The sequence below is a fragment of the Dermochelys coriacea genome, chromosome 27 (genome assembly GCF_009764565.3).
Source record: "Dermochelys coriacea isolate rDerCor1 chromosome 27, rDerCor1.pri.v4, whole genome shotgun sequence".
Classification (NCBI taxonomy): domain Eukaryota; kingdom Metazoa; phylum Chordata; order Testudines; family Dermochelyidae; genus Dermochelys; species Dermochelys coriacea.
In genome coordinates, this window is record NC_050094.1 from 10973435 (window position 1) to 11037546 (window position 64112).

Below are 64112 nucleotides of genomic sequence, written 5' to 3' on the forward strand. Positions count from 1 at the left end.
GCCAGGGATCACTGATCTGACTGTGGGATAACAGCCCCAAAAATACACTGATCAGGAGGGTTCTCACCAAGCTATTTATTTCCACATCTCAGCCTGTCACATTCTCTCTTCTCATTAGAACTCTGAATTTAACTCACCTTGGAGATCACACTGAATAGATACAGAACACCAGATATTCGTCATTCCTATGTTTTTTTCCCTTTCCCCAACTATAACATAAACAGCAATTGCTCTCCTACTTGCTAGCCCCCTCCAGGCTGGAAGTCTGTTCTCTTCATCAGAGGTGGAAATATTGCGACAGCCACTCCGAAAAGTTTAGACAAGAAAATTAGTATCTCACATGCTTAGGGCTTGAAGTCAATGGCTGTCTCTCTGTTGGGCTTTGGATCAGGACCCCAGCAGCACATTTGCCAGAGCTCGGTAAGGAGCATCCACAGTCACTGCCAGATTTTCAGAAGTTCTCAGCCCCGGGTCTGAGCAACAAATGGCTTTTCCAGTTCACTGGCAATTCTGAAAATGTCAACAACGGAAGAATGGCCCTACTGGGTCAGACCAAGGGTCCATCTAGCCCAGTGTCCTGTCTTCTGACAGTGGCCAGTGCCCGGTGGGTGTCCTAGAGGGAATAAACAGACCAGTGATCCATCCCCTGTTGCTCATTCCCAGCTTCTGGCAAAAGAATTTTGGGTTGGACTGATCGCCATAGTTGGGGTCTAACAAATTTATTAGAGCATAAGCTTTCGTGAGCTACAGCTCACTTCAAGTGAAGTGAGCTGTAGCTCACGAAAGCTTATGCTCTAATAAATTTGTTAGTCTCTAAGGTGCCACAAGTACTCCTTTTCTTTTTGCGAATACAGACTAACACGGTTGCTACTCTGAAACCTGTCATAGTTGAAGTCGGGAAGGAATTTTCCTCCAGGGCAGTTTGGCAGAGACCCTGGGGTTTTTTTGCCTTCCTCTGTAGCATGGGGCACGAGTCACTTGCTGGAGGATTCTCTGCCCCTTGAAGTCTTTAAACTATGATTTGAGGACTTCAATAGCTCAGACATAGGTGAGAAGTTTATCACAGGAGTGGGTAGGTGAGCTTTTGTGGCCTGCATTGTGCAGAAGGTCAGACTAGATGATCATGATGGTCCCTTCTGACCTTGATATCTATGAATCTATGAATTTTGGGTTGGACTGAAACATTTCCAAATTTCCAGTGAATTGAAAAGCCGAAACAGATTTCGTTTTGATCGCTTTGTGAGGATTTTGAAACGTTTCTGATTAAAAACAAAAGAAAGTCCATTTTGAAATGAAAAGTCCTTTCAAACCCCCAAAGGAAAATGTTTTAGTTTGAAAATGGGCCTTTGGATTCAGAATTTTTTTTTAAGTTTTTTTTTTTTCCTAAATGAAAAATTTGGTGAAATTGACACATGTTCGAGAAAGGTTTCAGTGTTGCAGAATCTGAATTTTTCCCCAGGAAAAAAAGTGTGTGAATTTTTTCCCCAGCTCTTGTCAGCACTGAGTGCTAATAAGAGCCTGTATCTGATGCTAATGGAAGAAAGCTGGGAAGAGCACCTGCGATGTACACTTGAGAACACAAGGGTGAGAGACAATGGAGGCAGAAGAGAATCCAGTTTAGTAGCACTGATTGCTGGTTTGCTTCATCCAGCACTCATCAGCAGGAGACTCTGGTCTCGTCCTCACTCTGGGGTATCCATTTTTCCAAGAAACGTTCTCCCACTGTCTCTTCTGCCCCTGCCACGGTGTGTGGTCATGTCCCCTCACCAGCAATTATAATACCCTTTCACGTGATCTCTAGCTGGAACGACAGGGCCTGGCATGTTCGGTGCTGCAGGCCCCAGTTCCAATCATGCGGTCTATATTGACGTAACCAGATTTCACCCTCCATTCCCGCTGGGACTTCCCATCGTACCCATCAGTTTAGCGTCCCATACGACATCCAAACTGCGGAAGATTAAGGAGCAAAAGGAGCAATGTGCTTCTCTCCCTCCACTGCTCCAGGCCAGAGGATTCGAAATTATGGAACCCTTTGATGGGCACTGACTTCTCCTTTCCACCCTGAATCTCAAAGGGAGAGGAGGCTGCTTGGCTTTCTTCCTAATATGTGCGCCCACATCACTGGTGGTCTCAAAAACAACCCTGTTTATCCACTGGAATAAGCACAGGGGGCAGCTTCCATCTCTGGCTATCTGAGGCCTGATTTTCAGAGGCTCTGAGCTTCCATCAGGCCAGGTTTCAGAGTAGCAGCCGTGTTAGTCTGTATTCACAAAAAGAAAAGGAGTACTAGTGGCACCTTAGAGACTAACAAATTTATTTGAGCATACACTTTTGTGAGCTGAAGCTCACGAAAGCGTATGCTCAAATAAATGTATTAGTCTCTAAGGTGCCACAAGTACTCCTTTTCCATCAGGCCAGATACTCTGCCCTCTACTCCACAAGCAAGTGTCCTTGACTTCATTGGAGTGCGGTGCTATTCAACAGAAGCTGGACGTGAATGAGAGACAGTTCTTAATAACAATGGGCATCAGGGGCTATTTGTTCTGTGTTTGTACAACTCCGAGCACTCCTAGAGTACGTCTACACTGCAATGTTTAGTCCCGCCAGTCCAAGTCAGCTGATCCGAGCCAGCTGCCGCCCTGCCGCGGGTCTTTGATTGCAGTGTAGACATGCCTCTAAGGCTAGAATCTACTGAAATATAAATAAATAATATATGCACACACCCCTCTCTAAGCTGCTGTGTCCCGAAATCCCCTCACCCTGCCATGTCCCCAGATCTGCCATGCACCCAAATCCCCTGGTGCTGCGCTCGCTGCCCACTGGATTTATTGGGGAAGTGTGTGTCCCTGCATCTCCCTGCATCAGCTGAACAGGGTGAGACCACTCTGGGGACAAGGCAGTGGATCTGCACAGCCCCTTCCCCCCCCACCCCCCCACCCCCACCCCGGTGGGGACCAGACCCAGGGGAGCTCCCAAGAGTCAACCTCTCTTGAGACAGAGGAAATGGGGAGTTAAGGATGTGCAAGGCTCGGGGAGCCCCAGGGGGCTGGGGGGGAATGTGTCTGGGTGGATGGGAGCGACACCCTCCGTGATGGTACTAAGTAGCCCAGACTGATGGGCCTGGCTGACGTCTCTATAGAGGGTTGTGTATTGCCCCATCAGATGCAGCTTAGCAGCCATTTCAGTCTTTTCAGAAGTTTAATTGTTTAGAAAGGCTTCCCTTCCCCCTGTTTAAATCTATATGCAAAATCGCCCTAGCTCCTCTTCCGGCTCCCTGCCAGCTCCTCCCAGCACTGTAATCCCCCAAGAATTAGAAGAGGAAAGAATTGATATTAGGAACATTTAAACAGCTGTTTTATTCAAGGATTTTACAATGTAGGCAGCCAGACTGGGGAGGCTTTGGAAATCCAATATCCTGGATCCAGATGTCCTATGCTCTGTGTCACCTGCAGCTGGGCGACAAACACAGGGAGGACTCACATGAACACACGCTGAGGTGCAAAGATATTGCATCCCTATACACCTTAATCCAAGCCGCGTGTGTGGCTCCCCACTCCCCCTGAGAAAACAGTGTCCATGAGGATCCCCAGCTGCTTTTACAAACTATACACTTCAGCCACCTCTGGGGTGGACGCCTTGTTACCAGCCCACAGCAACGCTGCACATCAGAAGCAGTGGAGGCCCAGAAATAAATCAATCTCTCTTCAAAGTTCTTCCCAAAAACTTTCCAGCCAATTCTTGTGTCAGGAAAACTTTTGTTAAAAGAGAAAAGGGGGGAAAAACCACTCAAACAACTCATTAAAAGGAGACGAGAAACAAGTGTAGCTGCATGTGTTCCTCTGACGTCACCACGTGCTAATTCATTCCTGATTTACCATCCCCAGCGAGGATAAATTCACAGGCACATGCCTCCTCCTGCTGTGAGATCAGCCCTCCTGGCCAGGAAGCAGAGGATGACAGACAATTATCAAAAAGAAAAGGAGTACTTGTGGCACCTTAGAGACTAACAAATTTATTAGAGCATAAGCTTTCGTGAGCTACAGCTCACGAAAGCTTATGCTCTAATAAATTTGTTAGTCTCTAAGGTGCCACAAGTACTCCTTTTCTTTTTGCGAATACAGACTAACACGGCTGCTACTCTGAAACAGACAATTATCAGGCTCACCAGCTTCCCTGCTGCTCCCATTGCCAACCCAGGAAGCATTGGCCAGTGGACAAGGCACTACACTGGGGCCCAGGAGACCTGGGCGTTATTCCTAGCTCTGACCTGCTGTAGGACCTTGGGCAAATCACTTCCCCTCTGTTTCCTTCCTCCATTCTTTGGAGTTCAAGTTATTTTAGGGCCTTGTCTACACACACACGTTTTATCACTTTGGCTATAACTGGGGCAAAAATTGGAGATTGGTCCTGCTTTGAGCAGGGGGTTGGACTAGATGACCTCCTGAGGTCCCTTCCAACCCTGATATTCTATGATTCTATGAAGCGGTACAATGCTCACTAGTGTGGACGCAGTTGTACCAGCATAAAAAGTGCTTTATATCAGGTTAGCTACTCCTGTATGGGAAGTTACCTGCTGTAGGACCTTGGGCAAATCACTTCCCCTGTTTCCTTCCTCCATTCTTTGGAGTTCAAGTTATTTTAGGGCCTTGTCTACATACACATGTTTTATCACTTTGGCTATAACTGAAGCCGTACAATCCTCACTAGTGTGGACGCAGTTGTACCAGCATAAAAAGTGCTTTATACCAGGTTAGCTACTCCTGTATGGGAAGTTATAGCGGTAGAAGGCATCCCACCACATGTTTGTACAGCACCTAGTGCAAGACAGTTCTGATCTCAGCTGAAGCCTCTAGACACTTGCTGTACCACAAATCCTGGCAATTCCAGGAGGATCCTGATGCTCTAAGGATCCTGACCCTCAAGGATCCTGACGCTCTACTCCTCAGTGGGGCTTTCACAATCAGAGATGATCCAGATCCAAACTGGGAACGCTTCTTAGCACTTGTCTTAAAGCAGCTAGTGGCGCTATTGCACAAAGTGCTGCAGGAATCCCCAGACAGCCCTTGTCCCGAAGAGATTACCATCTCAATAGACGAGTCAGATAAAGGAAATCAAGTATCCCCATTTTATAGATGAGGCCCAGAGAGGTTAAGGGTCTCCCAGGGAACCTGCGGCACAGCCAGGAATTGACCCCAGAGCCCAAGAATGGTTCCCTAACCACGACACCATCCATTCCTCTCCATGGTGCAGGGTTGGATTCAGACCCATCTTCTAAAAGAACAGAAGAGCCGCTCAGATCCCAGTTCCTCCGGCACGTCTTCGTGCCACGCTCAGAGACACCCAGCCAGCACAAACACACAGTCCAGGCTCGCAGGGCTTTGTTACAGCAGAGCAGGAGTTCGGCTCGTTCCAGATAAAGTTGAGAGGGGCTTACCATTTGAACAGCCGCCTTTTCGAAGTCCTCTCGCATCCACATTCTGACTCAGGTGGTGTTGGAAAGCACTGTGTGGCATCAGAGTCCAGGGAAGGGTGAGTGGTCCAAAACGGGGGCTGTTTGAATAAGTGGTGCCCGAGACACAGTGCCCCTAAAGAGAGACATCAAAATGTCATGGTTCTGATAGGCTTGTAGGTGTCTGCATACGCCCGAATCTGTCTGTAACTGCAAGTATAAGCCTGTGCATATCTGTAAAAGGCCCAATATTTATATATAAGTCTGGATCTAAAGGTAGAAGCCTGTAGATGTGTGTGTATAATATATAATGCATCCGATGAAGTGAGCTGTGGCTCACGAAAGCTTATGCTCTAATAAATTTGTTAGTCTCTAAGGTGCCACAAGTACTCCTTTTCTTTTTGCGAATACAGACTAACACGGCTGCTACTCTGAAACCATGTATAACCCTGTATCTATGCTTGCAATTCTGCGATTTCTCCCCCTCTGTATCAGTATTCTTCTTTCTGCAAACCTCATTGATACAAACATAAATGAAACGTAAGCAAAGCCCCAGTGCTTGGGCTGCCTAAAGCTTGACTGGACAAGACCCTGGTAAATAGTCAGCACAGGGAACAATCCTGTATTGCTCCAAATATCTCCTGCCCCCTACCAGGGGACAGGTCTGAGTCAGTGGATCTTTTCCCTCTCTAATGTCTCTGACCCGATTCCCAGCAGGGAAGAATAAATCACACCTGGATGTTGGTTTCTGTTGGCTCTTTGCAAGGAAAAGGGCCAGAAATGAATGTTATTGGTAAAAAATAATAATAAGATAGCTAGACAGGCAAGACAGATAAGATGCATGCTAAGGACAGAGTCATGGAATGGATGTCCCCGTTCCATACCAGGTCTACAGCTACATGGACCTCTTAGGTATTCAGTCTTCTCCAGGACCTGAAGAATTAACATTACAGCCCAGCCTGCAATATAATGGGATTTGGTCCCATAGGAAAGGGCAGAATTAGAGATGAATTCAATGGGGAGGGGAACCTGTCCCTCCCATTTCACCACTACACCAGCAACATAAATAAATCAGTAAATAAATCCAGCATGTCCCAACCAAGAAAAAACAGCCAAGATCATTAAGGGTAAAACTGGAGTGAAGATGATGTTCTGCTTTAGATTTATTGCATGACTTTTACGATCTCATGATGCCCACAAAAGCCCCCAGAGGAAATTTCAGGTCATTGCCGAGAGTTGTTAAAACCAGACAGCTGAGGGTAGGCTTCTTCGACCATCGTGAGACACGGCTGCATGCAGCAATTTGAGGGCTCAGAGTGGCGTCGGAGGGGAACAAAGTGCTGTTCAAAGCTGGCAGACTTAGGGAATCAACGTCCCGAGGAGAAGAGAACTGAACTGGCCCCTTTTCAGAGCCCCGAAAGAGGATCTTCTAGGGTGGCGAAGGAATTCTCTGTCTCAGGATGGCTTCAGACCAAAAATGAGCCCTTTTCTGGAAGTGTGGATCTCAGTGTTTTACCAGAGAGGTCAGTATCATTGTCACTATTGTAGAGATGGGGAAACCGAGGCACACAGAGGCGCCAGGACTTGCCCAAGATCACCCAGCAAACCAGTGGCAAAGCTGGGGAACAGTAAGAAAGGCATGTTGTATCTCAACTGCCCCATCCTAAGCGCGTCTGGTTTCCTGTGCTCTGTGGCACACGGGCACCCTCTGAGGTGCGGCAGGCAGGAGGAAACGGCTCCTGCCAAGGGATCTGGGCAGGATATGATTATGGTCGTGGGGCTTTGGCATTTTCTGTCTCTCTCTCTTGCCCTATCACGCTTCCATCTCAGGAAGCGCACTGGCGAAGAGCTTCACCCTCCCCTCCAGGAGAGCTGCCAAAGCCTGTGGTTGTGCTGTCTTGTTCAGAGCGGAGGGAGACCCCAGCCGGGATGGGGCTGTCCAAGGGTGTTAGACAAGTGGTGCCCCATAGCAGCTCCATTTGTTCTGAGTCAGTGCTCAGCGGCTGGGGATGGCCATCTTGCAAGCCGCTGTAGCTCTGAGCTCCTGATCAGTGATGACCTCTGGGAGTTTTCTGAAGTGGGTTCTGATCCACATTCCACCTGGACTATTTACACTGGGCCTGTGGTTGCAGTATCCTTCCTGCCTTCCACAGCACTGTGGTGTCTTGTTAACCAGAGCTCACCTTTCAACTCAGTTTTGGCTGCCTTTCAGCTGAGATGGGTGGATTATTTTACATCTCGCTAGACCCGTAAAAGTGTGCTGGGGCATCTGTGATCCCGGGGCCGGGAATCAGCCAGCCAGGAACCTGACACTATCCCCGGATAAGTCACTTCAATTCAGCCATGCCTCAGTTTCCCTGCCGGAAAATTGGGGATAACAATTCTTACCCGCCTTTGTCAGTCGCAGAAGCAAGTTAATATTCGTACAGATCTTTGGCAGGTGAAGGTGCTATGCTGGTGAACCCATAGTATGGGGTTTCCAGCTCGGCATGTGTAGCTTTTGGGGGGAGGAGGGGTCAGACTCACCCCTGCCCTATTTTGAAGGCTGAAATGAGATTTAAATGGTTCATAAGCCTTTTGCCTAGCAATGAATTTCATGCAGATAGCCTATTCCCAGCCCCCTGCCAAGAGCTAGTAGCTGCCCCTATACATCCAACGGCTGGTTGAGAAACTGTATTCTTTCATTCTGGATCAGCTGGTGTCAATCCGTGTAGCTCTGCAGTGGCCTAACTGCTCTGACGGAGCTACGCTGACTGATGCCAGTTGAGAACCTGGCCTAGAGGAGCCTGTGCAGATACCATGGGCTAGGATGACCGTAGTTTCCCAAAGGGAAAACAGGACACCACATGGGGCTGGCTCGAGGCCCCCTTCTACCCTGCAAGCATGGGACCGGCTCAAGTCCCCCCTGCTGCTCACCCGCACAGGGCTGGCCTGAGGCCCCCCCTCTACTCCTCACATACAGGGGCGGGCCAAGACCCCCTGCTGCCCATCCTTGTGGGGCTGGCTTGGCCTGAGCCACTCTGCTGAGCCCTTCCTCCCATGCAGTGCTAGCGTTGCTGCTCGCACCCTCCCCCCCGCGTGTTCCTCCGCGACCCGCTAGGGGTCCCACCCCACTTTTTTGGCAAAACCTGGCATTTGTCCCGTTTGCTCTTGCCAACAGATGATCAGTTGGCAAGAGCGAACGGGGAAAAATGCCCAGTTTTGCCAAAAAAGTCGCAACGGGCAGGACAGGGCTTAGAAAAGGAGACTGTCCTGACCAAAACAGGATGTACAGTCATCCTATGTGGGGCCCAATCCTGCCAGATGAGATTCATGCCAGATTCTGAAGATTTTATTCAAGCAAAACTCCTAGCAAGAGTTGGGATCTGGACCCCTATACATATCATGCCAGACCCTCAGTTTGTATAAATCAGCGTAGCTGACTGGCTGTTAGTGCTCGTGGGCAGAATGAACACTCTGTTAGGGGAGGCGCCAGCAATAAAGATGAACACACAGCAACATTTTAGTTTCAGGCCACACATGCTTTATATTGAAGTCCCATTTGCAAACAGTCTATAAAGGGTTAATGAATGATTCATCGATGTGTCAATAATCAGCTAATCAATTGTTAAGAGACTCCAACAGATTGTTTCTTACCACGTGGCATAACCGTCTTTAACCCGTCTATGCTGATAACCCTCTCTAAGACATACAACCCACATCCATGCTAAGAACTTCTGTCAATCGTTTATTAACCTCTCCTTTGCCGTGCTGCCTACAAAAAGCTTGACAATGGCTAGGCAGCTGGCGTAATGAGACCATTGTGTAGCATCAGCATAATAATGTCCAGCTCTTATGTAGCGCTTTTCATAAGCAGAGTTCAAAATGCTTGACAAAGGAGGGTTGTATCATTATCCCCATTTCACAGATGGGGAAAACTGAGGCATATACCAATATTGTCTCAATGATTCCTTGTGCTCTCCCACCTGTCTGTCTCCACCTGTTGTCCCTTGGCCTATACTTAGATCATAAGCTCTTTGGGGCAGAGACCATATATTTGTTCTGTGTTTGTACAGTGCCTAGCACCATAGGGTCTGGCCCATGGGTTCAGTGGAGATGCTCCTGATTTACATCAGCGTGAGCGAGACCAGAATCTAGGCCTGTATAGCTGTCAAGAGAAGAGTGTAAGTATATCCAGTCAAGTATAGCTGGAGAGAAGTTTATTTGCATCGCAAAATGATCAGAGCTGGCTGGAAACAGGAATTTCTGTTCTGTGAGATATTCCAACAATTTGGAAAAAAAAATATATCACATTGGGAAACAAAAAATCAAAAATTTCCTGCAGAATGAAAGTTCCAGAATTTCTGATTCAGGACTATTGGAATATTTATGTTCATTAAGGTAAAAACATTGGTTCAATACTGTTGAAACATTCTACTGTAAAATGTGAAAAGTACCCTATTAAACATATCATATGACACCTAATTTAATATTAAAATAATATTTTAATAAAGTATAAAAGTCAAAATGGCACAAATCAAAAGGAGAAAGTCAAAATTAAACATCTGGACATTATTGAAATGAGAAAGTCAGACGGATTCTTTTCCCTGTTGAAAATTTCATCGAAACTGACACATTCCTACAAGACCTTTTGATTTCAGCAAAATGGCATCCTCCGATGGAAAAGTCTCCCATCAATGTTTTTTCAACCAGCTCAAGAACTGAGCAAGCATGTGCCTAGATGGGCAGGCAGCTGGGGCCACACGTGCAACTGGTGTAAATTAGCATAACTCCAACAACTGCTGGTTTCCACCAGTAGAGGGTCTGTGCAGATCCTGTTGTTATTAACAATAACCCCATTCAAATCCATTTACAAAAGGAATCCTGATATGAAGGGCAGCCCGAGGTCTGGCAGCGGTTCAGGTCTGAGGCAGGAATACGCAGGACTGGGAGACAAGTAGAGGATAAACCAGTGGGGCTCTTTCTTAATAAATCACTTTGTTCCTTTTTTCATTATTAAAAGAAGAATAAAATAAAATAAAAAAAGTCTAAATTCAGTCTCAGGAATAAAAATACCCCATCGGAAAAATTTGCATCTCACTTTTGCTATGCAGCCAGCCGTGACATAGAAGGTCAGGGAGGCATGACAGCAAACCTCCGCCTGGCAGAATTGGGCCCCTGCCACCTGGCAAAGTCCCGGGGAAAGAACCAACAGAGCCAGCTGAAAATAACTGCCCAGTCATTACACACACAAATGGACACCAACCATGCCCAGAGACACCCAAACACAGAGCCCTATCAGCCCCTGTGCGTGCATTGACACAACAGGATTGTGTTTGTGCATAAACACATTCACAATTATAGGGCCAGATCCGCAGTTGGGGTCAATCAGCGCCAGGAAAGTCAGTGGCCACTACGCCAGTTTACACCAGCTGAGGATATGGACCTGTTAGCTTTACAGATCTGAATCACTTTCCTCATGTCACTGAAATGCAGCCAGCTCTGGGATGGAATGCAGCAGCTGTTTTAACAGTGCACAGCAACAATACACAACAGTTTAGGGCAGGAAGTGAGAAAGGATCCTGCACCTAAGAAACCCTTGCCTATTGTCTCAAGGTGCTGTGTAAAGTATGAAGCAACAAACGACATCATGAGTGTGCAATCGCTTTTAGAGATGTAGGAAGGCCTTACAAATGGATAGCACAGACTGTCCTGTTCTTTTTGCAGATACAGACTAACACGGCTTCTACTCTGAAACCTGTTAAATCCAGGCTTCCAGCTCCTCTGCTGATCTGAAGCTCTGAGGCCCAATGACACACACCTGTGTGGTATTCAGGTGACGGTGGCTAATTGGTTGGGAGACACAGATGCACAAAGTAGTCCATGACAATGAAATCCCACCACCGTTCCTTTCTCAGCAAGGGGAACGACTGTCAGAGCACTCGGGTGTGTCTACATTGCAGTTAGACACCCGCGGCTGGCTTGTGCCAGCTGACTTAGGCTCGAGAGTTAGGGTCTGTTTAATTGCAATGGAGACGTTAAGGCACCGAGCTCTGCAACCCTCCTACTGGTCATGGTCCTAGAACCTGGGCTCCAACCCAATCCCGACCATCTACATCGCAATTAAACAGCCCAGGTGTCTAATTGTAGTGTGGATGCACCCGTGGAGGCTAAGCCAGCTGGCCCGACAGGGTCACCTTAGAGCTCCTAGAACGGACAGGAAGTTATCCTGCAAGGCTATTGTGACAGTGAGGCCAGTGACAAATCACAGACTGGCCTTTGGTTGTCCCTGGCATACTCTTGGGGTGCAGGAGGGGAGTGGGGGGCACAGATCAAGCAGTCACTAGGCCAGGTCCCTAGCTGGTATAAATCAGCCTGGTTCCACCAAAGTGACCCCAGCTGAGGATCTCACCCCTCGCGATCACACTGAGTTATATAAGGCTCTTGCAAGCTGCTTTTTCCTTCCGACCTTCTTCCTTCTTGAAGCTTCCCAGTGGGGCCTCTCCCAGCACATACTTGCCTTTGATTCATCACCCTGAGTAGTTCATCTACTGGAGGGAATGATCATTGCACCCACAGGCCCCATCCAGGGATCTCCATTGTGCTAGGTACCACGCTGACCTTCATTAGCGAAAGTACCTTTCCAAAAGAACAACCTGGCTAACTATCAGGAATGCAACTCACCAGGCTAGAACACACTGGGCTTGGGCAAGTACATAGCAGCTTCCACCCAAAGATGTTAATACAGCTGTTGAGTCAGCACCATTACCCCCATTTTACAAGTGAGGGAAGCTGAGGCATAGAGAGGCTATATGACTTGCCCAAGGTTACAGAGGAAGTCTGTGACCGAGCACGGAATTGAAGGCAGGTTTCCCAAGACTTAGGTAGAGCCCTAACCACTGGGCCATCCTTCTCCTCCACTGACCTGCTGTTGGACCTTGGGTGAGTCACTTTCCCCCCTCTGTGCCTCAGTTTCCACTCCCATCCTTTGTCAAGCTTGCCTACTTTGCTCGTAAGCTCTTTGCGACAGGGGACTGCCTCTTACTGGGCACCTAGCACAATGGGGCCCTGATCTCAACGGGGGCCTTTCGGTGCTGCTGCAATACGAACAATCCACATTAAAATAAAATGACGGTCACAGCTGGCCCCGGTGCTATGGGTCTCAATGCAGAGACATTCAAGTCCGAATCTCCCTGGGCTGCTGAGAGTGGAGGGCGTAAGGCTGACCGGGGGGAGCAAAGGGTGATCTCTCTGCATGGCAGAACTGGCTGTACAAAGGGCCCCATGTGTGGTATAGGGAAAAAAGTGGCCTGCAGCCCCTCAGCACCAGCCATGGAACTCAGTGCGGGGAAAGGGTAGTGCACGCCCTGTTCCTGAAGAGCATCCCAGGGATGCAGAGCTGGCAAGCAGCCCCCTTAGTGTTAGTTAAGAAGCAAAGCCAAGGGAGAGTGTGTGTGGTTGGTGGTGGTGGCATGAAGAGGAGACCATCAGACATTAGCTGTCACCCTCCCCCCCCGCACTTCACCCCACCCCGTCTCTGCTTAGCCGGTATCATGTGTTCGAGTCATTTTCCTTTGCCCTGGTCCCCCGTGGACTCACAGCTCTGCCTGTGAAGAGGCATTGTCAATTCAGCGCGATATATCCTGAAAGCAGGCAGCTGTTCTGCCGGAGAACTTCCCCCTCCACCCCGTTTGGGAAGAGTTGCCGGTTAATTATAACGTTAGAAAATGGCAAATTATTCAGTTCTGGGGCTGACATGTTGACTCACTCTGGGTGTATGTGAATGCCACCTCCTGCCTGGCCCCCCGAGAGCACCGAGCCCTGGGCCCTGGCCTCTCTCATCCCTTCAGACAGGAGCCTTCACATTCGATCACGAAGGGCAGTGGATATAAGGCTCTGAAATGTATGAATCTTCATTCGCTTTCTGGGTCTCTGGTCAGAGCCGGCCGCAGCAGCTCAGAGGGTTAACCCTCTGTCTGATCAGACCTTTGGCCTCGGTCCAGGCACCCTCTACCTGCCAACCCTTCCTTCTCATTGGGGTGAGATGTAACAGGCCCCGGCCAGCTCCTTGTCCTATTAGATTCATCTCTTGCTTTGGTGATCAGCTGGGTTAATAATAAACTGGTTCTCACGTCTTTTTTTGAAGCGAGGTTAATGCCAGCACAAGGGGGCAGGATTCTATGTTGGAAATCTGGCCAGACAACCAGCATTAATAAGCGCCAAGAGATCTTTAAGTGGCGTGATCGGCTAAGAACTTGGGATATTCACATCCAAAAGATGGCACCTCCAGTGCCATAGTTAAAATGCCACCTGTCGAGTGACCAATTCCATAGGCTTTCCCTAGAGCTCTCCCCTCCAAAGTCTGACCCTTCCTACCTTGGGAGATCTAATGGGATAACCGCTTAGGAGACCTAATGGCATGATAGCTTGGGAAATCTAACAGGCTTACAGCCCAAGGAACCCCGACTAAAGTGAATTAAAAAAAAATCAGTATTGTCCATAAAAAACTTCAAAGGAAGCAAGTTTGAACTTTGTCTCTCTCACCAATAGAAGGTTTCAGAGTAGCAGCCGTGTTAGTCTGTATTCACAAAAAGAAAAGGAGTACTTGTGGCACCTTAGAGACTAACAAATTTATTAGAGCATAAGCTTTCGTGAGCTACAGCTCACTCCATCGGATGCATCGAATGCATCCGATGAAGTGAGCTGTAGCTCACGAAAGCTTATGCTCTAATAAATTTGTTAGTCTCTAAGGTGCCACAAGTACTCCTTTTCTTTTCACCAATAGAAGTTGGTCGAAAACAAGATAGGACCTCATCCACCTTGTCTCTCAGAAAAAATGAAAAGTTTTCATTCCATTTCAAAAAACTGTATTTGTTTGTTTTTGTTTAAAACAGAAAAAACAAGCAATGAAAAAGGTTCAATTTTCATTTTTTTACCTCTTTTCTCCTCTTTTCATTTCCATGGGCAACACAGAGAAATGCAGAGAGAGGAAGGGAACAAAAAAGTGGGGGGAAAATTAGTTTATTTTTTCCCATGATCACTCCCTTTCCGCCCCGCTGCCCCACAAACAAATTCAACAAAAGCAAAAAATTCCACTGGAAATTTTCTTGTTTAGTCAAAAAGTCATTTTTCACCCTCCCCCCCCGCTCCCCCCCAAAAAAAGTGCTTTGATGAGAAAATTTTGAGCTGCTCTAACTGTGACAGCATCCAGTAGAAGAGATGATTCACCAGACCAGGCTGGTTTGGAATTGAGGTTGGTCACCCTCATCTCACGAGGACCACAATTCATGGGGTGATCCCCGAGTGCCTGCAGATTTCGTCTGCACTGGAAGGAGCACCAGAAGAACCTCTTTCATTGTACTTCTGCTATGGAACTCAAATGCAGGGAGAGTTCACCTTTAGATTGGATCAAAACCCAAGCCAGGGCTTAGAGAGTCACCCCAGATTTTGGGGGGTCATTCACATCAGTGGACGGATGGGTTCCGTTTAGCTCATTCTAAAGGTAGGCTAGAGTTGAGAAATTCAGATCCAGCTCCACATTACAACCACTGTTCCCTCTAAGCTGTGCGCACACACAGATCCTCACCCCCACGCACACGGCAAAACACTGTGCGCACAAAAATTTGCACAGAAGCACAAAAATTTGCACAGAAGAAATATTTTGCACACGCAGCCTGTCAAAAATTTGCACAGAAGAAATTTTTTGCGCACACGGCCTGTCAAAAATTAGAGGGAACATTGATTGCAACTCCTCCAACGTTCAGAGGGAGGGGTTTCAATTCCGGCCCATCTCAGGGAGAAAAACAAATCAAGAGGGGAAATATGGTGTCTCCTGCAAAGCAATACACCGTACAGTCTGTACCTGCAGCCCACCTGGTCTCTCCTTAGTGCGGACAGCCGCCTACATCTGTATGATAGTGGGGAGGTAATGAAAGAAATGCTAAACACATAGTTATTAGTAATAAACATGCCCTGTTTCTCTCTAAGAGACTCTAGGCTGAGACATCTGTGTGCTCATTTTATGATCAGTGTGATTTGCTGATGGTTGATCTGCTCTTCAGTTGTCACTGGCTAGCGTATCATTTGCTCTGCGTGACAATTAAATTACACGCACATTTCGCCCAGACGCACCCTTATGCGCGCACAAGCGGGTACTTGTATCCGGAGAAACAAAGCGAGCCCGATATTCAGTTGCTATAGACAGTGTTGTTGGAGCCAGGTCGGTCCCAGCTGTGGCCCTCAGAGGACCTTTCCCAGCCCTGAAGAAGAGAACGCTTGGTTCTCACCCCAACAGAAATTGGTCCAATAAAAGATATTACCTCGCCCACCTCGTCTCCCCAGTATTCAATGCACTATTCCCCCACATACACATACGCTTTCAGCTCCCTGCAATCACTGGACTACCTGGCACTCAGGGCTAAACCCCTTGAAATTAACCCTGTGCATTCTACAGAGGCCCTGCCCTCTCACCCAAGCGAGCGAGACTGGGGTTTCCTGGGCCCGTCTCACTGGTGCAGCAGCAGAGGGGACCCTGGGCCAGGACAGGGCCTGGAAAGACCCTGCCCTGAGATGATCACTCCCTGCCTCTAACCTGGCCACCCCTAGGGGCAGGGGTTTAGCTCCTGTCAGTGTCCCAGCAAGAGAAGGGAATGAGCAGAGCAGAGAGGGTTCCTTAATCTTTGGGAAGGAAGCGGGCTCTGGTTACCCGGCAGGGCGACAGCTTGCTGTGTAAATGGAGAGGAACAGGAAGAAAAGCTATTAACATATTTCAGCTGGTGCCATCCAAAAACGGCCTCACTGATCAGCCCTGGGGAGGCGAGGGGGGGGGCAGCATTCCAGAGGGTTAACCCTTCCTGGCTCGGCTCCACCAACTCCAGTGTCGGGGCACTCACTGTTCCTCTGTAATACATTCCCTCCCTCCCCACCCCGACCCGCAAATGCCCCTGGGCCTGGATTTCTCAATTTGCCCCCGCCCCACACACACAACTATATCAATCCCCCCTCACAGCGGGCATTCGGCTGGGCACAAGCTGCCGCTTGATTCCAGCATGAACACCCCCGGCCTTTGTCGAGACCCGTTTTCTGGTTCTGCAGCGAGCCCATCTTATTAAAAATCCAGCACCACGAGCTGGCTAAGGGCTGTGTATCACAGCTGCCTTCTACTGGATGAAGCCAGAACCACCTCACTGTGTCGGACCTTCTACTGCCGGCAGCTAGTGGAGATTCTCCTTCAGTCGAAACAGCCACGATCTTGGCTTCTAGGAGCTGGAGAATCTGATTCTATCCCCACAGCTGCCAGCACAGTGACAAGGATGAGTTCCTAGATGGCCACGGGGAGGTTAAATTATCTTGTCATCACACAGCGCCTTTCATACCAGAGGATCTCTAAGAGCTTTGCCAACTGGCTATAGCTCTCCCTTTAGCTTAGGCATTCCTAAGGCACTTTAAGCATCAAAGCGCCGAGGGCTGCAGCTGTTTGACAATGCCCAGCCACATGCCACAGCAGTTTAGGACAGGAAGTGAAGAAGAATCCCAGCCCCGCTTGGAACGGCAAGGGAAGATTTTCGGGAGGCATCTTGCAGCTCTCCCATTTGGAATGTGGACAGGGCCATGGAGTAGAAGAAATCTTTGCAAAATGTGCCATCTCGCATGACCCCAAATGGCCAGGCCCAAGATCTCACCTGCAAAGCACCATCTCCAAAAGAACAATGGAAAAGCTCCATTACCAGGCAAGGGCATTGGGTTCAGACGTGGTTCAGATGGAAGAGCACCTCCTACTGAATAGTCAATGCCACTACCTGCAGCTTCTTTGCAGTGCAGTCAGAGTTGTTAACAAGCGGAAACAAGATGTTTAGGCCCAGATCTTCAAAGGTATCTAGGGCCATAGCATCCATGGAAATCAATCTAGGACCCTTATTTCTTCTGTGGCTGCAAGGCAGTGCCACCTGACTTTGGGAAAAGCAACTCTTGTGACCGTTATCACGATTCTTGCATCACTTAGGGTTTTCTTGAAGTCCCAGCTCCTGGAGTCTTGTGAGTATGAGAATCTCCCTCCCTTTTTTCTTTAAATAAAAGAAGTTCCTCGCCTTCATGGTTGGGGAGAAAAAGCTTGGAAATGAAGACCTCCTAAAAGCTCAAAATCCAAAAGGCAAATAAAAATAACCCACCATTTTTGAAATTGCCTGGATTTTTAAGCTGATCTCATGGTTTGAATGCAACCTCATGCTCAGGGCAACCCTAAGCCTCTGACTGCCAGAAGCTAGGAGGGGAAGACAAGCATGGATCAATCCAACTGCCCTGTTCCATATGCTCACCCTAAAGCTCTGGCTCTGGCCACTGTCAGAAGACAGGATACTGGGCTAGATGGACCAACATGGCAGCTCTTAAGGTTCTTAACCTGCAGTTTGTGTGGCCATTAAAACTGGCCCCACATAGCCACATGTTAAAGTCTGGCCAGTTGGTCACTCACAGTGATGTAACTCCATCAGCCTCCCGGGGCTTACTCCCGATTTGCACCAGCGAGAGGAGAATCAGGCCCTCGGTGACGTTAACCAAAGTCTTTCCCTTGACTTCCGTGGGCTTTTGGCTCAGCCTCAAAGGAATGCAGAAAGAAAAGGAGGACTTGTGGCACCCTTAGAGACTCACAAATTTATTTGAGCCTAAGCTTTCATGAGCTACAGCTCACTTCATCAGACGCATGCAGTGGAAAATACCTTATGCTCAAATAAATTTGTGAGTCTCTAAGGTGCCACAAGTCTTCCTTTTCTTGTTGCGGATACAGACTGACCCAGCTGCTACTCTGAAACCCTCAGAGGAATGAGTCTCTTGCTGGTGCATTTCCAGCGCACGTCCAGGCAGCTTACAGAGCTTCAGGAAGCCAGGCTGGTTGCATCCCCAACCCAGGTCTCTTTCAAGGTTTCGGGGATGCTTTTGGAATGACCATCCCCAAAAAGGAGGACTGCTTCTGCCCCCCCCATTTGTGCTTCTCATTCTTCAGCGTCAGATGTTTCTCCAGTGTCCGTTCAGCCATGACCCATAGATCTGAAGGGCCCATTCTGACCATCTCCTCTGACTTCCTGCATCATATGGCCCGAGACTCCTGCCTCAAGCCCATAACTTCTGCCTGTGTTAGGGCAGATTCTCTAGAATGGCAGCCCAGGCTTGACGCAAGCGATGAAGAATTCATCACGTCCGTAGGCAAGTTGTTCCAATAGCTAATTTCTCTCACTGTTAACAAATTGTGCCTTATTTCAAGTCAAAATTCGTCTAGCTTCAGTTTCCAACCATTTGATCTTGTTAAGCCTTTTGCTGCTAGGGTAAAGAACCATCTACTATCAGAAATCTCTTCCCCACTGATCAGGAGGGCCCACACTTTTTCATCCCTAACGGGCTCATGTTTGTCCCTTTTTCATGTCTACGTGTTTTGTTTGGTTGTACGTACAATGTTTCATGCCCAGTGAGGGTGCAATGCCCAGCCCTGAGTTCTTTCAGGTGTGAACGGGAGCCATGTGTTCACACCCCACTTTTTGCCACATGAAAACTTAAACTGGGGGGAAACTGGGCATGAAATTCAAAAGCGGAGATGTGAAAAATCATGCGCACAAGGACGTGAGCTATGACAGGCCACCAGGGAGATTTGTAGAGGTTGGTTGGGGGACAGGAAATAAATAAATCCGTATCTGCAAAGCGCTGAGGACACTGTAATAAACAGATAGGGACACCGATTGGAACCTGCCTTAAGTGACCAGAGACGGGATCATCAAAACAGGTCTGCCTAATAGAAGATGGTCTCTGACTTAGAGCCCCTGTCTGCTAAGAAATTGATGCACCCCAATGACAGTTGTCAACAACTGGTTCTTCAGCTGGTGCAGTTAATCCAGATGGGACAGTTAACACTGTACCAAGTCCCTAGCACACGTTGTGCACCAGTGTAAAAAATAGTTTTATCCGTCTATGGCAGCACATGGCAGGAGCCGGGCTGGGGGGCGTGTGAGAGAGAGAACCAGTGGGAACGGTGGTGCACTCTCTGTGGCAGAAGATGCTTCCCACCCTGCAGGGTTTCCCAGCCATTGTGTTTCCATAAGCCAGAGACTGTGGTTGGGTTAGAATGCAGTGGGCATGTGTTTGTGTGGGGGGGCGGTGGGGAGAATGGAAATTAGATAGGGTCCAGCTGTGCCCCCCCCAAGTCTTAAGCATAGGGAGCGAGGGGGTGACGTACTTGGAAGGGATCCAGCCCTGAGCTATGGCATGAAGAGCATGTGTGACCAATTCGCCATTCATTTCCAACTCTGGGGATGGCAGGGAGGAAGGCTGCTGAGTTAACCAGTTTCCCTGGAAGGAGGCAGGGTGTGTGTGGGGGGGAGTCTTTCCTTCCCTTATCCCACACTCCCTGGCTAGTCAGATTTCATTCTGGGCTTCCAGAAGCCATTACACATCTGGGAAAACCTGTCCACTCCCCATTCCTGTGCTCCCCCTCCCCGCTGGCCCACCATGCATGCTGCCTTCAGGACCAGCTACCCAGGGTGGCTACTACTTCACAGACCGCCTTCGGGAGCTGAGACAGCACCTCGAAGCACAGAGCGGCTGATCCTAGGGCCTTAGCTAGACTGGGCTGGGTCAGGGCAGATATGCCCTGGCCTGGTTATACAGCCGCACCGGTGCACTAAAATCCTGTGGCATCGCCCCATTGCCCTGGCGCCAGCCCTCTTTGACGCCACATGTGCACTAAGCGCAGCACCGTCCGTGCTCTAAGACCCCCCGAGAAGCAGCCACGCAGGAGAGGGAGCAGGAGGCCAGTGGAGAGGCGGGAAGAGAGGCGAAGAGTCCGTTTCACACCCACCCCCCCAAACCCGCCTCTCCCTGACCTCCTGTCTGATTCCTGTACGACGCAATTTGTTTCAGAGGGAACCAGATTTTCTCTGAAAACAAGCTTTCCCCTTCCCAGCGCTCCTGGGGTGTCTCCAGTCCCTGTCTGCCCAGCTTAGCATAACTCTGGAAAGCCAAGTCTCTGGGCGGATGGCCAGGAGGGTTCCTCCTTCATCAGAAGGATTAAAAGGCGCGGAAGTGATGGGTGCTGACCGCCAAGGCAAGCTGGTAAACACAACATGTGTTACATCTTCTGACAAAAAGCAAGGGTCAGAGCTCCTGTCATCTGCTGATCCGGCAGGGGCCTGGGGACCAGAGTGGGAGGGGCGGAAGAGGGAGAGAAAGATGGAGTGACAGAGAGTGGGAGGAGGGGGGGGGGAAAGAGAAGGTGGAAGGCAGGAAGAGAAAGGACAGCCAGACAGCGTGGCAGTTGGAGGTAAAGAGAGAGATGCTAAAACGAAGGGGGGGCAGTATGCAGAAGTGATGCATGGGGGGCCACGTGCCCCCCCCCAGATTTCTGTCAGCATTTCTATACCCTGCCCTGAACCCCGCTGCATATCACCAGAGCCTTTACGGTGTACTCCCCTGTGGTGAAGTGGGGGAGTTTCTTCTTTTTCCTTGTTTCCTATGGGGGATTTTCCTGGTTTTCCTATGGTTTGCATGCAGAGGGGGTGGGACTCAGTTTCCCTAGGTGCTATGGGTTTAACGAGGTGATGGGAGAGGGAGTTTGTTGTTACACAGGACCAGCGAGGGAACTTGGGACCCCAACCACTGGTGTGGAGAATGGAGACCCCAGCAATTGGTGACCCGGAGCCCAGCTCAGGAGCCCCAGCCGGTTCTGGCCAGTGGGAGGACAATGAGAGGAGAGGAGGTGCAGAAGACCCTGTTTACCTGGAGAGAAGACAATGGACAGAGGCGGGGCTTGGGGCCGGTGATCTCAGAGCCCCAGCTGGAAAGCAGGGGGGCTCTGGGCTGGAGGGAGGGAGCAGGCAGAGCCCACCTGGGTGCAGGGGAGACTTGGATGTGCTTGGCTGAGGGAGGCCAGGCCTGAGGTCCTGAGAGTTCCCTGTGCTGGGTACAACGCTCAATAAACCCTCCTGTGTTAGGCTGGCTGAGAGTGGCTCTGGTCTAAAGAACAGGGGGGCATCATCCCCTTTGGGGGGTGGAGGCCCCAGCGGTCCAGAGCAAGCGGACTCCCTGAGGGGGCCCATGGCGAGAAACAGGTGTGTGAAGGCTCAGAGAGGAGCGGCTCCAGGAGGTGGAGGGGCTTAACCCCGAGAGAGAGTGGACCCCCGGGAGAAGGGCTGTCTCACTGAAAAGGGCACCCCCCACGGACTGCACGGGGCCAAGAGTGAGCACGATCTGCGAGTCCGTGACACCCACACACACACACACTATCAATCATCTGGCTGTGTGCCTGCCCAGCTAGAGAGAGGGGAGGGCGAAAGTGCAGAGAGAAGGAACAAGTGGAGGAAGGGAGAAGTGGGAAAGGAAGGACTGGAGAAGGAGAGTGGAGGGGAGGGAGAGGCCAAGTGAGAGGGCTCATCGGAGAAGAAGGCTTGAGAGGGGGTGGTAGAGAAAGAGAAAGGACGGATGGGAGTGGAGAAGGGAGGGAGGGAGGCAGAGTGGGGAGGAAAGGTCTGTATGATGCCCTCTTTGAGGCTGGATATTCGCCCCTGGGGGCGATCAGCGTTTCCCCTCCCAGAGTCCTGGGAAGGATCGGGGCCCAAGGCCCCATGCACAGCATCCGCCTGGACAGTCACAGGACTGAGCAGAGCTCCAGGCTCCCTGAGTCCCAGCTGGATAAAGCCCTGGGGGAAGGAGGTTTAGGAGAGGGGTTAAAGCGAGAGGCTGGTAATCCTGGAACTCTATTCCCAGCCCTGCCACCAACTCCTTCTGGCACATCACTTCCCAGCCCTGCTCTCTGCCTCAGTTTCCCCATCTACCCATGGAACCTTTTTTGCTTCCATACCTCAAAGAGGAGGCTTGTGACACTTCAGTCTTGCTTGCAAAAGCACTCTGAGATCCCTGGGTGGAAAAGGAAGAGTACTGTGGTTACAACTAAACAATTTGGATCAGCCTGGTGTGCCAGTCTATAATTATAACAGCAGCCCGAGATCAGGGCCCCACTGCGCCAGGTGCTGCACAGACACAGAGCGAGAGACCGTCCCTGCTGCAAAGAGCTTAGAGTTTAAATGGAGCAGACTGTAAAATGGATGGGAAACTGAGGCAGAGTGGTGACATGACTTGCCCAAAGTCAGCCTGCAGTACAGCTAGGACTAGAACGCAGGTCTCTTGAGCAGGATCCTATCCACTGGACCACGCTGCCCCCTCAGTTTCTGTGCCATGATCCAAAGTACTTTGGGATTTTCACGTTGGTGACCGAGTGGCCAATGGCTCGGCTGACAGCCTGTGGGGATTTCTTACTAGGCCAGCAGCTGGGTGATTTCACACAACTTGCCTGAGCACCCGTCTCCGTAGCCGTCAATGCGAAGGGACGGCCTTTCAGAAACCCTTGGCTGCCCCAGAGGCCTAAGCACGGGCCCAATTTTCTGAAGTGCTCCGCGCACACCCGGCAGCAGCTGCCACAGCGCTGGCTGGGTTTTCGGCAGAGTTTGCCCGCCGATCGCTCTTGAAAACCTGGCCCGAGGTGAGGTTTAGCAGGTTACGATTTCTGGCCAGTCCCGCCCTTCAGAACAAGAGGTCAGAGGAGACAATCACAGGGGTACCTTCTGGCTGAAGCATCGGTGGCCAGGCCCACTCGGTTTGCCCTGTCACTCATTGTGAGCCAGTGATATATTGATGCTGGTGGGGAGGGAAAGTCATGGAGACATAGACCTCCCACATGCAGCGTAACTACAATAGGTGCATGACCACCACCACCTGGCTCCCACCGAGTGCTCCTGCACGACACAGCACCTGGGCCACTGTTCCTCAATCGCTGCCCAGACAAGGAAACCGCGCAGCATTTGCTACTGTACGTTTATATTGCGATAGCACCGAAAGGCCACAACCAGGTCGGGACCCCCCCCGGGGCGCTAGGTGCTGTGCAAACACACAACAGTCGACGGTCCCCCTCATGTTGCATGGCTTGGATACGATTTTCAATGCAGCTGTGCTTCGTTTTGGCTTTATTGACAAAGTGGGAGGTGCTCAGAAAAGAGCAGGGGGGGAAAAATCAGGAGTGGAGGGGGTGAGTTAGAAGTTAAAAAGTAACTAAAAATGCGTATTTTGCCTTCGGGGCGCATCAAAGGGTGGATCATTTACACGCCTCTAAGCACTCAAGCCAGATCAGAGACCCATCGCGCTACAGGCACACACCACGAGAGCACGCAACCGGGGAAAGGGACGTGCCCAGGTGGAGCGGGGATTAAAACACTGGTCTCCTGAGCCTCCAGCCAAGGTCCGATCCACTGAGCCCCACCACCTCTCTGGAACAGCCGGCAGGAGAAAGAGGCATCCTAGATAAACCACTGAGGGGTTATAACTTGGGAGAAGGGAAAACCCAGGCTGAAAGTTAGAGCAATCTTCCCAATAGTGAGATCTGAGGGGTGGAGGAATCGGCCCGCCCAGCGAAGGGCAGAGAACGCCCTCTGGATCTACCTGGTTGTTCAAGCCTCAGAGGAGAGACTGCGGGGACTGGTCCTGCCCTGGTCCTTGTCTTTAGCATCTCTGCTTCGGTGCATTCCATGCCCAGGGGAGGAGACAGGCCTGAGCCCTGCCAACTGGAAACCAGAACTGGGTCCTTCCGCTGTCTGTGACGGACTGACCAGGTGACAGCAGCCCTGAGAGTGCAGGCTTTGCCCCCCATGGAGCCCCCCTCCAGCCAGGGCACTAATTGTACAACAGCACTGGACAGCTGGGGACAGCTAACCCTGTAGGCATCAGAGGGGAGACAGCGAGCGCCCCTCTCTGCTGGAAAGGGAATTGCCTGTGAATCAGCCACCCCCGGGCCTGCCCCAGTTCTCCCCTCTCACGTACCCATGGGACAGTGGCGCTGTAGGAGGAGTGAGTGCAAGAGAGCTCAGCAACGGGTGAGACCCTTCCTCCTTCGGCAACCCATGCCGCTCCCAGGCTGCCCCCAGCTCCCGCTTGGCTGGGAAGACCAGCGGGGAAAGGACCCCCCCCCAGTATCTGGAGAAGAAACAGACAAATCTGATGGCCTGATTTCCTCCTTCCCCCAGCCTGCGGCTCCACACCAGCCCAGGGTCCTTCTAGATCAAAGCAGCCTCTGTGCACAGAACAAGAGGAGGGTGAGCCCAGTGGTTAAGGCCCTACATCTAGGGCTTGGAAGAGCTGGGTTTAATTCCCTGCCCTGCCACAAACTCTAGCTATGACCTTGGGTAAGTCACTTAATCACTTAATGCCTTAGTTCCCCATCCACCCCTTGGGGATTATAGCCCTGGGGTGTAAGGATAATTGCAGTGCATTCAAGATACTAGGGTGATGGTCCCTATGATGGATGGATAGATAGTATGCTCCCCAAGCTGGGAGTGCAGGAGGAGAATCCAAGCTCTCCCTGAGAGGTGGGGACAGATGCTGTGGACTAGGGGGAGGCTCGTGGCTGTCTCCTACAGGCCCCCCAGGCAACCCACTGCTCAGGCAGGAGGAGAGGGCCTCACAGGAACCTGTAAAGCCCGAAGCCAGGGCTTGTGCGAATCCATCTGCCGTTTGATCCAAACCCGCAGGTCGGGGCTGGGCATGGGGAGGGGATCACATGCACGGTTCTGAGGTGTGGTGCCTTGTTAATAGGAAGGCGGGGTTGTTTCAGACCCCATCTAGGCTGCGAATGGTTCTACAGCCTGCCCCAAGGCAGGTTCACAGTGGCTACTGCCACCGGGCTCCCTCGAGGCAACAGATAAATGATATAGGGCCCCCCCCCACACCCAGTTTCTTCAAGCTGGAGATGGGAAAGATGGGCCAGAGCAGTGGATCTCAGCCTGTGGCCCTCTAAGGACCCGATCCTCATGTGATCCCTTCCCTTCTCCCCTGTAAGGACCCCACAGCTTCCATCCAGCAATGACTCCGCTGGGTCTGTCCGGACTCTGCAGGACTTTATGTTTATTATCACTGCCCGAAAGCCTCTACTGCCCCCATCTGCCTCAGCCACTTTGCAGCTTGGATCCGTTCTCTCTTTGCCAGTGCGTGTGGTACCCACAAACTCGATCACAGCCTGAATTTACCCACACGGGAAACCAGAGCCGGCAGGTGGCTTCAACATGACAGCCGGGGCTGTCTTTTTGTTCTGGGCTGGTACAGTACCTGGGCGCTACAGTACCACAAACAGAGGAGACAACTGTGATCAACACACAAAGCAGCTGTGCCAGCACACCGGCAGCCTGACCACTGTGAAGTGGTTTGTAGCAATCCCAGCAGAGGATGGAGTTCAAGGGGGCAGCCCTGGTTTAGGGGATGGTTCTTCCACACACAAAGGGCAGCAGGGGAGAGAACACAAACCGGCAATCCCGGCTTCTCTTTCTCCTTTCCTCTAGGATTTGAAAATCCAGACAGCTGCCCCCTCCCTGCCACTCTGAATACCCAGCATCACACAGCCCCGTGTCTGGGAGCCGAAGGAAGCGCCGTCAAAAGTAGAAGGAGCTGCGGGTTTTTCTTCCATACAACTGGCTTCATCAGAGCCGGTGCTCATGCCAAGACAGGCTTTGGATCATGCTTCGTGGAAGAGTTTCCAACTGACCTGACAGACCGCGATCCCAAAAGGAACGTTCGAGCGACAGGGGAGCGGGGAGAGGGACATAGCTGCGAGAAAGTTGGTGAATCAAGCCTGCGAGACAAAATTGCTCAATGAAAGCTGGGGGAAAGCATCACTTGCCCTCGCCAAGCAGTGACACCAGCCTCACAATGCCTAGCCTTGCCTTTGTTTGTGATTACAAACAAAAGAGGGATGATTAAGAACGAACTGGGGCGCTTGGCCTCACCTTGGTGGGGCTATCAGCATTTCAGATCTACTTAAGGAACAGCCTGGTGAGCAGGGAGCCGTTCCCATTTCATTTACTGGCTGGAAACCGTGTGCTGCTCTGCATCCGGGTGGGTGGGAGTGGCGGGGGATGGCGGCCCGCTCTTCAACCTAGTGTCCTCTGTGCAGTGTGAGCTTGGATGCCACTGGGAGTGGGGTCACACCATTATCAGAAGTACCAGCGGGTCCAGTATTCTGGGGGTGCCCCCGTTGGCTCCCCCCCAGAAGCAGTCTACTGCTTTGCTTTCCATTATAGGAGCCAGCACGGGTTGGGGGTAGGGCACTGGACTGGGAGTCAGGAGACCCGGCTTTGCTGTGGGAGCCCAGTTAAACTATTCCCTGCTGTCTGGGCTAACTGGGGTGTAAATTGTTGGGGGACAGGAACAGTCACAAACTGTGGAGCATGTACAGCACACCTTGAAGCTCCAGATGCTACTATAATAATAAGAAACGATTTCAGCCGGATTCATCTCAGCAAGAGGATGTTTTAAAAGATGCATCATTTTAAATTCTCCCGTTATTCCTGCACCCTGAAGAACTCCTTGCTGGGCAATCCTTTCTGCCATTTACCAAATAGTATCCTAGCTCCCAGGAGCCAGGGAGCCCCCTTACACATGGTAGGGTCACTCAGCCCTTGGTGAAGAACACTGAGAGCAGACCTTTTCCTCCAAAGATCTTCCCCGCTTTTGTCCAGGATCATTAACTCTGTTTAAGAAATGGGGGAAACTGAGGTACAGAGCCATAAAATGACTTGCTCAAGGTTAGCCACAGAGCTGGGACTAGAACCCAGGAGTCCCTAGTCCTAGGAGCTGGCCACTAGACTACCCCTGACGCTCCCATCTGTGTAACAGACAGCAGAATTTGGCTCATTTAATGACTTCTTCCCCTGGTTTAAAGCTAAATCCAGTATTCTCGAGCCTCCCTCTAACAAAACCAGCCGCAAAAGTCCGAGTGTCCCATGGCCATGCGTGGCATTGGTGTTCTGGTCTCTCCAGCACATCACACTACTTTTTGGAGAGGAGACTTTTATCTAGTCTCTTTTCTTTGTGGGTGCAATTTGGTTGACATCCGGCGAACATTTGGGCCAAGCGGGTGAGTGCGGGGGGGGGGGACAGTTGCTATTCTTACAAGTCACCCACAAAACAAGCCTTACCCACGGGAGTAAAAATGCAACTCCGCTCACATTAGAGCCTGGAGATGATGCTCGCGCAGCTCCCAGAGTTCAGGGATTGCATAGGACCATGCACGCTGCTCCTTGAGTGGGGAGAAACTGTGTAGTGATGTCTCCCAGCCACGGTCACCAGCCACTTGGGGCACCCAAGTTCTACTGTCCCCTCCTAACCCATTGTGCCGATCTGGGCCCCTCTCTCTCTTACACGGGGGATGAAATAGTTATCCCACTTGACAGTCACATTATGATCACAGGGCAGCAGAGTTAACCTCTCCTTGGGATGAATGGAACTGTCAGCCCCTCTCACCACTACTGGCCCAGGGCTCCCTGCAGCATCTGCAGGCTGGCTCCACAGTGGTTACACTCAGGTCACGTTTTTGAAGGTGTCCTTTGCAGCCACGGCAGCTTAAGGATATTTTATTTATAAAGCTGAGATTCTGGGGCTCTAGCATCAGAAAGGGGCTGGTGGGCGGCCTGGTACTGGCCCAGTCCGCGCTCTGGTGCCTGGAGAACTCCATTCCCCACACGCGGCCTTTAAACCCCACATGGGTCATCAGTAGGGTTTGAACCTTGACCATCAACACAATGCATAGGCTTCTTAAGCTAAAAGAACAACCCTCTTGGCCAGTAGCAGTAGTGGACCATTATCCTGCATGCAGACCAGCCACAGCACACACTGCAAGCATGTTAGCTGAACATGGTCTGAACAAATTCATGCAGGGCTTGGAGGCGATATTAGCAATGCCATGTTACCAGCTCCAAGAATTCAAAAATCATAAGTCAGACGACCCGTTCAAGTAGGGTGATTTTTAACAGAATCTCATTACATTTAAGCTAAAACACATTTTCTTTGCCTCTGGTGTCTGAGCCTTTCCTAAAGGCACTCTGATCATGTTTTCAAGTTTTCTTCTGCAACCGCAAAGGCGAGAAACTTGGTTTTCATTAAAAAAAACAAAAAACAAAAAGCAAGATTCACATGTAATCACAGGACTCCAGCGGGTGGGGTTTGAAGACACACATCTAATCTCCCCAGAGTTGGCCACGCCACAGCGAACAGTTTTGCATTCCTCGCCCAGCGTTAGAACTGATGCAGCGTGGCAGGGAAGCAGGAGCTGGGGGCACATTGAAGCCTCTGAGCCAGCGTTGGCACCAGGATAGCAGAGAGGGCGTTCGCCTCCTCCCTATTCAGGGACTTCCTGGCCTCTGGCACAGCTCTCAGGGGCTGCCCTAACTTGTCCCCCTCTTCAGTGACTCCTTGTGGGGCTTTGCAGTGCCACAGAATTGCCAAGATGAAGATCCAGCCGCACACCCGCCTTGTGCCCTCTCCACCCCAGAATGGCTGCTGGAGCCAGGCATGGTATGCAGAGGTCTTAGAGCCAGCCTGGTGCTTGGGAATAGCGGCTACAGGTGTCGGTCTCACTGGGATGAGGCACAGATATAGTCAGGAGACGCCTGTGGGGTGACACACACAATATAAAATGGGGGGGGATAGTTTGCTGTTTGGATTATGTGGCTGTATCTCTGCCCCAGCTGTTAAAAATTCACACTGGAAGTTTACAAAACAAAATAAACCTTTTTTAAAGATTTCCTGCCCCCCGCCCTCGAGTTGCAAAATTGTCAACTCTTCACTGGTGGAAAAGCCACAAAAAATAGCGGGGAGGGGAACAGAACCTCCCCCCATCAACAAATATACACCAAAAAATAAATACAGTTAATCAGTCCACCACCATCCCCCAAATTAAAAGTAAATAAATAAAACCCTCAACCTACAAGCCAGGGATCCGCTCGTTCGGAGAGAGAGAGAGAGGGCGTTTGGAAATCCAAAGTGACAAATGATGCCTCGCGTGCATTAATTGATGTGACGCTGGGCTGACACCGCAACCCCAGGAGGGGCTGGCGTTCAGGGAAGAGAATCCAATCAAATGTTAAAAATAGGTCAGAGGGAAGGAGATAAAGCCGTTTTAATTTCGGCAGCTAGTTAAAAGAATCTGCCCCCCGGCTACAGAATGCTTAATGCAAGCCCAGGCGGTGACATCAGATCCCAAAGCCGGCACAACCGGCAAAGGGTGAAAATACAGTAAGCGAAGCCGGCTGCAGGACACGCAGGCTGGGCTGTAACTTGGGATGCCAGCTAGGGGCATGACTAAGCCCTGAGGGGAGGCCACACAGCACTTATGGTCCCAGGTACGGCCTGTGTTGAGATAACGTCCGTGCTAGGATCAACCCCACCTCCACCCTGTGCTCCAGCAAAGAGACTTTCACAGTCCCTGTGACCATACTAGCCGGGCAGCCCACAATCTGTAAGGTATTTAACCTCCCACCACGCCCGGGAGGCAGGGCGGCGCTGGGATCCCCATCATATAGCTGGAGAACTGAAGCACAGAGAGGCTAAGTGACTTGACCAAGGTCACACAGGGAAGTTAGCCCACACGACCCATTTAACCTCCTCAGTTGAGCCTGCCTCAGTTTGTGCCCACGATTGTTGCAATGGGGGTGGGTGGGCCCCACCTGCTCCAGCGGGGCTAGGCTACGTCCCCGCAGCGACCGCAACTGTGGGTCGATACCAGCCTGACTGGAACTGGCGCCCATAAAGCTAAAAGTAAAGAGCAGTGGGCTGCGGAGTTGGAGGGAGGGCGAACAGCATGGAGCACTTGGTCTCCCGTGGAAAAAAGCCACTTTGCAGGTCCTGTCAATGGAGAATTTCCCAGCTCTGAGACTCCAGCAAGGGTTTACCGGGGAGACTTTCCAAAGCCCGGCTGCGGGGAGAGCTCTCAGACTTCACCGGGCATTCGCGCGTTGGCTCCAGCGCTCCGGTTTGGCGGACGTTCCTGTCTGAAAGGGTCACGGGAAGTTCAGCCTGACAGAGACACCGCTTGCTTCCTATAGATGGGCCGGGCTGCCATGGGCTATGTACAGAGAGACACAGCTGCAGCACCCCGAGGAAAGGCCGAGTGGGGGACGGGGCTCCCCGCGGCTGCCAGCCAGTCCAGCTGGCCAGCCCATGACAGGAGGCGAGGCTGGAGCCCAGTGCAAGCTCCCTGCTGTCAGCGTATAGAGGAACTAGCTGGCAGCTCAGGAGTGTTGGGTTCAAGTCACGGACTCCCTGGGTTTCAGAGAAGTTGAGCCAGAGGGGACCATTAGATCAAGTGATCCAACAACCTTGGGCAAGTTGCTTCATCTCTCTGCCTCAGGTCCCCATCCATGAAATGGGAACAATAATTAAACACGACAGCGTGGGAGACAGGAAGTTTTGTCTGCAAGGTCATTGGGGCAGAGATTGTGTACAGCACCTAGCCCAGTGGGGCCTGGAGCTTGGCTGGGGCCTCTAGCTCTGGTTGTAATGTACTCAACGTCACAACCAAAATCAGAGAGTCTAAACTGGGAGCTGAGGGAGCAGCCATTAGCTGGTAGCAACAGTAGGCCTGGGAACCAGGCACTAGCTAACAAGTATTTTGCCAAATCGGTTCCACCGAAGCCTTTGGGCCAGGCCACAAGCAAGCTAGCAACTGTCTGCTCCTATTTTTGCTACATACCTACACACACACACCCTGGGCCTTGTACTGTTCTAGATCCCAGTGCAGAGTGAGTGTCACGCACCATCATTCAGTTTTGGTAGCTTTCAAACAACCCCATGCCCCAAGAAGCCCAGCTTGGCACTGGTGTAAATGATGCCACACTGAGCAGGGCAGTGGTGAGCCAGAGTCTGGGGTGTGCCTGGCTTAGTGGTGCAAGGGGGTGTAACATACATTCAAGTTGAGGGAGTAGATGCAGGAAGTAGCCTCACAAACCCTGAAGTCTGGCTTTATGGCAGGGGCGCTGTGAGGGCCAGCCTTGCTTAGAGAGGAAGGATGGCCCAGCAGTTAAGGCACAAGCCTGTAACTTGGGAGGCCTGCGCTCGGACCCTGGCTCTGCCACAGACTCCCGCGTGACCGTGGGCATGTCACTTATCCTCCGTGCCTCAGCTCCCTGCCTGCTCAATGGGCACCGAAGCTCTGCTCTGCTTCACAGGGAGCTTGTGGGAGACTCCGATGCAAAAAGATACCAGGGGCCATACAGGAACCTTCACTAGCCAGGGTCAGAGCCTGCTCTGGTTGGAGAGGAGTGCGTCTGGTACAGAGGTCAGCATCCGACTCCTCTCCACCTTCTGACCGGCTGCCTTGAGGCCGCGCCCAAGTGTCTCAGCGCATCGCACGTCGTCCTGGCTGCTCGGCTGAGCAGCAGTCACAAGTGACTAAGCGGAAGAGACAGTAAATGGCCCAGCACTTGATGCGTTTCACACCCTTGCCTTGGATGCCAGACTCCATTTTGCCCGGCCCCTTGGGGTTCTCCGCCACTAGCCTCAGACTTTGTATCCGTTGCGGGGTGGGGTGGGAGGGATGGAGATTCTGCATGGCTGAGGCTGCTGGATGGTCTCTCGCTCATCTCCTCAGGTTCCCAAGCTGGTAGAGGACTGGTCCTTTTGCCACAACATTGATTGGATGCTGCTGCAGTGCTGTGAAGGAGTCAGTCCAGCCCTGTTCTTTTGAGGGGTGACACCATCAGATGTTATATAGCTAAGCAGCATCAGGCCAGGTTAACACTTGGGTGGGAAACTGATCAAACAACACCCTGTGTATCCCAGGAGGAGGTGCTCCTCCTCCCGACTCTGTAATGACTCAGGGCCCCATCGTCGTGGCGTGACGAGGTGCTGTCCTGCTGATGCGGCAGGGCCGAAACGCTGTGCATATCCAGGGGAGTGGCTCTGGATTTACACCAGTGCCCAAGAGCAGAATCTGTCCCAGTGTCTTCCTAGAGACTGCAAATAAAAGCCCCTGACGAACACTGATCCCATGGGTAGGGTCCTGGCTGCACTGTGCTTTGGGTAACTATATCCCCTCTGCAGTTTCTACCCAACACTTCATTCTTCTTGATTTCCTGTCCCCACACCATTGCCACGCTCCACCCAAGAAGTGGCTGCATGTTAGCAGAAGAAGCAATTCCCCTATTAGATAAAGCTGGTCAGGAGTTTTGGAGGCTCAAAGAAGATAATTATTGAGCTGAATCCGGGCTTCAGCCAGTGCTTGGGATCCTGCTGGCAGTTTCTAGACCCATCTCCCAACGCTGCTTTAGAGGTTCATAGAATCATAGAATATCAGGGTTGGAAGGGACCTCAGGAGGTCATCTAGTGCAACCCCCTGCTCAAAGCAGGACCAATCCCCAACTAAATCATCCCAGCCAGGGCTTTGTCAAGCCTGACCTTAAAAACTTCTAAGGAAAGAGATTCCACCACCTCCCTAGGTAACGCATTCCAGTGTCTCACCACCCTCCTAGTGAAAAAGTTTTTCCTAATATCCAACCTAAACCTCCCCCACTGCAACTTGAGACCATTACTCCTTGTTCTGTCATCTGCTACCACTGAGAACAGTCTAGATCCATCCTTTTTGGAACCCCCTTTCAGGTAGCTGCTGCTATCAAATCCCCCCTCATTCTTCTCTTCTGCAGACTAAACAATCCCACTTCCCTCAGCCTCTCCTCATAAGTCATGTGCTCCAGTCCCCTAATCATTTTTGTTGCCCTCCACTGGACGCTTTCCAATTTTTCCGCATCCTTCTTATAGTGTGGGGACCAAAACTGGACACAGTACTCCAGACGAGGCCTCACCAATGTCGAATAGAGGGGAACGATCATGTCCCTCGATCTGCTGGCAAGAAAGAGGTTAGAAATTCTGTCCCCCCACCCCATTCAGCCCGCAAGTGATGCGGCTGGCTGATGGCACCTCTCTGTTCTGAAACTGTTAGCAGCGCAGGGGATTGGCCCCCAGCAACAACTGTGGAGTTGCTGGGAAGGCGAAATAGCAGGAAACCCAGGAGCAAGGTGATTGGTTGAGGGATGTGAAGGTGTCAGGAATAGAACATTTTGAAACAGACCCAAAGCGCCAAGTTGGGGTCTGGCTCTGAAGTTCCCAAAAGCTCAAGGATGATCGGACCTGGGCGGGGGGGTTGGGTGGTTCTGGCCCAACTTTAAAGAGAGCTGAATAGAGAAGCTGCAAACGAAGATCCAGCAAAGTATCTGCCAGAGGGAAATGAGCAACGGGCATTTTTCACAAGAATGCTTCGAGCGTGGGATGATCGCAGAGTGAGCTACAAACCTAGGGCAAGATTGTCCCCGTTTTACATATATCAGAGTAGCAGCCGTGTTAGTCTGTATTCGCAAAAAGAAAAGGAATCTGATGAAGTGAGCTGTAGCTCACGAAAGCTTATGCTCAAATAAATTGGTTAGTCTCTAAGGTGCCACAAGTACTCCTTTTTGTTTTACAGATAGAAACTGAGAGATAAAGGCAACATGGCCACACGTACATCCCAGAACCCAGGTCTTCTAGATCCCACTCCCGGGCCCTATTCCTTAGACCTTACAACCTCCAAGAATCAGGCTAGATGTATGCTCGGTGCACATGGTGTACGTGGACTATATTGGTAAAGTGCCCCTAATGCGGACACAGCTTAGGCCAGCAAAACTGCTTTGCATCAATATTATTTATTCCAGTCCCTGCTCCTCCCCCAAGTGAGATAAGCCATACAGGTGTCATCTGGAATGGAGACCTGGCCTTAGAGTATTAAGCCACGTGCCTTGGCTAGATTTTGCCTTGAGTAAACTCCATTATTCCTACCCGGCACTCCGCCCTGGCTCTCTCAGGGCACGTCTACTCTGCAGCCAGAGGTGTGACTGCAGCATGCCATAGCTTCACTGCTGGTTTTAGCCACACTAGCTAGACTAAAGCCAGCATGTGGGTACGTCTGATTGCAATGTAGTCATGGCCGCAGTGACCCCTGCTAGTCTTCAACCTTCACAACTATTTCTATTAGTCCTTTGCAATAATTACAAATGTAGCAATAGTCTGCCTCTAGTGGAGAAGCAGCCAGGCCTACGACACTTCATTGCATGCAAAGCTACTAGGTCAATTAAATACCTTAATCCTCACCACAAACTCCTCGTACAGGAGAGGCTGGCTGTTAAAAGCAAGTTCCATGAAAGAAGAGGATTTTTAAATTGGGATTCTGGCCATGCAAAGCCAAAGGCACCAAACACAATATTAAAGACCCAAACAAAACAAAAAGCCCGGATTAGAATAGCACCAAAAGCTACTCACAATCAAACCATGGACCCCATTGTGTCAGGTGTGTCATGGAAGTGAGTCATTTATATCCTTTACCTACATCACAGGTAAGCTGGCAAGATTGAATGCATGGCTGTTTGGAAAGGGCTTTGGGAGTGTCGGATGGAACGGAAAGCATCGCCATTAACCATGTTCTAACGAAAGGACTGTCCTCCCATGGTAATAAAAGTTGCCTTGTTCTGCATGACAAGCCACAATTTGACATTTCAGTGCCTAGACTGGGGTGTTATTGTTCCTCCTTCAATTCTAACTGAAGGGTTATTCTCAGCTCTTGGTACCTGTGAGAAAAAACTATTCCATCTGTTTGAGGCTTAAAGAAGGAAATTGACCAGGGAGAGGGGAGTGGGGGGAAGAGGAATGACAGCAAAATCCCACTCCTTGCCATCTGTGGCTTTGCTCAGGAAACACACAGGCGAGTGGGCTGAGCATGTGAAATAAACAAACTGCCATCCCAGTGAGAAACCCACCTGGCACACTGGCCACATAGGCAGACGTGAAAGCCCAAAGCCACCCTGGCCATCCACAGATAACGAGCCCCCAAGAAGTGTCTGTCACATGGAGATGGAGTCAGAAGAGAGGTCTCCCCCTCCAACGGGCAACCAGGCTGGCACAAGACACCACCACTTTCCTCTAGCGCCTCCCTGGATCTCAAAGCACAGAAGGAAATTTGAATTGGTTACCTAGCTACTTCTCTGGATTCCCATTGCTGGAATACCGGGGCACTCGCGGACTTTGATGGATGTACTCTCACAACACCCCGAAGAGGGAGACTTGTAGAACTAAACCTGCTTAATAGAGAGGCAATGCCATCTAGCAGCTAGAGCAAAGATACTCAGAAGTAGCAAGTGGCTCAATGTGTCTCCTACGGCTTATTAAAACGCTGTATGATTTAATTATTAACCAATCAGGATGCTTTTACCACGTTATTAACCAATAAAGTTATCAACTCACACTAAGTTATTAACTTATTTGCTCTGTGTGTATGTGTCTCTTATATAAAAAACAACAACCTGAGAATTTTCTGTCATACTCTTTAAATATGACTAGTACTATAGTCAATGAAACCATGAATTCCCGCTACTGATGCTCTTTTGGGGAATGCTGATTGCTAGTTTGGCTTCTGAACTGCTAAGGTGTTAGAACATTGGACTGGGAGCTAGGGAATCTGGGTTTGATTCTGGAGTCTCTGTACCTTGGCCTTGCTGACATTTGACACTGTGCGAACATCCCGTACCTACCAAAATGGGCCCCTGATTTTGGCAGGGGTCTCGAGCTGCTACTGCAACACAAGTACTTAAGCCCTTCAGGGACCGTCTTTTTGTTCTGCATTTAGATAGCAACCAGCACCATGTGGTCCTGGTCCCTGACGGGGCTCTTAGGTGTCATGTTAATGCACATAAATAGAGAAAGAATTTACTGACAGATCAAGGTCGCACTGGAGCCTTATCCACAAGACCATCCTTCCCCACACACAAAGATTATTGTCCCCATTCCACAGGTGGGGAAACTGAGGCATGGAGAAGTGATGTGACCCTCTCCTCCTCCCCAGCAACACTCCACTCCCCAGTCTCGTGCTCTAAGCACTGCACTGTGCATCTAATGGTGGCCAAGTGCTTTGTAAGCGGCACCCCTTACACGTCCGAGTTCCTCTCCCTTCAGCTCAGAGAACGGAGCAGACAGAGATGCCACTGCCTTAGGAGAGGCCTAAGAGACATTGGAGCCAGACCCCCAGGTTACATCTAAACGTGGAGCCAGGAATGCCCCAGCCATGAGACCCTGAAGCACCCCACTGAACCCCCCCCAAACCAAGCCAAGGGGTCGCTGTGCATCCAGCCACCAGCAGCATCGCAAATCATCGAGCCAAGAGGGGAAAGAAACCATAAATCTTGTCTACAGCAAATTCCTTCCCACCACCCCAGGTCCCTCCCAATTGGGAATCTCTGCAAAACACACCACCACACAAAACCGGCTGCTGGCACCTCAGGTGAGATAAGGTGCCAGGGCTGGGCAGTCCACAAAAAAGCCTCCAAGCATGGCTGCCTTCTCCCTTTTTTGTTTAGTTAATTCCCAGTTTTTCGCAAGCTCTCCCCCTCTTCCAACACCAAGGGGCTGCAGCCACGAAAGGAGACGCATGGGCCAAGCCAGCCAGAGTCCATCGGGCCAGGCGCCTCTGATCTGGCAGAGCCAAGGGAAGGAGGTGAGGGGGGGTCAGGCTGGAGTGAAATTGCTTTCTGAGAGATAAAACACCCTTTGATGTTTGATATGGGTGACCCCGAATTTAACCCCACTTACTGCTAGGGAAAACGTTACCCCCAACACAGATCGGCTCTGACAGCCGAGAACTATCCCCCTGGCTGGAGCTGTGTGCAAGGCATTGACCGCAGCGGTGGAGGAGAGAGAGAGAAGGGAATCATGTGTGCTCATGTCACCGGGAGTTCAGGCCTGTCGCCCCATGACAGCAAGATCCCTCGCCCTGCAGGCTCCTAATCAGGCTCCCTTGGCGCTCGTGTTTTTGGTAGGATCCGCTATTCTCCCAAACTGCAAGGCATCCTTCCTCCCTGCTCCATAGAGGCTGATCAAGCTGGGTACATGCCTGGTTCCAAGGTTCATCTAAAGGGCCGCATCCCCTGGACTTCGGCAGCCTTGCCACTTTTTGGGGGACATCTGCTGTGAACCCTTCCTTTTGGCTCTCAAAGTTCAGGCAACTCCCACTTGAATGGCAACAGCTGGAGAGAGGTTGCTTAAGACAGCGCCCGCTTAGCGCCTCGCCAGGCTGCAGCATGCGACCAGCAGCATGTGCTAATGAGCTGGAAGTCGGGGCCTCCCGGGTTCCCTTCGGAGCACTGCAAGGGAGTGTGGCTTAATGGTTATCTCTAGTCTCATCTCCCACTTGCTTCTTTTCAGCTGCGATTTGAATAGCGATGTAAAGTCACTGAGCTGCCTGCAGGGACACAAGGGGAGGGCTTTGCAGATGGCGGGGCCGTAGGGCCGGATCCAAAGCCCAGTGAAGTCGGTGGAAAGATGGGCCCCTGCAGAGACTCCTGCTAGAAAGTTATTCTTAGCACAGAGCTGGGATGGGCAGGCTCCTCTGCCCCGTCTCCCGCCCACACCCCAACACACACACACACATTTTTCCTCCTGGCATCTGAAATTAGCAGGACGGGTGCCATGAATTCCCAGCAGCACGGGTCCCAGCTTGTTTGCTCGGGCGCAGGGTGGGTAGCTGCCTTGGGGGCGGGGGGGAGGGAAGAGAACGAGATAGACGCAGGGCTGGGTCCCTGGTGTGATTGCAGCCGGTCGATAGGGATGCCAGCCTGGGGCTGCTCAGGAGCAGGGGTGAAGCGAGTTCGGTGGGTCTCACGCAACTCCTGCCTTGTGCCAGTTTGGCACCCTGGGCAAGGGCCGGGCGGCCCATAGAAGATGAGTCTGCTCTCAGCCTGGAGTCAGGGCAGGGCAATGTAAGGGAAACTCTGGCTGCCTTTGCCCCTCTTCACTCACCCTCCCACCCACCAGTGAAATGCCTTTGCACCCATCACTCCAACCTGCAGCAGCCCTCCTGTCCAATGCACCTCCTCACCCCCCATATGGGGCTTTGAGGGGCCGTGGAGTCTTACAGTTGCAGATCCACCGGCCACACACCCCCTGCCCAGCAGCTGCCCCTCACCCCAGTAGAAGCCGGGATGGAGCTCTCCTCCGCTGTGTACGGAGGCAGTGGGGTGGGGGGTTCCCGAGGTGGGAACAAGACCCCACAGTCGTTAGTTGCAACAAGGGACTTTGACTTCACTCAATCCGCTCTCAGTGGGGGAGGGGAGGGGTAATTGTCTCATCTAGTTCAAGAAGTTCAAGCGACAAGATTTAGGACCGGAGATTGAAGACGAGATCGTGACCAAGCCAGAGTTCGAGGAGCGCAAGAGTCTCTCCAGCAAAGATTTCAGGACACTCAGCCAGAAGGCAAGGGAAGTATTCTCTCTCTCTCTCCCTACTCCTCGGCTTGGGGACCCCGTTTCCCTAGTCTAGGGTTTCTGAGCTTTTCTGGGTTTCTAGGGTTCATCCCAACCCGCAGGGGAGTCAAAAGCAATCAGGGCACTAGGCATTGAAAATTTGATTCCAAGCTCAAGCAAAGAAGATTTCACTCTCCCCTACCCCCTTGTCCACCAAGGTTCAGTTTCTTGAGGGACTTCTCCAAACAGACAGATACAGGTATCCAGGATTAGCATCGTTATCATGACACATTTACTACAGGAGAGTTTCAAAAAATAATAATTGGAGTGTGAGGTGGTTACTGACCGTTTTGGACTTTCAACGAGCCGTCACCAACCTGGCCAGGTGGAGAAACACTGCCTTTGCGTCAAGGACCTGAACCCAGGGCTCAAGTTCCAGGCAAGCATCCGAAGCCTAGATCGGACTTCCCCTCTGCATGGATTAAGGTTTCCATGCAGGAAGGGGCCATGAGATCCCAGAACAGGGCTTTCCTTTATCTACAACTGTGTTGCCTGGTGCCAAGCCATTTTAGCATGTGACAGCCAGAAGAACATTTAATGGACCAGCGATGGGAGCAACTGCGCCTCCTCCTGCTCCGGATGGGGTGGGGACCCCTCTCCAGAGAGTGTGATGGAGAGGCCAGGGATCTACCTCTGGCTAGGCAGAGCAGGCGAGGGGAAGAGCCAGCCCAGAAGAGTGAAGATCTAAATGGGATTTGCTGAAGCAAGGGGTGGGCAGCCCAGCCCAGGCACACATGGGAAGAGAAGGTCCAGCTAAGGAGAGCTGGAGAAGAAATGACGGTGGGGAGACCCTGTTAAGCAGCTGGAAAGGGATGGAGAACCACAAGGGGGCAGGAGACCAGCCAACTGGGAAGACCTGGAAGAGTCCAAACAAAAGACAGGCTTTGAGCCCAGGTCTCCCCAGCCCTGGGCCAGCACCTTTGCCACAAGGGAGGATGGCCTCGCGGGGAGGGGGGACCTTGTGGGACATTCAGATCCAGACGTGGCTTTGGGATTTTGAGCTCCTCCTCCGTGTTGGGGGCTGGGGATTGGGATGGGGCTGGTGGAGGGGGGGTAGGAATTTCAGGCAGATGGCGGAAAACAGGCCCTCTGCCTTGCAAGCGGCATTGACCATCACGCTGCTGACTAAGCGGCGATCCAGAGGAGCGCTATGGAAGGAGACGATTATGGGTACTCATCACCAGGGCCAAGGCTCTGCCAGCTGACACCTGCCTCCCCCCCCCCGTTCGAGGCTCCTTAGAGGAGGCCAGAACTCAAAGTCACCAGCACCTTCCCCTCACTTCCATCCGGGCAACGGAGCCAGCTCAATGCTTTCTCTCCACAGACCAGCCAAGTCCTCTGCTGTCCCACAGCCCGTTACCACGGGAGGAGGGCTGGGCACTGCTCCGGGGAGCGCTGATCTGACCTGACAGGGATGGAGGTCTCCTGGCGAGATCACAGGCTGCGCCTCTCCCAACCCCTCCTCTCCCTGTCCCCAGAGGCTCATCAGCGCCTAGCATCCCCAAGAATGTGCTAATAGGAGCAACACGTTCCACTTTCTCACATTAGTCAGCGGAAGGGTGACGGAGCAGAGCTGCGGAGAGATACACGCCCCCCCCCAGCCCCGGCTGCATCATCCCCATCCTGGGGGAGGAAAGCCCCCAGCTCCCGTTACACAGGTGCCTTGCAGGAGCTCACACCCTCCCGCAGGTTGCTACTGAACGGAGAGCTGTTTGAACGCTGCCCCGCCCCTTATGGGCACCGTCCCTGCAGAAGACGCTCGAGCAAAAAGATGCACAGAGAGAGCACTGGGCTGAGCCCATCGGGCACGAGGCTGGCACCTGGGCATTGCACACTAAGGACGTGTCTACACAGCTATCAGGACTGGAGAAGCGAGCTCAGCACGTGTGGGGCTGTGAATAACTCGCCACAGGGCACAGTGGGCAGCGGGGACTGACAGAGAGAGAAAAAAATAACCTCCGTGAGCATTCGCTTTGGGAGGAACATCTGCAAAAGGTCAAGCAGCTGGCGAGCATGTAGAGAGGCAGGTGTGGGGGTTGTGGGAGAGATTTCTGAAGCTGCATGTGATCTGGAGGAGGAAGGGAAGTAAAAGGTTGGTGGCAGTAGGGGTGGGCAGGGCCTCTGAAAGCTAGCACTGCCGGGCTGGATTCCCCTCTCCGTTACACCCGCGTGCATCAGCGGTGCAAGAAGAAGGGGATCATTCAGCTATGGGGAGAAGGCAGCACGCTGAAGAGGCAATATTTTTTCATGCAGGAATTTATTGCCGCAAGATACCGCTGAGTATTTTCACCCAAGAGCGGACTTAAAAGTAAAATAAGAGGCTCAGACACTGGTGTAGAGAACAATAGACATAAGAGCGGCCCAACTGGGTCAGACCAAAGGTCCATCCATCCCAGTCTCCTGTCTGCGGACAGTGGCCAATGTCAGGTGCCCCAGAGGGAATGAACAGAACAGGTGATCATGAAGTGATCCATCCCCTGCCGCCCATTCCCAGCTTCTGGCAAACAGAGGCTAGGGACACCAGCCCTGCCTATCCTGGTTAATAGCCATTGATGGACCTGTCCTCAAGGAACTTATCTAGTTCTTTTTTGAACCCTGTTATACTCTTGGCCTTCACAACATCCTCTGGCAAGGAGTTCCACAGGTTGATTGTGTGAAAAAATACTTCCTTTTGTCTGTTTTAAACCTGCTACCAGTGTTAGGTATTCCTAACCATCAGTAGATCTCAAAGCACTTCATGTCATAGATAGGGAAACTGAGACACAGAGAGGTTCCCCCAGCAGGGCAGCAGCCGAGCTCAGAATTAGAACCCAGGTCTCCCACATACAGTCCCGCATTCGCACCACTAGACCACACTGCCTCTCCTCCTACTTCACCTCACAAGCCAGCCTCTCACTAGTGGGGATTAAAAGGCAGTTTTCCCTGTGGGGGAGATGGTCCCTTATTAGCCCTCTTGCAGGGTTTCTTCCTCTGAAGCAGCTGGCATTGAGACCGGATGGACAAGGGGATCCTAGCTCAGAATCCACCCTCCCCCTCATTGCCTCTCTACGGGCTTGTCCAGTCCCGGCAGTGCCATCCATTTCTTATAAATGCTCCTCACCAAGCATCCCATATGACACGGCAGGCCGGGGGTTGTGGTTAAGCACCAGGGCTTCGGGTTTGAGTCACGCCGCTTTCATGGCGGGGCCCTTCCCCTGGAAAGAAGCACTCACGCAGTCAGGGGCAGCCGGCGATTTCCTCCCAGCGCTTTGAATTGGCATTTCCTCTAAAGGGAGCCGCTTCTCTGAAGAAGGACGGAGTCCCAGCGCAAGAGCCCTGCCAGGCTTTCCGATGGGTGGGAGGGGAAAGGCAGCACTCTCCGGCCTTCCCCCTGCCCTAGATGTGGTTAAGAAGGTGTGTGGCAGCTTCTGGAGCGGACGCAGGTGAGCCACAGAGCCCAGGAATGGCAGAGCGCGGGTCTGGGCTAACTGTTCCTTTTTGCTTTGAGGTCCTGAGCACTAGTTATTAGTATTGCGGTTGCAGCACTCTCACCCACGCAAGGTGGCCAGGCCGGGCCACCGCATTAACGCCAGCAGCCAGGACTGACCCCTGGATCTTCAGTTGTAGGGGCATGAGCCTCTGACTGTGGGAAGCAACCCAGATCTGTTAGACAAGGCTGTAGCAGGCTCAACCACTATACGTGGCCCAGTTGCCACTAGAGGGGGACAGAGTGCCACAGTGAGTGGGAGAGGTTAGTAGCACCTAGTGACCCTCCCGCTGTGCAAGGCGCTGTACAAACACAGACGAGACCGGTGGCCCTGAGCTTTGAGACTGAACGTTACCATCTGGGGGAGGCCAGTGTGCACTACGTTTGGGGGGTGCTTGGGCCATACCCCAGGGTGCACAGCACAGGTACTAACTGGCTTCTCCTGGCGAGATTGCCAGGGCAGAAAGTCAATGAGCCAACAGAGATTGCAGGACAGGGTCAAGGCAGACAGTGGGGTGGAAGTAGCTCATGCTGTAGTGGATCTGGGAGCCACGGGTACAGGGCTGTCAAGACCATCAAAGACGACCGCCCCCCCCAACACACACACACACACACAAAATGTATCGGAGAAGTTGGATGGTGATGCTCAGGGAAAGCCTGGTGGCTCATGCTGTGTGACCTGATTTTCCAGTTTGCTGGCACTTCCAAAAAACCAGAATGTTTTTGGTCAAAGTGTTTCGGTCAACGCAAAACATCTCATTTCAGTTGAGCTTCCTCCCGTACCTTTCATTTTTTTAAAAAAATAAGACAATGAAATTTTGAAACTTCCCTGCTCCCCCCCCCCAAAAAATCAGGGTTTTTTGGACTCAGTTCAAACCCTGGTGTCTTTTTTTCATCCGCATTTGGAACTAAAGGAAATTTTCAAAGCTGGAGAATTTCCCACAAGATGGAAACTCCAGTTCCCACACTTCGAGCTGTTGGTCAAGCCTCAGAGGAGAGCCAGCTCCCACCCCGAGCCATTAGGAACGTAGGAATTCCCAGCCTGGGGCCCATCTAGCCCAGTATCCCATCTCCAGCATCTCCCATCTCCAGCAACAGCTGGCACCAGCTGCTACGGAGAGGAAAGTGGCAAGACCCCACAGAAGTGGTATGGTCTCTTCCTAAACCCTTTCATTGGGGATCCGCTCACGCCCTTGGGAGAGGGGTCAGTTTTCCTACTAAGCTTTGCTCACCTTGTTAGTTCATGCTGCCACTCACCCCCAGCCTGCCTCAACGCTGGGTCAGGCACTGGCTTTGTCACAAGTCTGTGTGCAACAACCAGAGCAACTGGGCCATGATCCTCTGCCACAGCTCAAGACCATGGGGATTTCAGCGAAGCAGCTCCCCCTCCGTGAGCTTGCTGGCCATGAGTCTTCATCCCCCAGCACCAGCCCTGCCTTCCTTCCCGGAGGGGTCCCCATGTCCAGGCAATATGCACTATTGAGAGTAGCCTCTCCCCCGCCCCCCAGGCAATTACTCTCTAAGCAGATGAAGGGCAGAAGCTCCATGCGGACAGACGGCTCATGGCAAGGGGAGCGCCGATCTGCTACCCAGGCAGGCTTTCCCCATAGCGGCTGGGTGAGGAGGGTTCTGCTTTTAACGGCCTCACGGGAACTCCAACAAGGGGATGCCCGTGTCTCCTTAATACAGAGACATGGGGCTCAGCCACCAGCACCCTGCTGGAAGGCCTTGTCCCTGACGCCAGCCTTGTTTGGGCCTCGCTAAACCGCCCGCCTCCTGAGAGACAGCACTGCCTAGCAGTTACACCAAGGGATTATTCCCAGCACTGCCACAGCCCTCCAGACTCCACGGCAGGGAGGGAGGGGGCACTGAAGAGGTTAACCAGCAAAGGGCCAGTCGGACAGGCAGGACTGGCATCACTGCCAGCTACCTGGCCCTGTTTTCCGGGTGCTTCACTCTCCCGTGTTTACCCACGTGATGGTACCAAGCACCGGAGGGGAGCAGCTGAGCCATGTTTGGGGACGGCAATAGCAGGGGAGGGGGGCTGCTGGGTAGCAGGTCCCGGGACTGGAACTGCAGGGTGCTGCAGGTCAGAAGCGTGGAGCCGAGGGCTGGGATAACCGGGGATGCGGCAGGATGGGGAGAGAGGGGGCTGCAGGTTGGGATCGAGATGCATCGGCACGGCTGCGTGGAAGACATTGCACCTGCCTTCACAGCTGCTGCAGCCAGCGCTAGCATTAGGCGTTTCCCGGAGATTGATTTTAGGAACTCGTATTTCTATAGTGCACATGCCCATGTGCTCCCCTGCCCACGCGTGCTATGGGGACAGACACCTAATCCTGGCACCTGCCTAGCAGCAGAACCTCCCCTCGGCTCCCCTCTCAGGAGAGGGCAAGCAGCCTTACGGGGCCTGCCACAGAGGCCCGGCTCAGCTAAATGGATATTGACAGATCTGTGAACCTTCCCTCCGACCCCGGCGCCCGCGCTCAGCATCCCCAGCGGTGCCGCCCCATGTGACACTACACGCTTCGCACGCCACCATCACTGATATGGAGGATTTCACCCCAGTCTGAGGTCAGCCTTAGATCAAGCGCTGAGCTCGAGTCTGCCATGGGCTGCCCGGGCTGCGGCTCCGGCTTTGTGTGTTCATTTGCTGGCTGCCCTTCTCTTCTGATCTTTCCTTCTCCCGGGGAGGCCATCTCCCCATCTCTGCTCCCCCATGGGTGCCTTCTCCATACGCACTCACCCTTTATCCAGGTTTCAGAGTAGCAGCCATGTTAGTCTATGAAGTGAGCTGTAGCTCACAAAAGCTTATGCTCAAATAAATGTGTTAGTCTCTAAGGTGCCACAAGTCCTCCTTTTCTTTTTACCCTTTATCTAGTCTCTCTTCCCCTATCCCAGCTCCTTGCTTTTCATTTCCATGACCATCCTGTTTGCTTCTCCCCAGCAACCTCCTTTTCCAGCCTCTCTTTCCACCAGGCAAAATAGTGTCTGAGCTTTGAACTGTAAAGCTAGCATCGTGAGACTGTTCAGAGCTTTACCCCCATCGGGACCGTGGGATCAGGCATTAAGGTCAACTCGTAGGGTGAAGGTGATTTAAGAAAAAAAACCCATCTGCCTAGCTTACATAGATTGTAAGCTCAGTGGGGAACGGACTGCCCTATGGGTCTGTACAGCACCTAGCACAAGGGGGCTCCAATCGCAGCTGGGGCCTCTAGGGGCTGCCTTATTATTAATTATTAATAGTGCAGCCCCACTCCAGCACCCAGCATGCCCTCTCAAGTCCGAAGGCAGCACTGCATGCTGGGAAGCGTAGTCTCTGCAGGCTGCACCCCGGCATTGCCACTTAGAAAGACCGGATTTCTATAGCCTCAGCGCCCGCAATGCACTGGCAGCCGCACGGACCAGTTTTGCAGAAAACATCATCACTTCAGGTGCAGAGCCCAACTCAGAGTTCAGCCACTTGCCAAGGCACCCGAGGTCTTCGGGAAATCCATCCCCAACTGCGAATGCCCCATGCTAAGCACTTAAACAAGGCCTGCCAACACCCTGGTATGGAGGGCCAGTTGCCATCTAGCCAGTCCCTGCCCTGAAAAAGTCACAGAGAGCAGGCAAGAGGGACAGTGCCCAAGCATCCAGCGAGCGTTATCTATGTTTCGTTTCAGGGGATGCGCATTGGTTCGGGGGAGGAGGGCGGGGGGGCATGCTGGGATTGAAATAGGGGAAGGGCAGGATGGTTGGAGCGGTAGACTGCCTGGGAGAGAGAGAGAGAACTGGGAAAGGAGGGAACAAAGGAGGACACCATCGTCAAGGGATGAGGACTGAGAGATTGGGCATCGGGAGGAGCTAGATGACTGGAGCAAAGCAGCTACCAATGGCAATGCTGGACAATAGCCAGAGGCCAAATATAACACCAAGGGGCTGCCAAGCTGGCTCTGGCAGGGAAATCCAGGCCAAGCGAAGAGTCTCATTTAAGCCAAGGGATCCCTCTGTGCTTCTGCAGCGGCTAAGCCCCTTTCCATCAGGCAGCTCCGGCTGCAGCACGCATGGGCCCACCCCGATCACAGGGACAACCCAGGGGTTCGCCTGTACCACGCTGTGCCGCTGTGCAGACATCCTGGCTCCTCCCCGCATCATCCGCTCGCAGCCTCCCCAAAACCTCGAGCCAGCCAGCTGCCAGCAAAGCCATCCTTCCACGCCTCCGAGGTGGGAAGGCGGCAGGATCGCCCCGGAGACAGAAGGGGATGGAGAGAGAAGATGAAGATGATGCCAGGAGAAAAGGGAAGCAAACAAGAGATCGGCAGATCAGAGCCAACAGGCATTGGCCCCTCCTAACTGGCCACCCCTGCAAGTGCCAGCTGGGCTGGGAAAGAATCAAGCCCAGGGCAGTTTCCTGGCAGCCTGGTCCTCTAGTGGCCACCAGTGAGGAACACCACAAAGGACTACCCCGCAATGACCCAGCCCCCTAACTCGAATGAGCCGGCGTACCGCCATTTGATTTCAGTGGGGCTACATCAGCTTACACCAGTTGCAGGCAATTGCTGGCAGCTGTCCCAGGGGGCTAAATGTTGCTTCTCGGCTCTAGGCGATCCTGGTCAACAATCCAGGATAATACTGGAAGGCATTGTGGGACTCGCATCAAATATCCCATGGACTGTTACTGCTAAGTGCCTTAAAAAAACATGAATGCATACATCAGCAAAGAGGGCGACAGCGGATGGGGAAGGGGTCGGGAAGCTCCAAGCAAGAGCAGAACGTGGAACTGAATAATCCCCACACTGTCCACTTAATCAGGACCTGTACAGAGATCCCCCCACTGAAAATGCATTGGATTTGATCTGATTTCAGCAGCTCTCTGAGCCAGGCAATTCCATTTGGGAGGACTTGGATAGTTCAAGATTTGGGTTTGTTCCGATTAGGAATAAATTCAAGAATTTCAAATTTCTCCCCACTCAGTGCCCCGGGAGAGTCTGCCTGGTGGTGCTGTGGATCCTGGTAGCCCAGGGGTCACCAGCAGCTTGCCAGGTGGGCGTGCTGGCAGGAAGCCAGGTTTCCAGTGGACTCCTGCTCGTGTTCCAATGGCGCTTTGGTGGAGAGCCTCCAATTTCGCCAGACCTCCCAAATCAGCAAATTCCAGCTAAACAATGTTTCACTGGACTTTTCCCAGCCCCTTCTACAGGCTCCAAGCCTTTGTTTCAGGCTTCTCTCAGTCTGTGTTTGTATTGCTAATTACTGGGAAGCAGCATGGTCTAGTGTAACCCACACACCTCCTGGATGTGGTGCTCTGTCCCATCTAGTGGCACCGAGACCACTTAGAGAGAGAGTTAAATGAGTCTGCAAACAGCCAGTTGGTTTTTAACTCATGCGGGAGAGGCTCATGCACTAAACTCCAGAGGTCCCTGGTTCAATCCTGCCCGCCCACGACCAGGGTCTGCCGGTGTTACACTAGCATGAACTAAGAGTCCAGATCTGGGTTCTTTCCAGGACCTATAGCGTGACCTTGAGTAAGTCTGTCTTTCCCTTTGTCAGCTCTTCAGGGCAGGGACTGCTGTACGGTCTTTGTATAGCACCTGACAAATACCAGTAACTCAGCTTTATTTAGAAGAAAGCAAGTGTCCTTAAGGGTGTGCGTTAAAGTTCAAAAGGATGCCAAAAGGGAGGCAAGGTTTCAGAGCTGTTTAGAGGGAGATCTGACTATTTTGTTTCAATTGCCAATAGATTTCCTGGAAAAATGTGTCTAAATCTCCCAGGCTGCTTTGAACAGCTCAGCCAAGGAACCCCATATGACACATGGCTATTTTAAGGGCTCCTTTTCTTGCTGGATCTCAGCCCTTTACAGGCATCGGGGCAGGGACTGTGCTTGCCAGTTGTCCAGCACAATGGTTGGGACCTCAAGGAGTTAATTAGGCCTCACAACTGCACCGCTGGGTAAGCAAATTTCCCAATTTTGCCACTTGCGAATGGGGGGTGAAGGGACTTGGTATGGTCACGCAGTGAGACTGTGGCAGAGGCTGAATGAGAAGACACCCAGCTACAGGAATAAACAGCAGACGCCCCCACTGCCACAGGGCTAATGTCCACAGTCCTGCTCTGCAAGAGCCCCCAAGCAAATCGGTCTTCATGCCACTGATCTCCAGCCCCCATGCACATCGGTGCCCAAGCCAAGCGCTCAGTGGCTCTATAGTGGCGTCTGCTAAGTCATGCTGTACAGAGGCCGGCGCAACTGAGGCCCTTTCGGCTCTGACCCTCTACAAGGTGCAGAACCCCCCCCCTTTCCCTATGCCACCCCACTGCACAAAATGAAAGCGAGCTGTGGAGAGCGCCAGGTTCACCCCATCCCTGAACCCACTTGGCCCCATCTCCAGTGACTCAGAGTGGAAGCCGCGCTGCTACAGTACGAGAGAGAACAAGACCAAACCACAAGCCAGCAGTGCGGTTTCACCGCTTTTATGCGAGCTGCCGAGGAGAAGGAGTTGCAGTGGGGTCAGAGGAAGCAGGCCGCAGAGCTGCAGATGCCACCTTCCCTCCACCCCGCGTTTGGGTAGGCGGGACAGGCCCCCACAAGAGAGTCAAGACGGGGTGGACGGGGAAAGGGAGAATTGGGAAGCGTGAGATCACAGAGGTTTGCATTTGGTTTGGGATTCACAAAAGTGGTTCTGATTATGCAAAAACTGAAAACCCCTGTGAGAGCTCATGGTTTCTTCCACTCGAAGTAGAACTTTTTTGGAGGTTAAACAAAAAAAAAAAAAAACCCACCTGTGATAGATTTGGGGCAAAACTTCAGTTTGTTGGAGATTTGAAGTTTCACTCCATTGAAGCTCAAGGTTGAGCTGGAATTAGAGCGCAGGTGCAAATCGCTCCTCTCCCCTCCCCCAGCCCCCTCTCAATAAGGTTATAAAAAAGGACCAACACAGCTAGTGCTTTGCCCCACCAATAAAGCACTTTACAAGGGGTGTCATTATCCCCATTTTACAGGTGGGAAAACTGAGGCAAGTACTGGCTGGCCCAAGTCATCCAGCAAGTCAGTGGCAGACCCAGGAATAGAACCTCAAGCTGAGGCCAGTGCCCTGTCCGCTAGCCAGCACTGTATGGGTCTCTCCACACACAACAAGCAGCTTGTTTTCTAACTTTGGCATACGGAGTCCAGAGGGACATCCTAGCTGAAGCAGGCCTTGCTGCCTGTCATGTTGGTCATGAGGACCCTTGCTGACTGTAGTGATTAAGAACTGCAGGCAGATTGCGATGCAGCTGCTCAACCAAGAACAGTTTGATGTGGAACTGAAAAGCCAAGTGTCCAATGCTATCACACAGCACTGAGATGCAAATCTGTGGCTAACAGCATCTTGGAAAGGTCCCTTTGACATATCAGAACAGGAGCATGAAAGGATCCGATTAGATAGAAGAGTAACATCACCAGCTAGCATGGACGTTTCGATCACCAGCTGGGGGTTCAACTAGGCTGAAAACTAGGATGATCGGACTGACAGCCACCTGGGGCAAGACGTGCATGGACCATTACTCTCCCAAGAAAGAGCAATGCTCTGACAACTTTTGGAAGACACGCCCAAGGACATCCCCTAAAGAAAGCATATGACCGACCGACGGACCATGCTGGAGCTTGTTACAGTAACAGTCCACAATGCCTGGTGGAGAAGAACTGGAAGTGATGCCCAGTAGGTTGCACTGGAAGAGGATGGCATTAGGAAGGTCTTGACTTTGCTCATGGCATAGACAAGGGGGAGGTGGGACATGGAGAAAAGCCCATGCTCAACAAGAGATGGCACTTAGATGTCAGCAATGGCCACATTCGAGCTAGAGATGGGTTGGCGGAGGATGTTCGCTACTTGACCAGTCTACAAAGGCCCCCCCGACTGCCCACCTCCCAATCGTTTTTGCAAAGAGAATCACAACTTGTGCGTCAGTGGTGTCGTTGTCACGCTCTACGGAATCCCAGTCCCTCTTGAACTGGAGGCGTTTAATAAACAGCTACAACTATAGACAAATGTACAAGCTTCCACGCAGCTTGAGTTCCTGCTTTATCACGCTTGTTTACCAGGGGCCATACCCTGTCTGGAATGCTACAGCAGAGACGTCAAGCAGTTGAAGAATTCAGCAAGTAAACAGTCATGCGATCACCATTTGGTTACAGCATGTTAGCTAAGTCAGCTGTATGTGCTTTAGGGGCACTGATAATAAAGGGCAGATACGTATGCTTCCTTTCAGGAGAGCTGGTTCCCCAAGGCTCTGATCAAGATATCTAGACCTCCCAGAAAAGTGTTCGGATTTGGATCAACCATGAAATTCATGTCTGGATTAAATATACCCCCCCCATACGTAAACATTTGGGATCCCAGGTTCTGGTGCAAGCCCATTGCTACTTCATATCATTTTATTTAGAGCTAGATATGAAACGTATGCAAAGGGTACCCCACATCCCCACCCAGCTGAGGGATGGGAGCAGTACATGCAATCTGACTAGCGGACTAACTCATTCACTTAAATAGTGGCAGTGTGTGCTGAGGAGATGGAGGTCCTGGGTTCAATCCCTCCGAGCAGGGGCTGTTACGTAAACAGAGAGGAAATACACTGATTTAGGGCTTGTCTATGCTGTCGGGGCTATAGTTACAACACCAGAGCTATCCTAGCGGAACCCCATGGTGTAGACGCAACCTGGGAGCTCAGGTCATTTGCGGGTTTAAACTAATGTAAATGGTGGATTCTCTGTAACGTGAAGTCTTTAAACCACGATTTGAGGACATCAGTAACTCAGCCAGAGATTATAGGTCTTTACAGGAGCAGGTGGGTGAGTTCGGTGTCCTGCAATGTGCAGGAGTAGATGTCAGAGTAGATGGTCGTGATGGTCCCTTCTGGCCTTAAAGTCTCTGAGAAGCCAGCTGCTATGGGCAAATAAGCCACCCCAAAGATAAGCCACCCCAAGGCCCAGCAGCAACATCTTGGCTTGGCTTGAGAATACAGAGCTGGGGAGAGTCATTCTGGAACAAGAAGCAGGTTTAGAGGCATGAGCAAGCTTCTCCCTCTGTTGTTGGTTCACCCCAGCGCAGAAGTCTTGGCTCGGTAGCATTTGGCACCTGTCGTTGACGAGGATCAAAGTGCTCTAAGCGCGTGCAACCGTTTGGAGGAAGAGCCAGGAACAGAACCCAGGTGGCCCAATTCCCAAGCCGCTGCCCTACCCACTGGAGCATGCCACCCGCTTGCAGCCAGCAGTGGCTTCCCCTGGCCAAGGTGGCAGAGAGGGAGGAAATCTGAAGAGCCAGATTCTGGCTAGAGGCAGTGAGACATCCCCTGATCCTCCCGGCTGACAGAGCGTAGATCAGGAGTGAACACGCTGGAGTCATCATCAGAGAGCTCGGCCCAGTGTCTCTGGGGCTTTGAAGTGGGGGCAAGTGCAGGAGTGGGTCCCTCCCCCACCCCAAATATCACCTCGTCAGGTATGTTTATGAGCATCCTGACTCATCAGCCCCACCCCCGATGGAAACCCTCTCTGACTCGGCCCGGGCAGGCAAGGGATGAGTAACAGCCGCTCAAACAGCAACAGCCCTGGGTGTTTGAAATTTATCACATGATTTAGAAAAAGAGAGGAGCCTTTGGGTGAATCAGGGGTGTGCGGGAGGGAGAGAAAGGGGCGGGGGAGTGTCCAGATCGGGGGTGGATACCAAATAGTGGTTTAAAACATTAAGACACATAGGAGCTAATTCAGTCCCAGGGTAACTCCACCATCATGGGGGCAGGAGAAGGGGAAGAAGGGGAGAAATCAGCTACCGGGGTCCCAGTGTGCTTGGCACTGGACATACACATTGCCAGGGATGACCCCTGCCCCGCAGAGCTTACAAGCTCCGGGGAGAAGAGAAACGAAGCGGGAATACTAGCAGAGGAGGAACAGAACCAGCGTCTCCCAAACAGGCCAGTGTCCTAGCCCTTAGGCCATGCTGTCCAGGAGCCCTCTGAACCAGAGCAAAGCTGTGATCTATCTAACTCCCTTTCCTGTCTCAGTGGCTAATGTTTGTGAGCCATAGGTATGCAATTCCCACCCATGCTATCATATGACTGGGTGTGTGTTTGTGCGTGTGAATTTCTTACCCTTGCTGAGAGGGTCTCCCTCCACCTCTCACCCTACATTCAGTGGGGCTTGCTCTGTTCCATTTCTCTGCAGGTCAGTTGCTACCAAAACATGGAGAGAAAGCAAAGACTAACCAATGATCTGAGGGAAACACAACCCAAACTAGCCAAGCCTTCTTCCCTTCTGAATGAGCACAGCACACACCCCCCACTACCACCACCTCGGGCTGGGCCAGGAGTTCATTCCAGATGGATACAGGGATCTAATCCAGATCCAAGTCTAAGCCAGGCCAAGACTTGTGAATTGCATCTCCTTGCTCCCAACTTGAGCCACCTGTTTTTTTAGGACACGCTGAGTATCCGCCTTCGGGAAAAAAACTCTAGCAACCTTAAAGGGGCCAAAGTCAAGCCTCCGGGGTCACCTGTGACTTGAGAAAGTCCCACCTCTTTGGCTGTAGATGTATATTCAGTGCAGCCCTTGGGCAAGTTTGCAGCGCACTTGAGAACTGCCCGGGCGGGATGTGCCCGGATCCAGATCACAGGGGTCACACACCTCCAGGCCTCTCACCTTTGCCCGCAGGGCATGCCGATTGCTTCCGCACCGCCTGGCATCACCCTTCCACTTGTACGTTTCCCTGCAGGCAAGGGACAAACCCTGATGTCTTTCCCATCCCTTATCTCTGATAAACAAGCACCAGGCTCCCCTCTACCCTCCCACACATCCCATTCTCCTACCCCCAGCAGACAGTTGCAAGCCCTGCTCAGCCCTGTGGGTTCTGGGTTGGTTTTTTTTTTTTGGTGGCTCTCTCAAGATAGAAAGATTAGTTTCTGGTAAAGGGTGTTTCTTCAGAGACGGAGCCTTTATCCTTCACACCATCTCCCTGGCCCTTTTCTTCCACCCCGCTTGGCAGCCTCCCCGGAGAATCTCACATGCAGGCGTTGTGCAATGGGGGGGGGGAGGTGGATCGAGCAAATGTGCAAAGCAGGGACATTTCCTAGCATGGAAACCAGCTCAGTGTGTGGGGAGGAAGGAGCCCAGCGCTCCTCTGTACCGGCCCTTATTTCTTACGGTCTTATGCTTTGGTCTCCTTGGCTGGGATTCGAGAGAGCCTCTAACAGAGCATGAGGCATGGGAGGGATTTCCTGGGGGTGACAGAAGTGGGTAGTCCAGCTGCATTAGGGAGAGAGACACGCCCAAGATGCAACTGGCCACATACCGGGTTTGATGCCCCTTCCTCTGTAGTAGCTGGTACCACCCACTGTTGGAGATGGGATATGGAGCACAGGTGGCCCACCTGCCTTACCTGGGCCAGGTTGATCTGTCCCACTGGATCAGATATGCCTACGGTAGGAAGCCAGCAGCTTGTTTTGGGTGGGGAGGCATTGGTCCTGGAATTCTGGGTTCTATCTAGCCTGCTGGATGACATAGCCAGATTTGCTCCTAAGTCCCATCTGTTGAGACATGTTGGTACCCATGCCAGCAGGTACACACAACAAGCTTTGTACGAGATGCAGATGAGTTGATGGAAGCAGCAGAGATGTAGGAAGTCAGCACCATCCTGGTGCCCCCAAACTCCGCTGTGGGGCATGGGCTCGGGCCTGGGGGGAGCGGGCAAAGGGGGGCTGGCACAGTCCCCAGCTAGCTTGGAAGAAGTGATCTGGTCAAATCAGAACAAATGGGGATGTTTCGGTTTTGGAGGAATAAGTCGGTTAAACTTGTTTCCGCTTGCTGGGGTTCCACTGATGGGGGGGAGGGCGGGGGCTAGCTACTGCACAGAAAGCAACACAAGCAAAGCTACAGCATGGGGATCCCAATGCAGATTAGTTCGATCATGGACCAAATTGGGTAGGTTACTTCCAACCATCTCAGTACTGATCTGTATTATTGTACTGCCTAGAGCCTCAGTCAAGGATCAGGGCTCTGTTGTGCAAGGCGCTGTACGCTTCCAAAGACGGTCCCTGCCTGGAAGAGCTTCCGAATGCTCAAAATGATAGTATCCGAGTGCCTCACCATCACTGATGGATTTTATCCTGGCAGAACACTCCTTGAAGTAGGGAGGTGTTATCTCCTTTTTACAGATGTGGGGCAACAACAGAGCTAGAGACAGACAGAGAACCGGTTTCCTGTTCAGTGAAAACTTGAGATTTTTGGAATTCGGGTGCGTCCTGAATGGGGACAAAGTCAACCACGGTGAACGTTTTTGATGTCAGTCAAAATATTGCGTGGCAATGCCAGCAATTGTTGTTGTTGTTATTTTTAAATGTTGTACTAGAATGGGCTTAAGTTTCACCCTGAAACGTCATTTCAAATCAGAACATGGAAATGTTTGCTTCAAAAACGGGACATTTCAACAATTTTGCCACTTCAGCCCCCTCCCCTCCCCCCTCCAGCTCCCACCCGCCCTCCTCCAAAAAAAAGTTTTCTCCCATCAAGAAACTCAGCTAAACTGACCCTTTCCGAGAAAAAGAGTTTTGATTTCAACTAATCAGCTTTTTTTGATGGAAAAAAAGAAGTGTTTCATCAAAAAAAAATATCCCGGTCATCTTTACAGAGAGCTCTGCTCCTATCTGATTTAGGCCAACAAAGAAAGGAGTCGATATCATCATTTTCACATGGGGTGGATGACCAGTCCCTCGACCAGCGAGTGTACGTGACATGGCTAGCATCACACAGCAATTGAAACCATACACAACCCACAGCTCCATCCTCCAATCTCTAGAGCATGCTCCATCCCACAGGGCATGCTGTACTTTGATTAAGCAGGCAGCAGACAATGGGCCTGATCCTGAGAACTAACGCCCCCCTACCCCATCCTTACTTGGCAGAGTTATTGCTCCAGGAGCCAACCTAGCCGGAGTAACTGTTTCTAAAGCAAAGGCACCTACCACTTGTCTGTTACGCTCTTTCTTGTCCTGTTCCTCTAGTGTTAGCCCCTATCTGGACTGCATTTGCTCAGTCTTGCTCTACACAAATAGCATCAGGTCCCAACAGAATCAAAGCACCACAAAGCCGTCTCCTCTGGGAGAACCCTCATGTGGTAAAGAGACTGGATCGAGCCTAGAGAGAACCAGGTGCAAAAAGAAAAAGAAGAACAAGGAAGAGCTGAAGAGGCCCTTTTATTGAACATCTGTCTCCTGCATCTCAGCCTCCCGCAGCCGAAGGAAGTGAGAATTCTTTATGAAGTGGAGATGGTCTATTTAAAAGTCACTTTCATTTTGCTCTTTGTTCCATTCAGAAACCGCAGCGGCTCATTTGCTGGAAGGACCATCATTGGTTTGTTTGTTTTTTTGCTCCCTTGATGACACCACATAACTGACGTGCTTGTGACATGCCGCCGTGCCCCGGACTGCTGCGTCTTGAAGCATCAGTTCAGGCAGTGGATCAATCAACCGCTGGACGTGGTCCCGCTACCACTAGAGGGAGCGTAGCACTGAGCAGGTCACAGGTCTACTGGCGTTTCATTGGCCGTTAGAGGTCGGGGTGGGCGGGGCACATAAGGGGAGGAGCCAGAACTTTCCTCTGCGGCTCATACGGGTCAGCTGAGCTCTTCATTAAACTCAGTTGTTATTTTTCCCCTCACCCAGTCTGCCAACGGCCATCTAAGATCCAAACGCCGCCAGCACCAAGTACAACTTCCCTTCATTTCCCTATGGCCCCTTTAATGACATAGCAGGTCTTACCTTTCCAGCCCCAGCGCTGCTCCTCATTTCCCGCCCAGTCTGCCGTCTCTCGGGGTGGGGGAATCCTGCCGCCCTTCCCGTCCGGGGCAAACGAAGAGAGCCCAAGACATAAAACAAACCTTCTGCCTTCCCAGTGCGCTATAGTCCTTCAGCCTCTTCAATGCAGGGTGCGGGAACAGTCCTGCAGCACCACACCCAGCTACAGCTTCCCACCCCGGGGATGCGGTCATTCCCCCGCCCCGGGCTGATCAGCTCCATAGACCTCTCCCCCAGGGTCTGCCCTGCCTGCTCACACAGGGCTTCCTCTCTGCCAGGGCCAGCCAGGAGCCCTTGCCAAGAAGCTCGCACTCACTTCCCTCCCAAGCCCCGTCTAGGGTCCCTTTGCCCACAACCTCTCACCCCTATACAAGGTCTGCTAAACCAGTGGTTCTCAACTAGAGGTCTGGGGCCACAAGCTGGTTCCAGGGGGGTCCGCCAAGCAGGGCCAGCATTAGACTTGCTGGGGCCCAGGGAAGAAAACCAAAGCTCCACTGTATGGGGCTGAAGTCCGGGTCCCGGAGCATGGGGCTCCAGGTAAATGTCCGGCTTGCTACCCCCTAACACCGGCCCTGCCTTTTATATGCAGGGAAAGTTGTTGTAGTACAGGTGGGCCGTGGAGCTTTATTAGCATGTTGGGTGGAGGGGGGGGAAGAGGGCTCAGAAAGAAAAAGGTTGAGAACCCCTGTTCCAGATCCTGCCTGCTTTTAGGAAAAGTCCAATCTGGAATTCCAGATCTGAGGCCATCCTCTTACCCTTGCAAACTGTCAGGACCAAGGCAGAGTTTGCATTAAATAGTCCTGATCACAGTCACATGTTCATGGACTACACCTCCCATCAGCCCCTCCAGACTACGGCCCCCAGAATGCCTTTGCTCTGGGCTGCATGGGGACCAGAGCCCTGTCTTGCCTTAAAGGGCTAGCACGCAGCTTGTTCCAAGTGAGATGCATCCGCTATATACCAGGGCGGTGGGTTGCCCGGGTCTTGCATTTGTTCCGCAGGCCATTGCCGGGATCCTGCCCGGGAAGGAGGAAAACTGGAGCTACGTTAAGGGGGATGGACAGAGTTGGCCAAGGCCACCCTGCTCTCACAGAACCTCCTCTCTCCAAAGGGCATGGTCCCAGCCATTCGTGGGAGCCAATAGTTCATTTCTAACCCAAGGGCAACATGACACCAGTGACCCTCTTCGCCAGGGGCTGGAGACAAGGCAATGCCCTTCCCCCTGGGCAGAGCAAAACACCTCACATTCCTCCAAAGGAGCAGGTCAACAGATGGCGCCTCCCCGCCCCCCCCTTTATAGCAGGTCCATCACAGCCCCACCCCGGGCTTGCATTGGAGAGAGCTCATAGTTAGCTGCATTGCTCAGTGGGTAGCACACTGAGCAGCTCAGGAACCCTGGGTGCTCTCTACTGCTCTGCTGGGTGACCCACAGCAAGTCACATCCCTGCTCTGTGCCTCAGTTTCTCCACCCATCTTTTGTCTGTCACAAGCTCTTCATGGCAGGGGGCTCTAGGCCCTACTGTCATAGAAATAATAGCAGGGTCTGAACCCAACTGGGACTCACCAACCAACCCTAGTTTTCAGCTGCTACCCCTCTTAGGCTGGGTTTGAACTGGCACACTAGCTGTGAAAGACAGTTACTTAGTCCTGATAGCTCTGAGCCAGCCACCTCCCTCCTCAAGGGCTTAGAAAAGGTTCATTTCTGGTGTCAGTCCTTATTCTAGCCAAACTGAGCCCCAGATCCAGTTTGGTTAACCAAGAACTCAATCAGAGAGAGCTATCGGGAAGTGGGGGGGGAGCAGCACCCTCTTCCCCCAAAGAAGGAATAAACTGATTAACACCTCCCCTCTCCCTCCCAATGCAATCAGTCTCGTGTTCTGTGAGGCCGGGCTCTTTTTTTTCTCTCCTCTGAGCATGTACCAGCCACTAATAAAGTTCTAATTATCCCGGCGAAGTGATTTCCATTAGCACGTCTGATTCACAAGGCCTGAGCCCTAAAGAAAAACTTCATTAACGCAGCTCTCACCTGCCTCCGGAGGCTGCAAGGTGTTGGCTGGTGGGAGGAAAAAATCCTGCCGTCAATCTGCCTTGATGCCAAACGAGGCTCAGCTGATGGTTCAACCTGGCCCGACTATAGCATACTATGAACAGTAATGTGGGGGGGTCTTTGAGTTCAGTGGGAGGCAGGAGGTCAGCCAAGCTGATCACGATGGGGCCTTCTGGCGTTAAAATCTCTGAGTCAGACCCCTACAAGCTCTTGAGGCTCTGTGTTGCAAGGGTATTTGGAGGCCAGATGTGTTAAAGAGAGGGAGGTGCTCAGCCTATGGGCATATTGAGAGTGTTCACAGCGAAGGGGGTGCTAGTGGGAAAAGGGAGGGGGATCCCCTGGACTGGAGGATAGACCGACGTCCGATCGACCACAGGAGCGAGCTGCTTTGTAAATTCCCCCCACGCGCGCGCACACAGTTGCTGATAGCAGGGGGCTGCCGCCTTTCTCCCTTTGGAGGGGGCATTATTACAAGCTCTGTGTTGCAGTAACGCTGCTGGAAGACTGGGCTATGGACTCCCCTAGGGCAGGGGTGGGGGCGGGGGTGTCCAGCCATAGCCCTGGTGCTCAACACTGACCACACCGCGAGCCCATGGTACAATAGAAAGCAGCCCCTCGCTCCACCAATCACAGAAAGGATATGAAGCGGGGGCGGGGGGGTCATGCCCCCCCCCAAACCTGTTTGTGACCCGTAGGCTGAGAAGCTATTGCTGTAGCACGGTCTGGCTAGCTGGGATCGCAGGTGCTAGGTTCCCCAGCCTGGCCAGCCACACTGATCGGCTAAGGACAAGGGCACCACGAACAGCCTGCTTAGGTGTGGGGCGATTCTAGGCTCAGAGCTGCTCCTAGGTGCCGCTTGGGACACACGGGAGCTGCAGGATATAGGGAGGGCTTGCCCACTGTGAGATTCTCCTGCGGGGGCAGCACCAGCAGTGCCAGCCATGCAGCCCGTGATAACCCCCCCCGCCACCGCCACCACACGCTCCGGCTTCCGCAAAACTCTTCCTCATCTTGCCTGGGTCCCTCGGGGGGTGGGGAGACTGGACTTGGGGCTCTGTAAAACCCCCCAGGCTGCAACTGCTTGAGCTGAAGAATCACTCAGCTAGCAAACAGCTTAGGTAGTGGGCCAGCCACCAGAAGGAGACAGGTTTCAGAGTAGCAGCCGTGTTAGTCTGTATTCGCAAAAAGAAAAGGAGTACTTGTGGCACCTTAGAGACTAACAAATTTATTAGAGCATAAGCTTTCGTGAGCTACAGCTCACTTGTGAGCTGTAGCTCACGAAAGCTTATGCTCTAATAAATTTGTTAGTCTCTAAGGTGCCACAAGTACTCCTTTTCTTTTCAGAAGGAGACAGCATCCCACACAAGTGCAGGCAGGTTGTGCTCGCACCCGTGCTTAGACCAGCACCGAGAATGATTCCAGCCTGGGATCCTGCTCGGCCTGGCAGAGGCCTCTATATCCTTTCTCGCAGCACCTTTTCCCTCTCACAGCAGGAGGCGCTAGCGGAGAATCAGCTGGGCTTCCCTCTTAAAGGGCCAGTACACCCCATCCCTGCTCCTCCTGGGGTGGAGGGTGGAGGGGGGGGTCTCCTTGTTGCAGAGTCACGCAGAGAGATGGGCGATGGAGCCATCGGCTTTTTGTTGTCATTTAAGGAGTGAGGTGCAGGCGACAAGAGGCCGAGGATTCGCCAAGCCTCCAGCTGGCGGCAGGGCAAGGGCAGGCCAGCCACACCAATGGGAGAATAAAGAAGCTGTCATGGCTGCACCGAGCAGGCTGCAGACCCATGCAGCGGGCGTTAGCACCAGGGAGCAGCATCCGGCCTAGCAGCAGAGGAGCAAGCTGCCTTACATTTGGAGAAGGCCAGGTGGCCACACGCATAACCGGGGGTGAGCGCAGACAGGCCTGCAAGCTGCAGGTTTCCCAGCAGAGGGGCCAGGTCCGAAGGGGACTCTCCTGATTGTGGGAGGAATGGTGCTGGCTGGCCAGCCTCGAGAATCGGCAGCGTTAAGTGGAGCTATCCCATGGAGCTCTCCTGCAGGCCTTGTCCGGTGGGGCACAAGGACTCTCCCCAGTTAACCAACCCGAACAGACGGGGAGCTTGTCTGTTTCGGCCCTGCCTGGGGCAGCCCGACGGGGTGCATGCTGCCAGCCGCACCCTGCACTTTAGTAGTGCGCCGCTGGTCCATAGCGCCGGACAGATGGGGATCTCAAAGCTCTTTCTCAACTTTAAGGAGCTCACCCAACACCCCTCAGAGGCAGCTCAACTACTAAACCATTGGACAGAGGGAGGCACGGGGCAGTGGAGTGATCTGACTGAGGTCATAAGCGAGCGAGTGACAGAGCCAGGAACAGAACCCAGGCGTCCTGACTCCCGGGGGGGGGGGGGGAAGGGGGAGTCCAGCCTTGCTGTGGTGCATGCATTTGTGCCTCTCCTATTCAGAAACTGCTGGGGGCCAGTTCAACCCCGACATGCAACTGATTTTGCTTCCGAGCCTTGGAGGAGGCGTTGCAGAGACACAGGATGCCAGGGTGCAGACCGGTCCCGGCCACACCCCTCCCTCCTCTAGCCCACTCCATGCCCCCGAACCGGTCCGCCCCCTGCACTCTGGGGCTGCTGTGCATCCTGACTGGGCTGTCACAGGGCGGGTCACCAGACCGCCTGGGGGGGGGAAATCCAGCCTGTGGATCCCTTGGTGATTTTCAGCAGGGGCCCCCTTTGCACCGACTCTGTCTCCCCCTCTGTAAAGGGACCTTAGCGCAATGAAAATTTGGCTCCCCCATACCCCCACCCCTCTGCCAACCACCTAACCACCAGACCACGCAGGCTCCGGCGAATTCTGTGGCACACATCATCGCCCCCACCTGGGGAGCTTGCTGATTGCACCTGCGAGCACAGGCAGTACCGACCCTGCATGGGAGCTGGCTGAGGAGGCAAGTGCCTGGGTGGCTCGCTGCACGCTCCCCGCTTTCAGCTAGCTCTCCGGCCACGGAGGTGCATTACTTCCAGTGGTTACACCACAAGCCCCGAGGCCAGCTGGCTTCACGAGCTTGCAGGTGCGGGGGACCCAGCGGCTTTGGGTTTTGTTTTGTTTTTTTCCAAGAGGCGAGCGATCCGAGGCCCGGCTGACCTGTCCCTCCGCTGAGGTAGCTGGTTGCGGCTGTGCAGAGAAGGTTAATGGTGGCACCTTTCATCTGGCTGTGATCAAAGTAGGCAACGCTGCCGAGCACAGGGGAAGGAACTGCAGACTGTAATTAGCACAGTGTAATGAGCACATCTGCTGGCTGCCCTCTTGGCCGAAGCATCGGGTCTGATCCAGGGATCACCAGACCTGGAAGCATGAGCTGCTATGGCTTGAGCTAGAAGGCAGGCTGACGGGGGAAGCTATAACAGATTCCTATCCTCAGGGGGTCGGCACAGAGCGGGGAAATAAAGCAACGCAGCCAGAGGAAACATCCCACCTCTTAACCATAGCCCCTGGGGTCTTCCCATTGTGTGGCCAACCTCTAGGGGACGAGCTTCCTTACCAGTGGCCGGGCTTTTCAACAGAGCCCTAGGGAGCCAGGACACCTCCTTCTCCCAGCCATGGAGGCTGTGGCCATGCTCAGTCCTGACCCGCTGTGCTTGCTGTCACCACAGGGCGCTGGGGCATCACCGTGGCTGTGTGTTGTATAGCTAATGAGAGGGGGGGTTGGTAGAATTCATTGGTGCTTTTTTTTGTAAGTGTCCTTTCAAGCGGGGGGAAATACGTCATGTATAGAATTGGGTAGTATCCCTTTAAATGGTGTGGGAGCCCTGCCTTGCTCTAGCTAGCTAGTTGGGTCCCTTTCCCACAGTGTCTGAGCACCTTGCAATCTTTCCCATACTGACCTCATAGCCCACTATGAGGCAGGGAAGTGCTATTATCCCCATTGTACAAGGAGGGGAACTGAGGCACAGTGAGGCTAAATGATGCCCCCAGGGTCACACAGGACCTTGTGGTTGGGCCTCCCTGTCTTCTACTGCAGAAGCCGCCAGCCCCAAACAGAGAAGCAGGGTGGATATGCGGCCAGGTCTTGCATGTCCGTGAATAGTTTTAGTAGAGTTATTTGGAACCCAGCTGCGTCCATGTGGTTTCCTTGTAGCCTCAGGGCTTTGTTGAGAGCAATAGCCCAGCTCTGAGAAAATGCTTGGAAGTGATTTCAGGGTGCCCCCGCCTGATGTTTTCTCAAGGCATCTGGAAGGCACCTTGTAACCCTTCTCCGTCAGCAAGAGATTTGCTGATGCTAAACAGGGAAAGCGTTGCAGGGGCGTAGTCGGCAGGACTGACACCCAGCTTGCTGGGTGGCTCAGGTTCACGCTACAGGCACTGGAAAATTGGATTGTGGCAAGATTCTCCAGTGAGAAGATGGGAAACAAACCAACAAGGCAAAAGTTACAGGTTTTTTTCTTGTTTATTTTGGGTGAAGGCAATAGAGCAAAGGAAAGCACAAGGTAAACAGAACATCATGAAGGGTAGAGTTTTGAGCAGTTGATTTGGGATGGCTAACAGATTGGGGTGACAGGGAGTTGTCACCCCCACTTTGGCACTGGCAAATCTCTCTCTCACTGAGGCAGGGAGGCTACACAGCCAAGCTAAGGTTTGGGAGCCACCAAGAAAGTGTCACACCCTATTTCAGATTTCGCCATTAGGGAGTGTTAACCTAGATTGCTTCACAGGTTTAGTTGCCTGTTTGCAAAGTTTCTCTCACCAAAGAATAACTGAGCCCAGCAGAAGCCTTCTCATGTGGGGGTTGAAAAAAAGACAGGGCAAACTGCAGGGGGGGGGGAAGAGTGGAAACTATCATCCACATGATGCTCTGTTTTGCACAGGGCTCAAGGCTGGACTTACAACTGCTCAGCATCCAGAATCAGGACCAGTGTTTCAGAAGAGCTCAGCTCCCCTTCAAGCACTAGGGGGCAGTTTTCTAATGCACCAAAGGCTCTGTTAACGCTGCACTGAGGGGTGCGATTGCAGATTTTGTAGTCAGACCTAAGCTAGTTGACCAAGCACTGCCTACCCAGGAGCCTGGGCAGGAACTTGGGTGGCTAGCCCAGGCTGCCATGACTTCACTGCTCTTGGTATTTGAGCTAGCTGGAGTAAAGCTAGCTCCTGTATCTACCTTCCCCCTGCCGTGTAGACAGACCCTACGCCAGTTAGGAGCATAAGTCCCATTGACTTTCCATCTGACCAAACCGGAGTAAGAGCCAGATTTTCAATAGCGTCAGGACTCGAGCTGGTCAAAGTACAGAACTCCCATTCTGTGGGAAATTCAAACTTTTCCTTTCATCCCAAATCAGAATGAAAAGTGGAAATTTCCAAACGCCCTGCAACCTGAAATTCACCATTTTGTTCAGACCGCATCCAGGAGTTCACTTCTGTTTGTAATTACTGCTCAGGCATTGTTCCTACAGAAGAAACATTTATTAACCCATTAGGTATTTCCATCTTCCTGTTCCTTTGGACTTACTTGGATGCTACCGACCTGCCCAATCCAAAGCCCACTGAAGTCAATGGAGTCTCTAAATTGGCCGCAGTAGACTTTGGCTAAGCTTGATATTATTATGGACCAGGGTTGAAAGCCTCAGGAGTTTTCCCATTGAATTCAACAGCATGAGGCTTCCGCCCAGATCCCCAGCTGGCGTAAATCAGTGTCACTCCATTGACATCAAGGCAGCAATACCGATTTATACTAGCTGGGGATGTGGTCCATTGACTTAAATAGGGCTACGTTGGTTTACACCAGCTGTGGATCTGGCTTTCTCTCTCCATGCTCTTTCTTCAGGCATATTCTCTCCTCCATTGCCTCTATTTCGCTCAGTATTTTGCTTACCAAACATATTGTTTGCTACACATTTCCTCTGTGGTTTCAACCACTATGTCCTTTGTAGCCTCATATCTCTCCTGGTCTTGGGGCTTGTGTTTTTATGCTTATCTCCTCTTCATTTGCAGACCAAAGTGCTTTCGTCTCCCCAAAAGAGGACAGGAATTCATTTGCACCATTGTTCCGTGGGTTCAGATTCATAGATCTGAAGGCCGGAACCCTTCCTGGCCCCCCACCCAGTCTAGGTTTTCAACACTCTTTCCAAAAAATGTGCCCGCCCAATTTGCAATCCATTTTGAACTGCTGCATCCCTGCAGGTACCACAGCTATTTGTTTCCTGAAATCAGGTAGCTGGGGCCGGGCTTACCTGAT

The 64112-nt window shown here is 52.1% G+C and overlaps 1 long non-coding RNA gene across 1 annotated transcript; it reads right to left on the minus strand.

The window, feature by feature from the left end:
• Positions 1-20928: 20928 nt before the first annotated feature.
• Positions 20929-44490, minus strand: LOC122457613. Its single transcript, XR_006277248.1, has 3 exons — positions 44476-44490; positions 42175-42180; positions 20929-21111 (listed from the first exon to the last, which is right to left on the minus strand). It is a non-coding gene; the product is annotated as an uncharacterized LOC122457613 (long non-coding RNA).
• Between the last annotated feature and the right edge of the window lie 19622 nt (positions 44491-64112).